Source organism: Quercus lobata, chromosome 3 (genome assembly GCF_001633185.2).
Source record: "Quercus lobata isolate SW786 chromosome 3, ValleyOak3.0 Primary Assembly, whole genome shotgun sequence".
NCBI lineage: Eukaryota > Viridiplantae > Streptophyta > Magnoliopsida > Fagales > Fagaceae > Quercus > Quercus lobata.
In genome coordinates, this window is record NC_044906.1 from 67,256,714 (window position 1) to 67,328,802 (window position 72,089).

General features: G+C 35.4%; 4 protein-coding genes across 5 annotated transcripts; 2 read left to right on the forward strand and 2 right to left on the reverse strand.

Moving 5' to 3' along the window:
- Positions 1-1,550: 1,550 nt before the first annotated feature.
- LOC115978643 lies at positions 1,551-6,473 on the reverse strand. Its single transcript, XM_031100474.1, has 7 exons — positions 5,846-6,473; positions 4,901-5,041; positions 4,440-4,805; positions 3,961-4,203; positions 3,371-3,463; positions 2,094-2,294; positions 1,551-1,977 (listed from the first exon to the last, which is right to left on the reverse strand). Exons 1-7 carry the CDS (start codon positions 6,173-6,175, stop codon positions 1,765-1,767), a joined length of 1,587 nt encoding a protein of 528 aa, XP_030956334.1. The 5' UTR covers positions 6,176-6,473; the 3' UTR covers positions 1,551-1,764.
- A 3,332-nt stretch (positions 6,474-9,805) lies between these two features.
- Positions 9,806-16,138, reverse strand: LOC115978644 (zinc finger MYND domain-containing protein 15). 2 transcript variants are annotated; one of them, XM_031100475.1, is made up of 11 exons: positions 15,978-16,138; positions 14,672-14,785; positions 14,481-14,599; positions 14,316-14,362; positions 14,140-14,240; positions 12,758-12,845; positions 11,760-11,868; positions 11,268-11,439; positions 11,008-11,079; positions 10,720-10,833; positions 9,806-10,592 (listed from the first exon to the last, which is right to left on the reverse strand). In XM_031100475.1, exons 1-11 carry the CDS (start codon positions 16,077-16,079, stop codon positions 10,500-10,502), a joined length of 1,131 nt encoding a protein of 376 aa, XP_030956335.1. In that variant the 5' UTR covers positions 16,080-16,138; the 3' UTR covers positions 9,806-10,499. The 2 variants fall into 2 exon arrangements, with proteins under 2 accessions (XP_030956335.1, XP_030956336.1); XM_031100476.1 differs by lacking the exon at positions 14,672-14,785 and having other exon boundaries at positions 15,978-16,136.
- Positions 16,139-29,700: 13,562 nt separating this feature from the next.
- LOC115981318 lies at positions 29,701-30,222 on the forward strand. The gene has a single exon (XM_031103471.1). It carries the CDS (start codon positions 29,701-29,703, stop codon positions 30,220-30,222), a length of 522 nt encoding a protein of 173 aa, XP_030959331.1.
- An 11,408-nt stretch (positions 30,223-41,630) lies between these two features.
- On the forward strand, positions 41,631-43,217 carry LOC115979303 (two-component response regulator ARR5-like). The gene is made up of 5 exons (XM_031101315.1): positions 41,631-42,018; positions 42,114-42,193; positions 42,292-42,369; positions 42,463-42,533; positions 42,640-43,217. The coding sequence occupies exons 1-5, from the start codon at positions 41,835-41,837 to the stop codon at positions 42,935-42,937; spliced, it is 711 nt and encodes a 236-aa protein (XP_030957175.1). The 5' UTR covers positions 41,631-41,834; the 3' UTR covers positions 42,938-43,217.
- Positions 43,218-72,089: the final 28,872 nt, after the last annotated feature.

Genomic DNA, 72,089 nt, shown 5'->3' on the forward strand with positions numbered 1-72,089 from the left:
CATTACTCATTGTTGTTACTTTTTCTTTTTTCTTTTTTTTTTTTGGAAATGTTAATTGATGCCCAAGGTATTAGTTTAGGATATATTTTTAGAAAATTGTTATGGGAAAAATGAAGGGAATATACATGAAATTCTTAGGTCTATGAGATGCAAAAATAGAGAAAAATATGCGCCAAAGAAAAACAATCGCACAAGACAATATTCTCGTGATTCAGCAGTTTTCTATCGTCTATGGAGTTGCAATAATTTCACTATTCACAGTAAAAATTACAAGATGTGACAGTAAAGTTTTTTCTCTCAAAACAACCACAAAACCCTAATCTGAAAAGCATGATATTTCACTCTTGGACTGAGAATTCACAATGGGCTAAACATGGGCCAAAAAAATTTCGACCCAAACCTCCACTTCATTAACTAAGCCTCAGAGGAAAAAATAAATAAATAAATAAATAATCCTATTAAAAACCATAACACTTTTATATTGGGTTAGGTTATAATACAAATCAAACACAATTAGGCTTTACAAAGCCTAGCTTTTTATATTTCTCATAAAAGTAGTATCAAAACTTTTTAAAAATAATTTATTAACAATCTTACATAGACAATAGAAAGAAGACCCTTCTTTTTTTGAGTTATTGAGATTTGAGATGGGTAAAAAATAGGAACGGATATAATCTTGGCAGGAAGCCAATAGAGCATCATAAAAATTCTTACGAGATCTATTAAAAATCATGAAACCAAGTTTGTGTATATGTTTTCGATTTTCGTTTCGCACCTCTTGATCTTCTCTTGTTTTGGGGAGCTGCAGATCAGTGATTTGTTTATGGAATTGTGTTGGACTCTACAAGGTTTCTTGATCGTGGATGACTGGTTAACTCCAAGGAATGGTTTTATTTTTCACATTCTGACTCAAAAGTATTTAGCCCCAAAAATTTAGATTTTAGTCATCAAATTTAAACAAAATATAATAACTTTGTCACTCCATCCACCTACTGCTAAATATATTTGAGAAGATATGTTGATTCAATGTTGACATAGTCTCCAGAAAAGCTCCAACAATCTTCTTCAACGGTAAGTGGATAAAATGACAAAGTTCAAATATTTTAAGATTTTCAAGTTAACCCTTGAAAAAATGCGTGTTTAGACTATTGTTATTGGTTTTCCTTTATAAGATGTAAAGCAAAATAAGTGTCCAATACGCAGATCTGTTGACCCTTTCAGCCGGAAATGGCCGTCAATGAACTTTGATGTTGTCAAAGTGAAAATGTCCACCTTTATTGGTGACACTGGTGTTAATTTCACTATGAAGTCACTTATGGGTCACTTGTCTCTGGTTCTCAAAATTAAATCCAAGCATGTTTAAGCATACATGGTATAAGATGTTTCTGTATAGCTCAAAAGAAAAATTACTTTCCCCTCAGCCAAAGGACCTTCTGCCTATTGACACTGTCCTGTTCTCTGATGAGAGAAATTTGAATTCAAATAAATTCTTCCCCACTTGTTGTAAAGCCAAAAAAAAAATATTCAATCCACAACAACCAATTTACAGATTACAAACATCAACTAAAAATGTTTTTTTAACTCTAGTAATAGATATATACAATTATTGAATTTTTCAGGTGAGTGAGTTTTATCCCCACATATTCTAAGGATATTTGGATAAACATATTTGCAGCTATGTAAAAATGTCATACATGTATAAAAGCAGCTTAAATGCATCTTCGAGGAACAACAATAATACAAATACATACATTGAATTTCAACTTAGCATCGAATGGGCCTATCATAAATAGGGGGTAAGGTGGGGCAGTTCTCATTCATGTTGGCATATGGCTCTAGTGTGTTATACTGAGGCAGTTCCATCCAGTATTCACCAAGAATCTGGCAGAATGGGAGCCGCCCATCCTCATCGTTGCACCACTTTGGTAGGCGTGTTTGGTTATCCTCATAAATCTTAAGCATATAAGCATCGCGAATCTGCAACAAGCAATAAAGCCAATGTCATATACAATGAGGATGATGGGGAACAATCCAAGGATATGATTCACCAACCCCAAAAATAAAAAAATTAAAGTGACTGGGTTACGACTTACAGTGAACTCAGTTACTTGAATAGAGTTTGAAATGGGGCCAAAAATTCCAGCCTCTTTATACATAGCAAGGATAAATGCAACGCAGGTTGTTGATTTCCCATCACTATACACCCAATCATCTTGTTCTGGAATAGTAAGCAATTGATCAAATGATATGCCACGCTTTTCAGTTTCAGCTAGAATATCATGCAAGTCCAAATCCTGAAAGAAAACAAACATATCTTAAATGAGACAATAACATTATATATAATAGAAAGTTAAGATACTTTGACCAATCATTCTCACAATTAAACAGACCAGTACAACCAACTTGCTGTGGTACTTAACATCACATACACAAAACCAAAATATAAAAACTAATTCAAACCTCTTGAACAAGAGCTTTAAAAAATTAAAAAAGCCCTTTTTATAAGTGCATAATTTTTCAACAAGGAAAATTTATTGAACTGTATAATTTATAGTATAAGAAAGCCAGTCAACAGTGAAGCACAAAAAACCATCAAGTCAAACTAATTCCTGGTGAGATGCATGCATAGGCAAACATTTAAAAAATAAAAAATAAAATACAAAGAAATAAATAAATATAACTATTCACTATCCATCTTTCCTCGATGCACATTTTTTCTCTTAAAATAATTGCTTTGATAAGTTTGAATGACATGACACACACCAAGTCACCAAGGTTCACTGATTTGTTTTCTTTTACAGGTAATAAATTTCTTTAAAGAAGCACAAAAAGAGGGTACAACTCTAGTAAATAGGAAGCATTTAAAGATCCATTTAGGATCCGCTTATTTTGCTGAAACTGAAAACTTTTTGTTGAATCACTGATTTGTTTTCTTTTACAAGTAATAAATTTCATCAAAGAAGCACAAAAAGAGGGTAGAACTCTAGTACATAGGAAGCATCTAAAGGTCCATTTGAAATCCACTTATTTTACTGAAATTGAAAACTTTTTGTTGAAAGTACTATAGATAAAGGTAAAAATTAGCTGAAATAGTACAGTAAAACCCATGAATAGTACCAAAAAGTGCGGTGAAACCCATAAATAGTAACAAAAATAAGCTGAATAATAAAATAAGTTTGCAAAAATAATTTTTGCCAAACGGACACTAAATTTCAAAACTTCTAAAAAGCCCAAAAGTTCACATCCAAGTTTCTGACTTTTTATTTGGAATTAGAGCAAAACAATATAGTTCAGAATGCAGACTAATGTTGAATTAATCCCCATACAGCCATAAACACTATAAAAAATGATCTCAAAGAAAAGGAGCTACCTCAGTCCCTAGCCGCTTGTTTAGAGCTTCATTCCACATATTTGCAGCATATGCTGGCTGCAATCTAGTCCACATAGACATGACAGAAATGACCTGTAGACGGAGCTGGCCAGTTCAATACTACTACTAATGAAACTCTCCATGTACCATCCTACATAGTATATTCTTCATGGCACTAGAGGTGCATACTGGGTAAAGTATATTCTGATTTGAAAAGAGGGGGAGGGGGAGGAAGGGGGGGAGGGAGCAAGGGAGGGCAGGTGAAGATGAAGAATAAATACCTACTATTCACAAAAAAGTAACTTGACAATAGTTGTATAGGTTGATCTAATCATGCAAAGCTCTTTTTCATAGATCAAAATCTTCACAAAAGCTCATATCAATAAGGTACCATACATACCAATAAATTCACCTCTACAAACATACAGGATGCAGACAAGCACACACAAACACAATTGTTGCAAATGTTCAAAAAATCAACTCTAGTTCTGTTTAGCAAGGATATTTACCAATGATTTAATAGCACACAATACCCTCCTTGAAAAAGTTCAATAAGCCATATTTATAATATAATTAGTTAAGAAGCGTACCAAGTGAGCATCAAGAGGTGGAGGATAGTTGTCAGAGATAGTGTCAATCCAACTAAATATCATGTTGTGATAACCATATGGCTTGCCTGCCATGCTCCTAGCATACTCCCATGCTGCAGTGGAGTTGAATTTTGCACGCAAGTCAGGATGCAAGGGAAGCAAGGCTATTTGTGGATTAGAACTATCCTTCAGTGCCAACTCCCACCATTCATCCCATGGAATTACCACTATAATTTCTTCACCCTGCAAAGATCACGCAACTGTTCTTTAGAAATAATGTAATTATATATGTGTGTGTGTGTGTGTGTGTGTGTATCAGTTTCATATCAACCTACTGCACCTCTCCTAATGCAAATTTCATCTACATGTAAGGATGTGCTCAATCTAATATATAGGGATGAACATAAATATACATTCTATGAACTTCTGCTTATTGTGATGTGAGGAAGTGTACGTGCAACATGTTAATTATTTCATACCTTTTCATTCTCATGTCCAGATTCACCAACCCAAAGATTTCCCATCTCATCCTTCAAGCAGACAGCAGTATGACCAGCAAAAGCACCAGTTACCCATTTTTCTAATGTCTCGAATCCACCCCACCGACCACGGATCTTTGATACAGCTAAGAAATCACCAGAATGAACATCATCAGGATTTATAGTTGCAGGCCAAGGCTGAGGACGTTTTTCAAATGAGGCACCCATATGGTTCTTCAGAAAAGCTAAGTTAGCATTTTGACCCCACCCTGTATTCGAAAACAAAGGCAATACATCTACTAATGAAAGCAAGGTCCCCAGCATTCCTGATGGCATGAGAAATACAGAAACCCCGTGCTGCTTAACCTGCTCAATAGAATGAATGAAAGAAAAAATCACCTTTTACGCAACGAGGTTAAGAAGCAGAAGATCTAAACAAACATCAGAGAACTCAAGCATACATATTCCAACTCTGCAGGCTCTTCCCATGAATCAAACTTCAATGTATGTTCTCGAGCAGAGAAGTAGTAATCCCATGTAATCCTGTAGGGTGTTGCAAATACATAGAGATCCATGCAGGTCCAACTGTGCGCTGCAGAAGTCTGTAAAGGGTGCAGAAACTCAGTCCAAGAAAGTTTACCATATATCAAGACCAAAAATTTACATAACCAATCTACCACACACTTTTCCCCTCACCTCTGAAGTGCATTTGACTACATGGATCTTTAAATTCCTTTTATTGCTAAATAGTCCCAATTGATCACACAACCCATCTTAGTTTTAACTTAGAGTGATGCTAACGGTACTACAAATTTTACAACATTAGACTTACAAACTGACATGTTAACTTCTAAACACAAAACAACAAAGTAAATTAATAAATTTTATTTATTATACTGATGATGTCGTCCCAATTGTCCCAATCACATTCATTATCTTATCAGTATGAAAGGCTTTTGTAGTAAAACTTATACTATACACAGCAAACTTAAGTAGATGGTACTTTAAAACTAAACCAAGCATTAAGTTTTTCAGAAAGCCCAATACAAATTTTAAAAACTTTCCAAAACAAAACCTCATATACCCAGATCACATCAGTTTCTAAACTTTTTATAGTTAAATTGATAACAACTTTACCATTTTCCTTTTCAATTGCAACAAATCCCAATCAGATAAAAGTGGCACTAAAAAAAATCACACACAAATTCAAAACTTTCCAAAACAAAACCTCATACCCAGATAACATTCATTGTCTCATCAGTTTCAAAACCTTTTATAGTAAAACTATCACTAGCTTTTAGCATTTTTTCCTTTTCAATTTCACAAATTACAATCAAAATTCCAAATGGGTCTTTAACAAAATGAAAGATACAAACAAACAAAAAAAGTAGGACTAAAAGAGTGACCTTTAGATAAAGAACACCGCCACCCAAAGTGGGTTCGTCCCTATCGCTCTCGGTGAACTCAAGGCGAGCCTCGTTGCCATAAAAGCACGCGCCTTTCCACTCAAGGGTGCCATTGTTGGGGCTCACCGATCCCACAAAAGCAGGCAACAAATCAACGGCGCTGTGAAAGTTGTTCAGCACCGGCCACGAAATCTGGTGAGGCAAAACGGGTAGAACATCGTTGACCCGAAACGGCAACTTCAGAGCATCCGACCCGAACCCGAATCCAAGACCCAAAACGCAGAGCAGTATTGACAGTAGTCTGTGCTTGAATGGAGAGTTCAGAGACATGGGTCCAAGCTCTGATCGATTTGGGAAGAGAGCAGGGAGCCCTAATTTGGGGGATGAGAAATTGGGAATTGGGAATTGAAGGGAAAAGAGGGATTTGGACTTTGTATTATTAGGACTTAGACTTTTTAGCGGTGTAGTGGTGGACTATGTTTGTTTTTGTTTTTGTTTTCATAGCTACTTTGTTAGTTAGCTTTGTTTTTTTATTACAATGTTTCTTGGTGGAAACTTAAACATTTTAGTGGGTTTATGAGGACATTTCTTCTGGTTCTTGCTATGATCCAAAAGGATAGAGTTTTGCCCATCATTAATTCTTCCAATATGGTAACTATTTAAGTTGCTCAAAAAAAAAAAAAAAAAAAAAAAAAACTATTTAAGCACTGTGATCCAACTCAACTAGTGAAGTTTATTGTCTTTAAATAAGAGGTTGGATATTCTTTACACGAAAAATTGATTGTGTTTTAATTGAATGATAAAGAATAATCTTTTTTGGGTAAAAATGATAAAGAATAATCATTCGGAGACGATATTATAGATTGAATTTTATCTTATCTTTTAAAAAATAATAAACTAATAATGTCAAGAAAAAAGATTCGTGACTTTTAATTCAAAAAAAAAAAACAATTATATGTAACATATTAAAATTTTCAATTAATTGCAAGCATATATATGTATTAAAAACGAAAAAAAAAAAAAAAGTTCACAAAATCATTTTCATATAATTTTAATCACATTACCTATTTTATGAGTAATGTAACTTGTTTAAGTAATATAAGCTAATGGTTTTGTGAACCACCACCTAATGGATTGTAAAAGATTCCTCTAAACTCGTTTATGGACCAATACAATATAATTAATATTATCTTTTTTCAAAAAGAATTCAAATTAATTATGTGTTTTAATTTAATTGAAAAATCTAATGTTTGTGTAATGTGCTACACTTAAGAAATTGCACCTAAATTTATATATATGTATCATTTAATTTATAATAATGTTGAAACTCTCTCAAAAAAAAAATTATAATAATGTTAAGGACATTATAAATTCTATTATACAAGTCTTACAAATTTACATGTCAACTTTCTAAATAAAAAACAAAAACTAATTCAAAATTTTAATTATTTATTATATTATTAATGTAATACTATAATTTTTTTCTTAATGTAAGCAAAGATTGAAAGACTTTAACAATTAAGATAACTAGAGCCCACAACAAACCATATATTTATTTTAACTAAAACTTTTATAGAAAAATTTCACTATTCCGAAGAGAAAAGCATAAATGTTGACATAATCTTATTTAGAATAATGTTTTTTTTTTAAATTTTTAGTATTAATTTTGGACAACTTATGATGAATTTGGTTCTCGAAACATGTGTAAAAAAAAATTAGTTTTTTTTTTTTTTTTTTGGTTATTATCAAAGTTGAACTATCAATTATTTAATATTGATTAAAGAAATTCTATATTATCTTGACACCACAATTTGTAATTAATTATTGTTGTTATTAATGCAAGGTCAAAAGATTTCAATTGAAACAAAAGTTGTACGATTGTGACTTTTTTCTTTTTTTTTATCAGTTTGTTCGAAACAATTGTGGCATTCAATTTCAATGGTAAGTGAAGTGTATAATTGAATCATTTAATATGAACAATAGTTTACGAACGATGATAACAAAAAATATATATTAATAATAAATTTAGCACATGGTTTATAGTTTACGAACGAAAAAATAATAAATTTAGCACATGGTTTAATGTACCAAATGATAGTTTGACCTCTTAATTTTTTGTAGATAGGTGAAAAAAATCCAATGTTGGATTGAAGAGCCAAATGTAGTATTTTTTTTTTTTTTAATGCATAAAGTATATTTAACGCACCGAAAAAGTTGGTTCTCTTTTTTTTTTTTTTTTCTTTTATATATTAGAAAAGCCTATATGAATTTCATACAAGCATTCATTCTTTCTTTCTTTCTTTTTTTTAACTGGAGTATATTATAAGTTATTGTAAGAGTAGGTTTTGCTTCCCAAGCCCAAAAATGAAAAGGACAAGGGTCTAAAGAGTCCAAAACAATGAATTTATAGAGAGTGGGCTAGAAACTGGGCTCCTATGAGTTGGACAACAATCACAGTAGGTTAAACAATACTAGAAGGTAAGAATAAACAATTTTATGCAAGGAAAATCTTGCTTGGCAAAGTTCGAGCAAGGCAGTTCTTATATATTTCTTTTGAACTTAAGCACAATTATAGTTCTTCAGTGAACAGGCCCCTTTTCAAATTATCTAATCTCCTTTTTCTTTGTAATGGGGTTTTTCTTCTTTGTATTCCACTTCTTTACTTTATCTCAGCCCTCCTCGTGTAGATCAAATTGCTGGTTTTGATCCTTGTCCCATCAACACTTTCCTGAAATCTTTGTGGGTAGCTGTAAGGCTGAAATTTACTGTTCAGGTATCACCTTCACATTAATAAAGCCAAAGAATTAGCTGCAAAGCATTCAATGCAGTAGTAATAGCTTTCTCCTAAATATTTCTCAGCTTTCCTTTGTCTTATCCCCTTTTGATGTCTATCCTTACTAGTGTGATTGTCTGGTGCCTTATTCTTGACAAAAAGTCGGACCTCTGACCTCTACTCTGCTTAGCCAAGGAGGTACTTCTCCTCGGCTTACAATCCCAACCCCTCATGACCAAACTTCTTTCACGGAATATTATCTTGTATGGCTTCACTATTGTCTATCTATCCTCGGATGTTTTAACGTTCTCTGGCATGGCCTACAACCCAGTACCCATTTCTGGGCCCTTTATTCCTACAATTATTATTACTATTTATACTATCAAGAATCTAAAATTTGGTGTGGGTTCTAGTTAATTCAACTGATAAAATCTCTCTGGAGGTTGAATAAGAAATCTAAAGTAAATACCAAAAAAAAAAATTCATTTATTTATTTATAACTAAAAAAAACGGTTGCAAATAATTTTGCACCGATGAAAAGTAGATATTATTTCAGTTTTATATCTTCACATCATTAAAAAAAAAAAAGGATGAGGCTTGCTCTCACTTCACTAAAACTCACTACATGATCTGTCCACTACAAATGGATCATTGCTTGAAACTGACATGATAAAGTATTACAAATTTGAAAAATTAAATAAAAATTGCCATAATATTAGTTTAGAATCTTTAGATTACTGATTCACGCATAGGAAGTAGCAATAACTATATAGAAAAGGCTCAAAGTGACCTTTGGCTTGATCAACTAGTTTTTTCAGAATTTGGACTACTTGAATTAAGTATTTGCTAAACATGATTTCATTGCAAAAGCATCTTATAGTGTCACTTTTTATAGTTGCTACCAACTCATCCCACTCATGGTGATTGGTGACTGTAGTGCACCTCCATCGGATGGAGACTATAGTGTCCTGTGTCCCTCTTCCAATGTATATATTATTTCCTGCATGCAACATCCCTTTCAGTTATGAGGTCCAATCTCATGTGAGAGGGATATCGCATGAAATTTACTTTCATGTAAGAGGAATGTTGCATGCAATATCATGTGAGATTTACTTTCATGTAAGAGGGATGATGCATGCAAGGCCCCATTAACCTTCAATAACTTTGCTACTTGGTCCAGCTAGACATATCAAAAATGAGAAGATATTCACTATCCATCTTTAGGAGTAATAAACTCTGAAATGTAGGTCTCAGTTAGTATATCTAACATTTGCAAGTTCATTAACACAAGTAAATAAATACATTCCACAAGGCAGATAAATATGAAATTCTAATGTTCTTGTCAAAAGGTCATCGAGAGCATCGTGATGGGTTAGAAAAACTCTTGGTATAGCATAAAAGAGAGAAAGGAGAAGCGGAAAAGAAGTTTGAACGGGTTTGATCTGTCAAAAACTTGCAGCGACCTCAGTTGGCAAATGCTTCACTGAACCAACAAACTTGTAATGCAATAGAATATAGCTTCTGTCTCTGTGAATAATGTAAAGAAGAGCTAAAGAACCACTGGCATCATCTTGAGAGCCAAGAAACTTCTAGATCTCCCTAGGATCTTTCTCTTTCTTTTTTAGGTAAATCCTGAGTTGAATACACTAAACATTCCATCAAGCCACTTGATCTTGTTCACCAGAATAAGGCACGCACATGGTGATGTCTTGCAACAAACCTTCATAATCACCTTGGAAACCTCAAGACTGCTTCATCAGTAAACATGCCTTATATGCGTTGATAACCCAATTGAACAATAGTACTCAAGTTCTATGACAAGTTCAGAAATCCATCTTAAGAAGTCAATAAACAGTACTCAAGTTGACCTTGAAGACCATGTCACATCCCAAAGAGGAAGCAATTACTGTAGCAAGGAAGAAATAGAGCACTGTCTTCAACCACCATTGGCTGCCTGAATGGATTTAATTGTATCTACAAGGCAGTGGCAAATTTTGGGATCTGATTAAATTAAGCATAACAATTCAAAGCTTCTGAACACAATAGAACAGTAGCTTAGAGAAAAATAACACAAAGAAACAATAAAGCAATGTGAACACACAGGAAATGTGAGAGGATGGCCAGTTAAAGTGCTTATGCAACAAGCTCCAAGATGACAAGCTTCTTCACAGTAATCAGAAAAAACTGCTGGGACATTTGTCTCCTTTATTAGCTCCTGAAACGCTCATCCAAGAAAACAAAAGAACTAACATTAAAAAATTTAAAAAAAAAAATTACAGGCACTTTCTGCTCTTTGTTTGCTTGTAATGGTAAAAGCTTCTTTTTCTGTGACAAGTAAACACAAATGTACACTATGAGAGTGAGATGTTAAGAGTATCAAAACACATACAATTGTTGGCAACCAACTCGAATAAGCAGCAATGCCGGCATTTGGAGCAATCACCAAATGAGGAGAGAAATCCTGTTCATGTACCAGAAGTCAGGAATTACTGCCAAAAGGAGTATTAAGCAACTAACCTACCTAGGTGACAGGTTTTGGAAAGACAACTTAAGTGCAAAATATATATTTTAAAATAAGTTTGTGTGCATGCGTGTGTGTGTGTGTGTGTATGGGTGTCTGTCTATAACAACAGCAATAAAGAAAGAAACCTTTGCTATTTCATGATAGCAGTCATGATATAACCCTCTTCGAAGCTGCAATGTCACTTTTGAAGTTCTTCCGGTCTGTACATCCCAGCTCAAATTCTCCCTTGCAGATTTACAAATGCAATCTGTCTCAAGGCAATGAGCATAATTTCCAAGATCAATCCTCTCACCATCCCTACTTATCCCAATGCAGGAAAATAAAATAAAAATATTTGTCAGCAATAATGTTTTCAGTATCATAATATTTCTAAGTAATGTCTTAGGTATCATGATGGTTACAACAGAAAGAAACACTTTTGCTGCTAACTAAATATATCTTCATGGAATAAAGTCCTTTTTTTGCTCTTTTATTTTAAGTTACACATACACCCAATGATTCTTGAACCCCACAACCTCACTCTCCACCTAGAGCTCATTGGCGAATTAAGTTCTAATAAAAACTGCTCAACTAAATAAATCCTTATAATACATCCATTATGAAGTGCACTAACTGACCTATGTTGTGGAATTGCAGGCCCAATGAGCTCTATATGCACATGCACACCAGGGAAAAGTGCATGCAACTCTGCAAACACAGCAAGTTGCAAAAGCTCTTTCTCAGGCCCTGTCAATAACAAAAGCTTCAGTAATACATTGGTGATATTATATGGACGATCAACAAACTTATCATTACTAAAAAGGCACATAAAACTATTTCTGATATTACCTAGACGCAACACCAGCACTTTGTAGAAATTAAGCTTAATATAGGATGAACATCATTTTATAATACTTGTGTACAAGCATTTTCACCCCGACTCAAGTGCCAGTAGATAATACAGCAATATACATTCACTTCATACTACACTACATTCAAAACAATCTTTTTATTTTACAAGTAAAAGATAATAGCCAATTGCCTAGATGAATGGGCTCCAGGGTAAACGATAAAGCGGCATGATTATCAAAAAACCATGTTTCTACATTGCATACCCTGACAAACCATGTAGTCAGCATTAGCTTTAACAAACATAGTTAAAAAGGCCAACAGCTATCAGTCTCACTTGTTACCGTGAGACTTGTAGCAGTTGTAGGGAGGCTGGGCACAAAGCTCAACTCCTATAATACAGGCTAGAGGATGGACTAAAATATTATAAAAATTACCTTATAAACTAGGACAGTCATAAAATATCCATTGATGCTACTCATTCTAAAACTCATCCTCCAAATCAAGTTCCAAGAAGACCCACTGGCTAGGTCCATAACTATTCACAATGTCAAGGCCTGCTATGTGACTTAAGGAACAAATGTGAAGCATGAACTTCAGAAAACATATTTACTTTCTGTGGATTTCTCTAAATAATTTACAGAAAAAGAAAGATATTAAGGGAAAGGAATTGGCCTAAGACACATCCATTAGCATAGAACCATAATACTAGAAAAACAGTTCAAAAGAGACATCAAACATTAAATTTACTGCTTGCAGAGTAAATAATTGAACTGCAACAACATACCAAGATAGTGCACGCACAGTTTGTCCCTGATTTCAGAAGTTGAACTTCCAAGACCAGCAACTTGAGTGGCTTGATATATCATAAATGGCTGAAATTAATGGGGAAAAAAATCATTATTCTTCTGATTAAAATCACAATATCCAAGAATTAACAGTAAGCTGCATCTGGATTCATAAATAAGTGTTGGATTTGAATTCAACTTCTTAGTTTTTTTTTTTTTTTTTGATAAGTAAGAAAGATGTATATTCAAGAAGCTACTTTATGCATGAAAAGCACAAAGCAAACAAAAAATACAGCGAGAAAGAAAACAAAACAGAAAATTAATTACAAAGGAGAAGAGAGTTTAGGAAATAGGGGAGAGAATCACTAGAAGTGAGTCTCCAAGCCTGAGACCAGTCAAACTAAGATCCACTAAAAGAACAAAGTAGCTGATCTCCAGAACTATCTAAGTCCTCAAAGATTCGCTGATTACGCTCCCTCCAAATACACCACAATAGACACAATGGTACTAAGTTCTAGATTTTTGAGGAATGTTTCCCAACCAATTCCACCAACCAAAGAGAAAATTTAGACCATACTAGGTAAGACCCATGAAATCCCAAAAGATTTGAAAACAAAATTCCACAATCGACAAGCCATCTCACAATGAAGTAGTAAGTGATCTATTATCTCCCCACAACAACGGCACATAATACACCGGTCAACAAAATCAAAGCCCCTAAGTGTGCGTTTGGGTTAAATTTAAAAATTAAAATTATTTCACAATTCAGCTTATTTTTGCTACTATTCATGTGCCTCACTGCACTTTTTGGAACTATTCATCGGCCTCACTGTACTATTTCAACTAACTTTTACCTTTATCTACAGTATTTTCAGCAATAATTCTTCAGTTTCAGCAAAATAAGCAGTATCCAAACACACCCTAAGTCTCAAATTATCACCCGTAAGAACCCTATTCCAAGCTACTACAATCCAAACAAAGAACAAAACATGCCTAGGAGCTTTGACTTTCCAAATACCTTTCAAATTATCAACTTCTTAGTAAAAGCAGAAGCCAAAACACCATTCACATAATTGTGGATTGAAATATAAATGGGAAGCTGCTACCAATACAACCACATAGTTTTTTTTTTTTTTTTAAGAATCCAACCACACAGATTTTAAAAATCATATTCCAAAAAGAATCATAGTAACCATAAGCAGCCTCACAAAATATGCATTCCAGAAAAGGAGATTGTAGCTAAAATGCTAAGGTGTTGATTCTTCCTACATGCCTCAATCTTGGCCACATAAGAAATATTGTAGATTAATATTTTAAAAGTAATAAGAAGTAGTTCATAAATTCCAACTCTCAACTAACAACTTAAACACAACATACATACCCAGTGAAGAAGCAAAGCCACAGGTGAATGAAGTGGAATGCACCTCCACTCATAGTAGTCCTTCCAACTACTTAACTGCTTTGGTATTGGAGCTACAGGCTCTGCATGTTTATATTGTGAATTCAAAAACATCAACTTCTACTCCAAAACAATGAGCCACAAGCAAAAGATAATACCATTACATGGGCATAAGATTCTTGGAAGGTGCCAACCATCATTTGACCTGCCAATAAGAAGGAAAAAAATATAGCTGACCAAAATTAAGAAAACATGTATGACATCATAACAGAGAAAATCCTTTGTGCACCATATAGATAGAAAAGATTTAAAAAGATAATTACCTAAAACAGTCAGAGGAAGTAACTGATGAGCCACAACAACATTCATACAGCCACATTCCCACTTGATGGACGCCCCTTTTGCTCAAGAATGAACACCTAGTCTCTTTCTTTTCATGGACCTAACAGATTTGACCAGAATTATATCTATAATGTCAAAAAAAAATATCATGTAGACAGTATAAGGTAATTACCATAAGTGTAGCTTCTTGAGAAAACATGAAAGGAAAGTCATTCAAGACATCAACACTTTTCATTTGTTGTGCTAATCTTTTGCACTCTTCTTTGTGTTCACTCCAGTGCAAAATCTAAAGGCAAAAGTTGAATGATAGCTTTCAGCCAAAGGAAAAAAAAGGGGCTTTAACACGCGCGCACACACACACACAAAAAACATGACAGCCATATGATAGATTTGTAAGGTAAAATGCTGGATATTAGCCCAAGTAAAGATCATTGAACAGTGGTGGAAAGAAACAATAACATGTCCCGTAAAAAAAAAAAAAACAACGAGAAGTACTGACAGCAGCTTCTGGGCACTTCAGGGCAGTCATTGAATACATATGCATAATCTTGTACTATGAATAATCTCTATCTCCAAAGATGTTAATGCTGCAATTAAATTACATTCATGGATGAACTAATACCGAAGTAACCTTTCACCCCCGATAAAATCTAGACTCAGCAGTGAGAAATGTAGGCAACATTTAATATAGTTGATTTCCTTTTAGGCTCTCAACATCATTGATTGTATCTTTTGTGTAGATGAATCATAGAAAATTTTAATCCCATGGTTAACAAATTGATATATGTAATAAGCACTCAATAAACAGCATAAGTGTCTCAACCAGCTGTCTCAGTCTCACATTCCAAACCTCGTAGGAAAATAAGCCAAGAGAATTAAATCATGAGAATTACCAAAATTCCACAAAAAATGACCTAAATTCGACAAGACTTGTTTTGAAAGGCCTAGTTGAGACACTAGTCTATAGTCATCAAGAACTACATTTTTCACAAGCCTTACAAATACACATCAATATAATTCTGTTACGGGCGTAAGCTAATTAACCGCAAATTGCAATAATAATCATTTGTGGCCAATGAACTCTGCAACATTAACAAAGAGTTATACCGCATGTAATTTGAACTAACTTCTTTTGTGGGCATGAACTAATTCAAATGACAATTAGAAGCCAAGTTTTCTTTTTTCCAAGCTGGCAAGCACACACCAATTCTGTTCAAACTAAGACAAACCCAATTGTTGTTGTACACATTAATACTATGTTGAATTCATTAAAGTCCTTACACATGACTTGGTTCCCCAAATGGTCAAAAACACTTAACACAAACAAAAGTAAGAACTAGGATGCTACAGTACAACACCATATCCAAATTGGGTGTTCTTTAGAACAATCAAATTCGGACCAAGGTTATGATTACAAAGGCACATATAAAATCTAAAGTTAAAAAAATAAATAAATAAATAAACTTATAAACTTATACCTGGTGAGAGGCTGAGCAATAAGCAACGGCTCCGCAACGGTGACAGCGTTTTCTGGGTGGGCCCAAACAGCGAGTTCCCCTGCCTTTTCCGGCGCACTCCATTGTTGCTGTTGTTGGTTCCTCTTCTTGGGTCACTACCTTCACAGCTTTGTCGCTTCCTTGTTCTGTTTTTTTTTTTTTTTTTTATGGGCTTCCTTATTCTGTTAATTGGCTTAAATGGAACAGTGCCCAGATGGACAACTTAAGGCCCAAATTCAATCTATATTCATCTAGCTCAAAAATATAGCCCAGCCCATTTAGACGTTTTAGGGAATAGAATTGAGGCCCAAAAAAATGAAAAGGTCTAAAGGTGAATGACCCAAAAGAAAAAAAATATAGAAAACTATAATGTGCTCCAACTTGCACCTCTTGGTGTTTCTATTTGAGATATCTAGATATAAATCGCCTACCTCTGTTATATTATTGAATCATCAAAAAAAAAAAAAAAAAATTAGGGCTAATGTCAAACTTGCCTTAAAAAAAAAAAAGATTAGATATATCAAACTCTTCTAAACTGAAAAACATTATGATAAAAAATATGGGCCCATTTAATAAGAAATTTTTAGTAACGTTATTTATTAAGTATTGTGGAAATACGCGTGAGTTAAAAAGCACAGTGAAAATACGTGTTATAGTGTTTAAACACTAAAAAATATTATTTAAACAATAGTACCAAATAAGTCTTATTTTTTTCAGGAAAAATTATCCCCCCTTCACATATAGAGAAGGAAATTTTTTTCAAAATTTGTATAAATGATAGTATCTTTAAATTTTACATAAGCATTATAGTGGGTAAAAATTTACTCAACACAATAAATTTGGCATGTGATAAGAAAACCTAAAAAAAAAAAAAATCTACCCATTTTTGTTCATCAACAAGAGAACTACGTATATAACTTGAAAACAACAATCTCATTATAATATAGTCAAATCACTCATATTTCACACCCTATTTACTAAAAGGCTATTGGTACTTCTCAAGTCTGAAGCTCAACTATTGACTGTCTTCTTAGAAAGTGTTCTCTTTCAAGTCTGGTGTGGATGGGCCCGATGGGTTATTATAGGTGGGTTTTAAGCTCTTACCCTCAAATTTAGGGGATTGAGAGTTGGTTCCAATCCAATCTCCCCAACACTGCCAAGATGAAAGGATGGCTATAGGTCTAATCCTACCTTTCTCACTGTTCAGATCAATCATTTAGTATTTAATGTTGAGTGGTTGTCAATAGGTGACAACAATAAACGTGGATTGAACAATTAACTTTACATTGAGAATTCAACCCGAGGAAATGTTGATCCTAGCTCGGACAATCCCAATGACTCTACTTCAAACTTCTATGGTTGTACCATGAGTATGTTCAAGTCAGCTATGCTTCGAGCTTCACAAAGTATATAGGATGGAAGTTGCTGAGGAGCTCCCCAAAAATTCCACTTGAGCAAAAGTTTCATGGGATTTTCTATTTAACCATTGAGTTATTTGATTAAGCATCTTTTATTGTTGATAAATTAAGTAACTTAAGGGGTAAAGTAGTGATTTTAATGATAAATCAAGGACAAATTAGAAATGTCACTTAACAAAAGGTGAGATCCACAAAAAATATAATAAATCAAGGGAAAAATGGATATGGATATTGCATCAATTCTGTAATGCTTATCACAAAACTCAAGTAAGAGATAATCATTCTATAAATTTTGTTGAAATTGGTGTAATTTTTCTTAATTCTTTATTAAATATTGGATAAATATAAAGTGTCCAATAACACAATTCTTCTTAGGGGGGAAAGTATTTCTTCTTGGTTGTGTTTTTTGGTGTATAAACCAGTAATATTATTTGAGAATTGAGCCTTTTAAGAGTGTAATTAATTTCATGTAAACCTTAAAGGACATTAAAATTAAAGTAGTTTTTCCAAGACTCACAAGTAGTAGTCTGTTTGGTTAGAGGATACACTCTCAATTTCAATACAAGTCTTTTTCATGGCAACCTTAAAAATGGAAGGTGACTGGGTATGCACAGAACCCAATCTTTCGGATGCTTTCCTTTTATTGTTGAGAGGATGGTAGAAAATGATGACCATGATCAGAGTTAGGTCTAGAGTTCCTGTCGCAAGATTTTTACGCTGAGTTTTACCACTTTTTCAATAATCAAACCTAACCTAACATTCATGTGTTAAGTATAGCGACCTCAGCAAATGCATGCATAAGATGCATGCCATAATGAGCTTCATTTGTGGGTACATGCATCAGTTAAATAGGTCAATGTGTTGTGCTGCTATGCCTAAATTATCATTTCGAGTTTTCAACCAATGCAACTCCACCACATGTTAGAATATAGGGTCAAATATAATCATGACTCTAAACATAATTATAAGTTTAAGCATAAAAAAATAAAAAATGGAATACATTAATTATCAATTTTTGAAAACTTTTACATTTTTTTATTAAACAATTGCTTTAAATGGTTTATTAATGAATGTCCTAAAGGTATTCGCTAATAAAACCTTACAAGAAATTTCACAATTATTAACATTAGTTGTTCTGATTGGTATATAAATATTATTCTAATCACAACTTATTACTTTTTCAAATTATAAAAAATATTGTGTAATAGTCGTGTCCTTGACATTAATCAAATAGAATATAATAAACCAGTATCATCTTTCAAGGCCATTAAACTTTAAAGCCATCATTTTGTTCATAATCTTAACCAATATTATTATTCCCCATAATATTATAGCATATCCTTAGTTGTACCTTCAAAATATCCTCAAGTCTTGAAGTGGGTAGTGTTTGAAAATTTGGAAAATGTTCTGATTACCTGTCTGGTAAAGAGAGACTCAAAGCTCCTGTTCATCTTGCTAGTACAATAAACAGCAAGAAAAAGATGCTCCAAATCACACTCAATTTTGTAAAAGGAGATGCCATATCTTGCAAGAAAAAGAAAGGGGGATCATCAAACGGTCGTTGCTCCTTTTTAAAAAACCTTTTAAAGTCATTGAAAAAAGAAAGATGATTTTGATGTTTTATTTTAGCTTTGTGGGGGGTCTAGGATTCTCATTGAACCTTCAATTCATGATCGGATCTGATCTATACAGTTAAGTTCAATTGGTCGGCCATAATGTGATTCATATGAATGTTATTGATGAACACATTACACACATATATATCAACCATGCCCAACAACCAAGTAATGGAAAATAATATTTATAAACCCGAATTGTAAATTACGACCCCACATTTATTATCAAAATGGTCTTTTGATAATCATGAAAAGGTGAACGGCGCAAATATAAATTAAAATTGTGGGGTCTTGATATACCCCAAATTGAGATTTTGTTTGACTAAAGTGAAATTGGTTGTTATTTTATTTAGATTTTAGACCTCTCCTTGTTTATGTTTTGTTTAGCTTTGCTTTTCATGATTAATAAAGTCAACCATTTTCTTAATTAATACATTCGAATACTATGTAGTGTAGCTATTTTGTATACAAATGTTACTTTTTAGAAGATTTGGAAACATAAACAAAAGTTATTAGGGTGTTCTATATAATGCATTAATATTAAGCATTTAAGCATATTAATGCAATAAAGACGTTCTACTCAGTCAGCTACATCAATCAATCGTGCATCCCTTAATTGTAAGTTTTTTTTTTTTTTTTTTTACGTCAATTATGTTTTAAGGTTTAAGAATATATCACTATCGTTAAAAAGTGTCTTTAGATGAGTATCAAACCATGAAAAGGTATTACTAAAATTATTGTCGAATAATACTTCGATTTCTCCTAAACCTCAACTAAATTTAGGTTAAAATATTCAGGTATATGACTTCAATATAAAGTATGATGAAATTCAGAGGTGGACTACGTTTTTAGAACTTAAAATTGTCCTCATGGAATAACAAAGTTGTAGATGACATTACAGCACAATAGTGGTTATCCACATCAAGAATGGAGGTTTAGAGTTTCACCATTTTGGTGTTGATTTGTTTTAGATAGTTATAATATGCTACTAATTTTACTGTGCATTTCTTTCCCCTCTAAATCTTCAAACACTTTATGTATAAAAATGTATCAATTAAGATACAATGCTTTTAATCAAATTTGAATTACTATATCCTGTTCTCTTTTTTATTTTCCAAAGTTTGATTTCTATACTTTATGTCACTCGCCACTGCAGTTAAAATTAACAGTCCAACATTAAATGATTGTGAAATGAAGTTTGTGAAAAAAAAAAAAAATATATATATATATATATAATATAATATAATATAAATTGTCAAATTTACTGGAGAACTCATCTCATGATCTGCCAATTTATAAGGAAGAAAAGAAGAAGTAAATAATGTGAAGCCACAATAAATGGGTAGGAAAGTAGAGGATATCATGGATACCTGTTGTGTCCGAAGTAATAATAGTACTTATAGTTATATGAGGGAGTCTTCATTATTTTATATGATACCATCATATAAAATATTAAGTTGTACTATGAGTTTTGTATTTGTACTTCAATTAGTTGGTACCTCTAATATTTCTAACAAAAATATAGGATTCAAACTCTCCTTCTCCAATTATCAAATTATAAAAAATAAATATTAAAGAAGCAATTAAGGAAGGGAAATCGAATGAGCAAAGTCAGATTTTCCTTCTTTTTTTAATAGAAACCATAAATTTGATTATATGGCATTAGTCATCAACTAATTTTTTGGTATAGGCAAGATCTTATTCAATAACAATAAAATTTACTAATTAAAACCCACAACAACTTCATTTTCAAATAATAAAAGGTTTGAACTCTGAAGCTCTAGCGTTAGAACAAGGTGCAAGATATTCAATTGGAACTTTGGAAGGGGAGGCAGTGACACTTTTTTGAGCCCACATATGACATAACCAAATCCTTAGAGTGTGGGATGGGATCAAACACATCCATAATTCTACGGAAACTGGGAGGTAATGCATGCACGTGTCTAGAAATGGAAATAGAGTGGCCCATAGCATGGTTCCAACAAGTCCCAACTTTTGTGAAAAGCCAATTGTTATGACGTCAACCAAGGAAAATTATTCAATATTTCAAAACAAAAATCCATCTTTGTACATAAATAATAAATCTCACTATAAATTTATATAAATTTAATGAGAAGAACTTACTATTACACGAGAGAAGCGAACATTGGTTATAGAGTACTAATTATACAGGGCACAGGACTAACTCATGGTTATTGTAGGACTCATGTCAGTCTTGTAATGCTTCCAATGCACAAAAGTATCGTAGGAAAGCCAAACCCTAAAAATGTAAGCATGCTACTTTTTATTAAACATTTTAGTTTTAGCCACCAACCCCTTGGGTCCTAGCGTGGCTCTTTTTCTTCCATCACACCTAACCACCAACCCAAATCAAACATTTGTGTTTTAGCTCTGCTCTAATTTGCATCCTAACTTTGAGCTCCATCAATCTATGTCCCAACTCTAAGAACTTCATCAAATCTGTGACGAAACTCATCAATCTCATGACAAGGCAACTACTCATCGCGGAAGGACCATGTAATCAACTTCTCTTTGATTTGTGACAAACCTCATTGATCTCATGACAAGTGAAAACTCGAGTAGTGTAAAACACTATAGCTTGTTTAGACTCCCAATTTTAAAAACACGACTTAATTATTTTTACTCTAACTTATCTAAGTGTAGAATAAGAGTAAAGATGCGCAATAACTAGAACTACTCTCTAAGCCATAACCACAAGCAACAAACAATAAATACAAAACTTAAAGAGTAAGAGAAGAAAGATGCAAACACAAGATAACACCAACCATCCAAGTCGAAATCGATCCACTAGTGAATAAGTTAGAGTACAAGGATATCAAAAAGACCCTCCAAGCCTAATCTATCCAAAGTACTTGAGCCCTCCAAGCTCCAGGTACCAATGGACTTCTCGGAGTCTTGTATTCACTAGTTATCCAGTTCCCACAATACCACCTGATTGCATTCGCCAAGCCTCACCGACTTCTTTTGGCAAATCTCAAATGCTTCCCAAACTCCAAAACACTCTCTACACTCTGAATAGGTGTGATTTGTATTTGGATACAAATCTCCTGTCAAGGTATAACAATAAGAGAGGGAAGAATAAGAGACTACAATGATTTCTCACTAAAAGATGAATAGCTCTTTCTTTAAAAGGTGGGTGTATTATAGAAACCTCTCTATGGTTTTTCTCTAAATAGCCTCATTTCACTTTTTTGGGTAATAAGGGTATATATAATATCGGTGATGGGTATAAAAGTCACACTTAAAATCTTCTAGGCAGAGAGTTTCACGGGTCACTTGCGACTTGGCCCAAGTCGCGAAGTGACTCGTGAAATACAGGCTGACACTTGACTCTTCAACTTCTAGCATGTGATTCTCATGAGACTTTCACGGGTTGCACCACTCATGAGCCGAGCCGCAAGATCAACTTCTTGAGCAATCTTCACCGATTTAATACTAAACTCAATACAATAAAATCCCACAAAATACAATGAAATAAATTAATGCAATTACAACACTTTTTGTCATGGAATAAGCCAACATAAATGTTATGTGAAAAACCATAACTTAACAACAAGGTTCTTGTTGCCAAAGGACTGGAGAGCATAAAAAAAATATTTTTATTTGATGTGTTGATGAAAAATATCTCAGAAAGTATATTGAGGTACTGTTCATAGATTCATTTCTTTTTGAAGCAATTTGTTAAGCTAATGGGTTTTAATGGAGTATAGCATTTTGTGTGTGTGTGTGTGTGTGTTGTTGTTGTAATGCTAGTTTGTTGATTAGAATGAATGCTCCGAGTCTAATGATCTAAAACCAAAAAGTTTCTTCTTCTTCTTCTTCTTTTTTCTTTTTTATGGTGCAAAACGAAGGAAATGACTAACTATGACTACTCTACCTAGATAAGACCTATTCACTCCATATTTTATGGGAAATCTGAACTGAAGGGGTCTAGATAGGGACTGAGCCAGAAATTTGAGTTAAGGGGGGTGGCTTTACTGTTGGCTATGTGCAGCAGTTTCAACCTTTGACTCTACTACTACTTAGCTGCTGAGTTTTTTTTTTTTTTTTGGTGTGTTGGTAAGAACAAAATTATTTTTGTTTAGAATTTTTTAAAGGGCAGGGTTGTTTATTTTAAATAAAATTGGTTAATCGAGCTTAATTTTTTATATTTCTAGTTTTACTATTTGTAATTTTTGTTGTTGAGCTATTTTTTTTGGGCTTGTATATTTTGTTTTAAATTTTAGATTTATAAATTTTTTTATAGTCACTAAAATGAGGAAAATACTAGCGCTACAAACTATTTTTATAAATTATTGATGTTATATGTCGTTACTAGTAAGTAAAATAAATAATGTGAATGGTAGGCTCATGTGCGAACCAATAAAAATTTGCTACCAAAATAGTTTGTAAAAAAGTTGTGAGTATAACATTACTCTTAAAAGAATAAATTATTTTGCTTTAGAGAAAAAAAATGTAATTTTATAGAACAAAATTACTAAAATTAGTACACATATATATAATAATATATTTTTAAAAAAAAAAATTCCCCCCAGTCCAAAGGTAGCTACGACCCTGAGTCTAGACAAATTTGCAAGGAATCTCAAATGAGATATATGTAAACACTCACTTGGATGAATTTGAGTCATAATAACGGAATGTTAGTCTCACTCAAAACAGTTATTTTTCTTTGTTTGACCATAGTTATCATTTTCTTGATCGTTAAACATTGAAGTTCTATGTTTTTTAATAGGTACGATTGAATTTTAATTTATATTGTCAACTTTATGATAATTGTTTTTTATTATTAGACTAAGACATCAGTTGATTTTTGGTATAGGCATGATTCAATCCTCTGCTCTTGTTCAACGACAATAGACTTTACCAGTTAAACAAACCAAAAACCACATTAAGGTTCTATGATTAATTTCAAGAACTGTTGGCAAAAAATAAAAAAATTTAAATAATACTAATACTAAAATTAAAGGATTCATGTCAAGAGTGCGTAGGTTGTAGCTCAACTGCTCTTTTTTTTTTTTCTTTTTCTTTTTTTTAAGATGTTCAAAATTCAAATTCCCCCTTCTATTGTATAGGGTCAGCTCCATGTGTGTTAGGGCCCAAAGTGAGAACTAAATAGAGGCCTTTTATATATTTAAATATCAATTAAATAATAATTTTTTATATAAAATCTATTCTACTTGCTTGTTTAGATGCACAACTACTAATTAAATTTGTAACAACCTGCAACTTATGATCTGTTGTGAAAGTGCTGTGTACATAGCATTTCTCATTAACTAATGGGAGCTTAATTAATACTCTTAGAGCATCAGTACCCAGCATGCTATATGTTATATTTTAGCATCAAAGCACAAAAAAAGCTCATTACCCGGTCTTCCAATTGTAAAAAAATTCTACAATTTTGCTACAATACCATCCTCAATATATGATGGTACTGTAGTAAGCTTCTATAATTTTTTATTATATTTTATCTCTCTCTCTCTCTCTCTCTCTCTCTCTCTCTCTCTCTCTCTCTCTCTCTCTCTCTCTCTCTCTCTATATATATATATATATATATATATTACTTTTTTCTCTCTTTCTTTCATTTCTCTCTGTCTTCCTTCCCTTCTCTCTCATTCTTGTTCTTGTTCTTGTTCTGCTCTCTCCTCTCCTCAAACCCGAAACCCCCTTCCTTTCTCTCAAACCCGAAATTTGTGTAGTGGTGGTAGCGGCAGAGGTAAGCGCATGGTTTTAAAAACCGAACCGAGGGCAAAACCAAATTTGCCTCCGGTTCCCGATTTTTCTCGAGTTTGAGCGGTTTTTACCTTATTTTTGGCCTTTTTTGGGACCGAACTGGCATCCGTTTCCCGATTCACCGATTAGACCAACTAGTCCGATCCGATTTTTAAAATCACGGGTAAGCATGGGTGTGGGTTGATCTCAATTGTGAGGTGGTCTATGTTGTGGTTTGGTGGTGTGTGGGTGTGGGGTTTTGATTTGTGTGGGAGTGGGTTTTAGGTCAATTGATGGCGACGATGTGGTGGGTTGTGGGGTTATGGGTTGTGATGGCATGTTGGTTTTGGTCGTGGAGGTGCAATGGCGAGGTGGGCCCGTGGTTGTGGGCCTGTGGCTAGGTAACGGTGGTGGTGGTGTGGGTTTCGATTCTGGATAAAGGTGGCCATGGTGGTTGGGTAAATGTGGTTGTAGCTAGGTTTCGATGGGTTTGGGTTGGATTTTTGGAAGGGGTTTGATTTTGGGTGGGTTCCGATGGGTGTTGCCATGGTGGTGTCTGGTGGTTGCTGAATCGGCGTGGTTTTGGTTGCAAGATCGATGCTGGGTTTTGGCTGTGGGTAGGGTGGTGTTAGGTTTGCTTGCTAATGGGTTTTGGTGATGTTTTGGCCATGGGCGGTAATTGGTGGAGGTGGTGATTGATGGTGGTGGTGGGTTTGATGAGTGTAGGTGTGGTTAGGTTTTTCTTGGTGTTGCTAATCAGTTGTGGTTGTTAGTTGTAATAGGAAAGACGGAGAAAGAGAGGAAGAGGAAGAGAAAGAGAGAGAGAAAGAGTAAAAAAATAATAATAATAATATTTAAATAAGATGGCAAAAAAAATAGAGTTTGGGACATTGGGTGTGTTGTAAAATGATATAGTATAATAGATAAAGTAACTTTTAAGACTGTAAAATAGGATAATTTGTAGAAACCAAATGATAATACTCTTACAAATAAAGATACACTTTTATTGGTTAATATTTGAGTCTTTTATATTTGGTGGCCTAAGAGCAATTGCATTAGAGATTGCAAAATAGAAAAAGGAGTTAATTTTACTCATTTTAACCAAAAAAACACCTGCATCAGTGCTTGCAAAAAGTGTGTATATATCCAAAAGTGCTACAGTAACCGTGCATATATGCATGGTTACTGTAGCTTTCTATATATTATTTTAATTTTTTTTCTCACCCTTCACATTCTCTCTCTTCCCCTGACTCTCTCTTCAACCCATAATCTCTGCAACTGATAACTTAGCACCGCCAACGACACACAGACCAACCACCGCAAACAAACCGACCACCACAACTTAGCACTGCCAACCACACATAGACCCACCACCACAAACAAACCCACCATCGCAACCCAGCACCGTCTACCACCACCACCATCACAACACGAACACACCACAAAATCAACCAAAATCAAATAAACCCACACACGGACACACCAACAAAGACAGAGAGAGCATTTCTGTGAACTTGTGGCTGTGGGTTGGTGTTTGGGTCAATTGGAACGGTGCTTGTGGATCGTGGATCGATGCTTGTGGATCATTGATTATTAATCGTTGCTTGCGACTCTGAGGGAGAGAGGGAGAGGCGATTTCAATCAAGAGGGGAAGAGGGAAAGGCAAGTTTCATTATAGAGGCAGCAATGTGAATGTAGAGAGAGAGTTTCAGATGGGTTAAAAATGGAGAGTTGATAAATAAAAATAAAAAAAGTGAGGAAAATATTATTTAAGTAAAATAAATTGTGAAATAAACAAACTGATATGAATGTTTGGTAAAAGTGAGTATATAAAATAGAATTTTTTTTTTTTTTTTTTTGGTGCAAAATGGCAGAAATTTTACATCCAGATGCTCTAAGGCCTACTACATTGAGCCTTCCAATCTCTTAGGAATTATCAAAAAGAAAATTAAAAATTAAAAAAAAAAAATTAATGGTTTCGTGCCGTTTACCTGCGGGCAAAGGCGTTGTAGGCAAGCAAAGCACCGCGTGGGCCTGATATCTACTAGCATGAAGCCCATGCATGATGCATTCAAGTGAATCAAAATGGAATCGAATCAGACGGCGACGGATGTGACTGTGATGGAAAACCATCAGATTCCTTGTGAGATTAGCACTTACCCTCTATCTCCAAACTAAACGCCTTTAAATCGGCGATTTGGGTGATCTGACTACGAGATGAATAAAAAAAAAAAATCAATCTTGGAAAGACAATTTGAGTAGTAATATCCAAGATTTGATCTGCAGTGTCTGAATATTTTGAACTTTTGATAGCAAAAGTCCAAGCTTAGAAAAGGAATAGAGTGAAGGTCCCACCTCTAGATTTCTTTGGGACTCCCAAATCTCCTCAATCCTCTCTCTCTCTCTCTCTCTCTCTCTTTCTCTCATATGTCTTGCTGGTCTCTGCCAAAATTTAATTTCAATATTATTAAAAAGTATAAGATTATAAATTTTTTCTCCACTTCTTATTATAATTATGACGTGATAAAGTGTGATTGGTCAAAAAAATATTGTAAGTATATGCAAATTTTTTTTTTGAGAAACAGAGTATATGCAAAATTGATTGTTAATTTCTTACCATTGATAGGTTGTAATTAAAAAATTATAAAATAATTTATGCTCATAAAACTACTCCATTATTATTATTAGAAAAATGTGTAGCATACATTGTACTGCACCCAAAAAACCTACCATCCTAGACGTCCTTTTGCCGAATCCAACCGCCCTAAGATAAAAGTGGAAAAACTCAACAGTATACATTGTACATCACTTTAAGAAAAAACCTCATGGAAAGTTCTTCCATCACCTTTATCATTAAGGTTGTTAATGATATGGTTGGTGTTCATATTATTTAATTAAGAAGAATACAATCAAATTTAAGGGTATGTTGTGGGTTCTAATTAGTTCTGTAGGGACAAAGGTCCAAGATCACACAAGGGACTTTGAGTCCCGTAGAAAAACTTGACCATGTTCGAGGAGAAGGCATGGGAGCCAAAAGGGCTCTCGACCTAATTCTTATGGGCCCAAAAATATTTAAAAGGCGGTCCGAGGAGAAATGTCTCCTCGGACGTACCAAATATGACTCAAACATGTACTCTGCCTGCTATAAAGATCCACTCCTACGAGCATTAGTAACAAGGATGAGTCCCACAAGCCCGTAAGAGGGAAGAAAGTGTAAGATGCCAAAGGAGAGGTTACAGCTGTCACATTAAATGCATAACAGCTACTTTTCTGGCCGCATTAATGTGGAGAGGACTTGCGAATAGTGTGGTCTTGGCTACCACAACTCAATGAAAGATAGGAGAGATGTCCGATGGGACAAGCACTCAAGTGAAGGTCTAGATAATCAACAAATATAAGGTTCTGATGACTTCAAGGGGGCTATATAAGAGAGGGGAGTCCCCATGAAGGAGAGGAGGAAAAAAGAGGAACTGAGAACAGAAGAACAAGGTGAGAACCATAGCCTTTGAGCAGGGACAGAGATACATCCTCCACATCTCCTCGGACCGTATATCTAATGGACATGAAGGAGATTTTCTTATTTTCAATTGTTGTATGGCCCAATGTTAACTAGTATACACTTCGTTAAGGCCTAGTTCTGTAACCCACTCTCTATAAATTCATTGTTTCGGGCTCCTTGGGCCAGAACCCCATGCCTGTTGGGCCTGGACCCTGAATTGCGACTTTACAATTAGCGCCGTCTGTGGGGATAACTTGTGTCTCAGCAAGTGAAACTGTTAGAGATGGAAGGATCAAGTCTATGCCAAACAGGACACGCAAACTCCCAACGGCAGGACAACTTCTTGAACCTCGAACGGGAGAGAGATCAAGACAAGCGACGAGAAGGTAGTGTAAATACCTCCCACACGAGCAGAAGTCGCTCGAAAGGGAAAGGTCATGCATCCCACAAGCGGGACGATCATAGGGCTCTACAGCATGATATCGACGACTTAAAGAAGAAGTTACGCCGAGCGCAACGAAGGCGTCCTTCCCCCAGTCCGGACACCAACGATAAGGAGGACAATGAGTACAGGCGGAGATCGAGAACCCCGCCAAGTGAAACCTTCTCCTATGAGGAAGAGCAACCTCACAAACGTGGCCACAAAAGCCCATCTTACAAGAGCCTAGCAAACGACGCCATGAGTAAGGCCCTGGACCGCATCTCTCAGTCACCCTTCATGCGGGGCTAACTTTCCTCGGCTGTTCCACCAACTCACTTTTGCCATATATAATGGTCGAACGGACCCAGTAGAGCACGTAAGCCAGTTTAACCAGAGGATGGCCGTCCATTCCAGGGACGAGGCGTTGCTGTGTAAAGTGTTTCCGTCCAGTTTGGGACCCATAACGATGAGATGGTTTGACGGCCTCAAGCCAAACTCCATAAACTCTTTTAAGCAGCTAACACAGGCTTTCGGTTCTCGCTTCATAACTAGCAGTAGGGTTCCTCGACCCCTAGATTCCCTCATGTCCCTGTCCATGCGAGAAGGAGAGACCTTGAAGGCCTACTCAAACAGATATTGGGAAATGTATAACGAGATAAAGGGAAATTACGATGATGTCGCTATTAGCACATTCAAGAGGGGCTTGCCGACAGAGCATGGTTTAAGAAATTCCTTAACTGGGAAACCGGTCACCAGCATGCGCCAACTCATGGACCGAATTGACAAGTACAAGAGAGTCGAAGAGGACCAATAGACGAGAAAGGGCAAAGCGAAGGTTGTCCCTCAAGAGAGGAGGGAATTCAGGTCGGATCGTTTTAACAACAGTAACCAGCTGAGAAGGGATTACTCGGAGCAATCTAGATCTACAGGGGCACAGGCAGTCCATGCTATGTTCCGAGAACCATTACATAAGGACTTAGAGAAAGTGAAGAACGAACCGTTCTTTCAATGGCCAATTAGGATGGCAGGTGACCCCACGAAGCGTAACCAGAATCTGTATTGCGAATATCACCAAGAGCCGGGCCACACCACCAATGACTGCAGGAATCTGAAAAATCACTTAGACCAGCTGGTCCGAGAGGGAAAGCTGAGACACCTCTTGCATCATCCTGTTGGACTGCAGGAGCAGTCGAACATCGAAACAAGGCAAAGCACATTGAAGCCGCCCATTGGCACAATAAATGTCATTCTTGCCGTACCAGGAAGAACCGGCTCCCATCCTTTCAGAGTGATGTCAGTGGCCCGACTCCCCGTTGAAGTTGACGACCGGGAATCCAAGAGGGCTAAAGAGATGGCTACGCCCCTAATCGGATTCTCAGATGAGGATAAACTTGGAACCCTCCAACCCCACGACGATGCTCTAGTCCTCACGCTCAGGATTGGGGGATATGACGTGAAGAGGGTGCTAATCGATCAGGGCAGCACCATGGAAGTAATGTACCCCGACTTGTACAAGGGGTTGAAGCTGAAACCAAGGACTTGACAGCATACGACTCCCCTTTGGTGAGTTTCGAAGGGAAAACCGTCACTCCGAAAGGCCTGATTAGGCTGCCTATACAGATAAGCTCGGACATAGTGGAGGTGGACTTCATAGTGGTAGACGCTTACTCGCCCTACACCGCCATTGTATCCAGACCGTGGCTTTACGCCCTAGGGGCTGTGTCATCAACCTTACACCAAAAGGTGAAGTACCCGTCGGAGGGTCGGGTGAAAGAAGTAATAGGAGACCAAGCCATGGCCTGGCAATGCATTGTGTCTGCCATCTCTCAACGACCGAGTACTGAGCCTTCCACCTCAGCCGAAAATGACTTATAGCAATTAACAACCTCGACCCTAGCCTCGGGTAGTGGAGGACCTGCTGAGGGGGCGAGCTGTGAGGATTTGGAAAGAGTTCTTGTAGGCTCCGACCCGGAAATATTTTTTCAGGTCAGCTCAGAACTGCCGCCCCAAGAGAAGAAAACCCTGATTGACTTTCTCAGACAGAATATGGTCTTGTTTGCATGGAACGCCTACGAGGCTCTGGGGGTCGATCCAAATTTCATTTGCCACCACCTTAATGTTAGCCCGGCCGTGACACCTAAGAAGCAACCTCCTCGGCAACCGTCGAAAGAGCATGCAGATGCGGTGAGAGAGAAGGTGATGAAATTGAAGAAAGCGGGGGCTATCAAAGAGGTATTTTACCCCGAGTGGCTGGCCAACACCGTTGTGGTGAAGAAGAAGAGTGGGAAATGGCGGGTCTGCGTGGACTTCACAGACCTGAACAAGGCCTGCCCGAAGGATCCTTTCCCTATGTCTCGGATAGACAGATTGGTGGATTCGACTGTGGGACACCCTCGAATGAGCTTTTTGGATGCCTTCCAAGGCTACCATCAAATACCCCTAGCTGCCGACGACCAAGAAAAAATAGCTTTTGTCATCCCCATTGGAAACTATCACTATAAGGTAATGCTCTTTGGCTTGAAGAATGCCGGGTCGACCTACCAGAGGATGATGACCAGGATGTTTGAACTACAAATGGGTAAGAGCATTAAAGTCTATATAGACGACATGGTGGTGAAGAGCAAGTTAGTTTCCAACCACGTCAGAGACCTTGGCGATGTCTTTGAAATTCTGAGAAAGTACAGGCTGCGCTTGAACGCGTCCAAGTGTTCATTCGGAGTGGGATCAGGGAAATTCTTAGGTTACACAGTGACCCATAGAGGTATTAAAGTCAGCCCCGACCAAATTAGAGAACCCCAAAGAGGTCCAAAAACTCACCGGCATGATTGCTGCCTTAAACCGTTTTATCTCCCGCTCAACGAATAGGTGCAGGCCTTTCTTCCTCTTATTAAACAAGTGGAAGGGGTTCGAGTGGACTGAAGAATGCGCCTTAGCCTTCTAGCAGCTTAAGGAGTATCTGTCTCGGTCGCCAATCATATCCAGTCCTGAAGCCAACGAGGTTCTATTCACCTATATTGTTGTGGCCCCTCACACAGTGAGCCTAGTGCTAATTCGGGAAGACAACGGCACACAACGGCCTATCTACTACGTGAGCAAATAGATGCATGAGGTAGAAATCCATTACCTCCCCCTCAAAAAGGCCGTCTTGGCAATCGTACAAGCCACACGGAAGCTCTTCCACTACTTCTAGGCACATACCGTTGTTGTACTAACCCAACTCCCGCTCAGATCAATACTCCGGAGCACCAATTACACGGGTAGAATAGCAAAGTAGGGGACGATTCTTAGCGCCTCCGATATTAGGTACATGCCTCGCACCGCTGTGAAGGGCCAAGTCCTCGCGGATCTGGTAGCTGAGTTTGTCGAACTCTCATCAAAAGAAGCAAGAGGGCCACTATACTCAGACGAAAAACTGATCGGCGTAGTCTCTCGGCAAGAGCACACTTGTTGGAAAGCATATGTCAACGGCGTGGCCAACCAAAGGGGCTCAGGGGTGGGGCTCGTCCTGATTTCCCTCGAGGGGATTACCATCGAAAAATCGTTAAGACTGGGCTTCTCCGCCACGAATAACGAGGCAGAGTATGAGGCCTTGTTAGAAGGAATGTCTATGATCCAGAAATTGGGCAAGAAATCTATAAGCATGTTCTCGAACTCAAGACTTGTCGTGGGACAAGTAAATGGAGAATTGGAGGCGAGGGATGAAAGAATGCAAGAATACCTAGTCCAAGCCAAGCGCTTGCAGGCGCATTTCAACAATTTCAGCCTAATGCACGTATCCAGGAGCGGGAACACCCACGCTAACTCCCTTGCAACGCTCGCCACCTCCTCGGCACAACCCCTCCCTCGGGTCATACTCGTAGAAGATCTATATAGGCCATCGATGGTGAGAACCGAGTTGGTGCATATTCACAGCGTCAGGGCAGGGCCTAGCTAGATGGATCCTCTAGTACTGTTTTTAAAGAACGACATCTTACCCGAAGATAAGAACGAGGCCGACAAGATTAGAAGAAAGGCTTCTCGATTCTGGCTATCCGAAGACTCCAAACTGTATAAGCGCTCATTTTCAGGGCCGTACTTGCTATGCGTGCAACCAGATGCCACTGAGGCTATCCTGGAGGAATTGCACGAAGGAATTTGTGGGAGCCATACGAGGGGTAGGTCCTTGTCTCATAGGGCCATAACACAAGGTTATTGGTGGCCGAGCATGCAGAAAGAGGCGCAGAAATATGTGAAGAAATGCGATCAATGCTAAAGGTTCGCTCCGAATATACATCAATCAGGCGGGACCCTTAATCCTTTGGCCATCCGCGCAGTAGGGCCTGGACATCCTAGGACCATTTCCCAAAGTAGTAAGGAATAAAAAGTTTCTCCTTGTCGGCACGAATTATTTCACAAAATGGGTCGAAGCTGAGTCGCTGGCAAACATTAGAGACGTTGACATTAAGAAATTTATTTGGAAGAACATCGTCACCAGGTTCGGTGTCCCTCACACCCTAATCTCGAACAACAGTCTTTAGTTTGATAGTAAAGCTTTCAAAAGGTATTGCAGCGAGTTGGGAATTGCGAATAGGTACTCCACACCGGCTTACCCACAGGGGAATGGGTAGGCCGAAGCCGTCAACAAATTCATAGTAAATAGGTTGAAGAAGAGATTAGATGACGTGAAAGGAAGGTGGATAAAGGAATTACCCCATGTTTTGTGGACGTACCGCACCACGCCACGCAGGCCCATAGGGGAAACCCCCTTTTCAATGACCTATGGAGCTGAGGCCGTCATTCCTCTAGAGACAAATTTCCCAACACTGAAGAACAGCACATTCTGCCCTAATGCTAACAACTGGCTACTAGAAAAAAGCTTAGACCTCATCGAGGAAAAAAGGGAGAGAGCAATGGTCTAACTCGCCTACTACCAGCATAAACTCAAGCAAGATTATGATGCCAAGGTGAAGCTAAGACCCCTAGCACCTAGGGATATGGTATTGAGGAAGGTCCTGGGCACTGCAAGAAATTCCGCGTGGGGAAAACTCGGACCAAATTGGGAAGGCCCATATCGTATCACCTCGGTAGCCGACATAGGGGTCTACTTTTTAGAAGATTTGGACGAACATGTAGTACCACGCCCTTGAAATGTAAATAACCTGAAAATGTACTATTATTAATGAAAGTTTGTAATTCTTGGCGCCACACCATTGTGTAGTTTTATCTAAGTGTTAAATAGAACCCAAGTCCTGCCTGACTCCTCGGACCACAAGGTAGGGGGAAATTAACTACTGTGCAGTTTTATCTAAGTGTTAAACAGAACCCAAATCCTGTCTGGCTCCTCAAACCACAGGCTAGGGGGAAATTAACTACTACGCAATTTTATCTAAGTGTTAAACAGAACCCAAATCCTGTCTAGCTCCTTGGACCACAGGCTAGGGGGAAATTAACTACTACGCAATTTTATCTAAGTGTTAAACAGAACCCAAGTCCTATGTGGTCCTCGGACCACAGGTTAGAGGGAAATTAACTATTACGCAGTTTTATCTAAGTGTTAAATAGAACCCAAGTTTTGTGTGGCTCCTCGGACCACAGGCTTGGGGGAAATTAATTTCGATGCAGTTTTATCTAAGTGTTAAACAAAACCCAAATCCTGTCTGGCTCCTCGGACCACAAGCTAAGGGGAAATTAACTACTACGCAGTTTTATCTAAGTGTTAAACAAAACCCAAATCCTGTCTGGCTCCTTGGACCATAGGCTAGGAGGAAATTAACTACTACGCAGTTTTATCTAAGTGTTAAACAGAACCCAAGTCTTGTGTGGCCTCTCAGACCACAGGTTTAGGGGAAATTAACCTCAATGCAGTTTTATCTAAGTGTTAAACAGAACCAAAATCCTGTCTGGCTCCTCGGACCACAAGTTTGGGGGAAATTAACTACTACGCAGTTTTATCTAAGTGTTAAACAGAACACAAATCTTGTCTGGCTCCTCGGACCATAGGCTAGGGGAAAATTAACTACTACGTAGTTTTATCTAAATGTTAAACAGAACCCAAGTCCTGTGTGGCCCCTCGGACCACAGGCTTGGGGGAAATTAACCTCGATGCAGTTTTATCTAAGTGTTAACTATCATTTTTTCATTCTTTCATTCATGCTTAGCCGTATTGCTTAAATTTCGAGTAATGTTTGGCCCTCAGAAGTTAGTAACATAACCGAAATTCATTCGTAACAAAGGCAGAAAAGGAAGCAGTAAAACAAGATTCAAAGAAGAAATCATATCATTCATTAGGCTCCGAAATGTATTTTCTTACAAACATTGGCAAAATAAGGAAATAAAAGATAAAAGAAGACAACTACAAGAAAAGTCCTACACTAACGTCCTAGACTTTATCTTGGGCAGAACTCTTTGCAAGGACCTCTGCCTCGAGGTGATCGCCTCCTGCCTTGGGCTCAGGTCCGGCCTCCTTGGCTTGCGCGACAACGTCCCTTTTAGTGAGGCCATCCTCAGGCGACTTGTGCTTTGTAGGTGGTTGCACCTCCTCGGCTTTTGGTATGAGAGAATCCGAAGTAGTGACCCTAGCAGAGAGGGGCTCCTCAAGAGGAACCGAGCTCGGAATCTCGCGAATATCTTCAGGAAAGAAGATATTCTCAATCTTCCTAAGGTCGGAGTCCGCGAGAACTATTGCCCGGTCCAAGGCCACCCCCCAGGACATAGTGATGTAGTCCCTACAGACCGTAGCCACCTCCTCGGTCAGCCTGGCCTCAATATCCACCACTCTGCGCTCGTAGGAGGCTACCACCGTAGCCTCAGTCGCCTCCCTGGCCAAGTGAGCCGCCTCTTTTGTCTTTATTAGCTCTGCCTTGAGGTCCGAAACCATCTGCTTCTCGGTCGCGAGGTTTATTTCGGACAGCTGAAGCTGTTGGCGCATATCCTCAGCCTGCTTGGTTGTGGTCTTAAGGCCAGCCTCAGCACTGTCTCGGGCCTTAAACGCCTCCTTTATTTCCTTATTCAGGCGGTCTTTTTCCAGCCTAAGGGCACCGATAGCTTTCTCTGCAGCAAGGCAGGACTGAACCTCAGTGTTCAGATCTTCCTAGGATTTCTTGGCCCACTCCTCAACCACGAAGATTTGTTGAGTGACTTGCACGAGAGTGACAGAGGAATCATTAAAAGAAAATAACGAATAGGCAGGTGCAAAATAAAGAAATTGAACAAAAAGGAGTCTTCGTTTACCATGGCCAGATTTCTCTTCAGCGACATGAAGAGATTCGGTTGCCGAGTAACCCAGAGCCCCTCCATGTCACGAGGCAGGAGAATGGGCTGCTGCAAGGCCTCAGCAAGGTAAGACGTCTGCCCTCGTTGGGACTCCCAAAGAGTTGCGTCTCATGAAATAGGGGTGCCGTCCAGCTCTAGGCGTGAGGACCAGGTGCGCTGCTCCCTCCTCATAGCCGCCTCATTTCGGCTATCAACGGACCTTGTCCTTTTTTCCTTGGGCTCTTTACCCTTCTTCTGTTGCTTAGCCTTTTCAGGGCCGACCTTGCCCTCTTCCAATTCTTCCACTGGTCTCTTCTGCCTCAAATTGGGAAGGGGTTGTAGTGCTAGGTCAGTAGAGGGGGGAAGAGAAGGAGGAAGCTTGGCTGTAACCTGCTCCTTGGGGGCATCCTTGGAAGACTGCCCCTTGTTTCTGTTGGATAAATGACCCTTCAGACCAGACCTCGGCTTCAGATCCATATCCTTCTCTTCAACTTCTTGGCTAGTGTCAATCTGAGCAATTACTAAGCCAGGAGTGTGAGCCGCTGAGAAGCGATCAATGTCCGAGCCGAAATCTGAGAGTTCTACAGGCCTGGTTGACGCCTCTCCCTCCTCAGCGAAGCGGAACTGGTTGATTTAGAGATGAATGCAAGGAGTCAACTCCTTTTCCTAGGGAGGCTACCTCTGGGAGAACGTGCTGAGCAAGCAATTGGACTGGAGGTAGGTCTCTCCGAGCAAGAAAGCCTGGTTTAGAAACGTCGATGCGAGCTAATCGGGGACTTCCAACCTTGATGGCTTGACCGGCGTCCACAAAAGCGCAAGAAAAAGGCTCGTAGTCTAAGATAAGAGGAGTGGCACGTAGTTGCCCATCCTCACTCACAAAGATTTCGGACCTTAGAAGGAAGTTGAGGGCCTGGACGTTGACCAAACTTATTTGCGGAGTTGTTTGTTCTTTGTCTGCAAAAACCCAAAGGAAGGGTTATGTTAGTCCGAGGAGGCAATTAATCAAAACTAAAACCGAAATAAATGAGAGAAAAACTCAAAACTAAGATCCCCTCACCTGGTGTTCCCGCCCTAACTGGGCAATGAAGACCGTCGTGCCATGCTCTGGAGTCGATCAAAAGGTCGTTCTTCAAGTCTTTGTTGGACTTGGGAAGGCAGGATATCAGCCTCACCTCGTTGGACCTGGATTTCAAGTAATACGACTCATTGAGGCAATGACATTCATACAAGTGAACAACATCGTGCAATGAGAGGCCGAGGTTCATCTATTCGTTCAGAGCGTCTACGCACCCCAGGATTCGGAACATGTTCACAGCGCACTAGTGGGGGGCCAGCCTATGACCACGCAAATAATCCCAAGTTATTCTCCCCATGGGGATCATCATTCCTCCTTCTATGAAAGCTATCATTGGAATGGCGACCTACCCCGTCTTTCTCTTGGTTAAGATCTGGTTCGAGGAGCAATATTCTAGACCTACTCCCAGCGGGATACGGTATTTGGCCCTGAAACCTTCCATACCGGTCGGAGAGCCTACTAGTTTCTCAATCTTACCCATCCTACTAACCCTAGGTGATATGAAGAAGGTTTACTTAAGAAAGGAAGCCGGGAAAGGCAGCAAAGAGGAAAGGCTAAGTAATATGGGAAATGAGCACTTACGGGAGCGAAGATCCTAAATCTCTCGAGCTTGCGAAGAACTCGCTGGAAATCTTCAAGAGAGTGGTTGTGGAGTTTTGAATGCTTTGCAAAAGGAAGTACTGGAGTGCTCTGGGACGTTTGAGTGCTTTTGCAAAAAAGTGGAAATAATTCCCCTTAGAAGCCTTTTATAGCGGGGAGAAACTGAACGGGCTTACTCCCGTCCAAAGAATTGGGGAAATATCAATCGTTGATTAGACGCCCCACCGTTGGATTCGAGGGACATAAAGCCGTCTAGCGTAATAATTAGCACCTTGTGGGTTACGAAATGCCAGTAGCAGTAATGAGGCACGTGTGGCTGTACCTCCACACGCGTAAGTCAAGGATTTACAATAAGTAATCTCATAAGTGTCAAAATCCCGCCTTTTCTCCTTAGATAAGAGGGAAAGACCCGGAATTTTGAGGGGCTATTGTAGGGGCAAAGGCCCAAGATCACACAAGGGGCCTTGGGTCCCGTAGGAAAATTTGACCATGTCCAAGGAGAAGGCATGGGAGCCAAAAGGGCTCCCGGCCCAATTCTTATGGGCCCAAAAATATTTAAAAGGCGGTCCAAGGAGAAATGTCTCCTCGGACGTACCAAATATGGCTCAAACATGCACTCTGCCTGCTATAAGGATCCACTCCTACGAGCATTAATAACAAGGATGAGTCTCACAAGCCCGTAAGAGGGAAGAAAGTGTAAGATGCCAAAGGAGAGGCTACAGCTGCCACATTAAATGCATGGCAGCTACTTTTCTGGCCGCATTAATGCGGAGAGGACTTACGAACAATGTTGCCTTGGCTACCACAACTCACAGAAAGATGGGGAAGATGTCCGATGGCATGAGCACTTAAGTGAAGGTCCAGATGATCAACAAATATAAGGCCTGATGACTTTAAGGGGGCTATATAAGATAGGGGAGTCCCCATGAAGGAAAGGAGGAAAAAAGGTACTGAGAACAGAAGAACAGGGTGAGAACCATGGCCTTTGAGCAGGGACAGAGATACATCCTCCACGTCTCCTCGGACCGTATATCTAATGGACATGAAGGAGATTTTCTTATTTTCAATTGTTGTATGGCCCAATGTTAACTAGTATACACTTCGTTAAGACCTAGTTCTGTAACCCACTCTTTATAAATTCATTGTTTCAGGCTCCTTGGGCTAGAACCCCATACTTGTTGGGCCTGGACCCTAAATTGCGACCCTACAAGTTCAATTGGTAAAAAATTTTATGGTTAAATAAGAGATCTAGGTTCAATCTTCGCTTGTACCAAAAACTGATTGGTGTTTTGATTTGATGATATACGAGTTATCATTAGCGAATGTCATATGCTGAAACTCTAAAAAAAAAAAAAAATATCAAGGGTACGTTAATTTGGTTATTGAGCTAATAACTCAAGGGTATGTTCATCTTTTAATAAATTTATTTTGGTTATGAATTCATCTTTTGAATGTAAGATGAGAGACCCACATTACCATAACGTGTTTAAATGAAAATTTATTAAGCTAAGGAGACATTACATGTTTTGCTGCAAACAAAAAAGGGGCCTAACATAGCCAAGGTCCCATTAAAAAAAATGCAGTCAAGGTTCAGTAAAAAAATAAAAGTAGTCAAGGAGCTTTTCTTTTTAATTATTATTATTAGTATTTTTATTTTTCAAAACATATTAGCAAAAATTATCACAGAGAATCCCCTTATTAACAATTAATAACTTTGTAATTTAATAACATTTCTTCTTTAAACAAAGAAGTACAAAGTTTAAGCTATACTATAATAAATCAATCTAAAACTTGAAAGAAAACAAGTATAAACAATTAAGTTCAAATTTATAACTGTTTCTCAAAAAAAAGAAAAAAAGTTCAAATTTATAACTAATAATAATATAACTTTTATATTATTAAATCAATCAATTGACACTCTTTATATAATCAATAGAGACATTCACAATTCAAATCTATCATCTTCCAACTACTAAATTATTATTCATATAATCTTTATAATAGGTTTACTTAGGGATGGAAAAAAAAAAATTTCCTCTTGTTCTACCTCACCTAAATTTTTCCTCCCTCAAATAGGTACTACAAAAAAACTAAGTTTATGCGGCGTTTGTAAAACGTCACAAAAAACCAAAAAAAGTCATTGTAGACACAAATGGTCTATTGCGGCCTTTTTTTTTTTTTTTTTTTTTTTTTTTTTTAGGAATGTACACCACTATGCATGCCCCCTTATATGATATCTCATTAACGTTAAAGTCACCTCATTAGAAATAGCAAAATACCTCAAGATTAATTCATTCTCGACTTGCCTCACTTTTGTCTAAAGAGAGGATGAGACGGGGATAGGCATCACCAATCTGACCCCAACCCACCTTTTTTTTCCATTTATATGATAATTACTATAGATTTTATTTTTCTCATTTAAAAAAAAAAACGTTAAACTCTTCAGACAGCTTTTTGTGGATCAATTGAAATATTTAATGGATTATAATTATTAGAATTGTATCATTCCTTACACTTCATTTAAAAATAAATAATTTATCATGTGTATTATATAATAAAAGAATGGCAAAATTTAGGTACAATACTTATGTGTTATTCCTTAGATTTTTTTTTTTTTTTCTTAAGATTCAATCATATGGTTGTACTTAACTAAAAATACATTTTTATCTCATGAAAAAATGCACATGACTGAATCTTAAGAAGAGAACACCGACTAAGTATTGTATCTAAATTTTGTCCATAAAAGAAAATTTGATGGACATGTTATGAGCTTATGATCATAACCATACATTTTCCAAGTGTTTTAATCTTCAAAATTTCTATGAATATAAATAAAGATTAAAATCAAAACAATTTCCTCTAAAGTAGGTTAGAGGTAACAACTACATGGTGTTTTAAACGAGTACTCACACATTTTTTGTTGTCACATAATATATTTAATAATCAGGAGATTTATTAAAATGATTTGAATGAAAAAATAAAAAGTTTCAAATCAAAATATTTAAAATAAATTATTCTAATCATAACAATATCATATCCAAAAGATGCTATAAAAAAAAAAAAAAAAGGTCAAATAAGATGATTTTTACAATCTTCTTAATTTATCACAATAATAACAAAGTTTTAACCTATGAAGTATACAGCTACTACAATACTGAGAAATCAATTTTTTTTCTTTATTTTGTTTTTAACTAAAATTAGAAAGGTTTTTTAATTAGCCAATATCTTATTCCTAAAAATCATACTAGTTTCTTTACATATAATTTGTGTAGCCATTCGTGACCTATATGGATACTCAAAATAATTATATAATACAAAAAAAATCTTTAAAAAAAAATTCAAAAGAAAAAAAAAAGTTGATACAGCACGTGTAAGAGATTGGCGGTGGGGATAGCCACGTTCACAAAGATTGGCAAAGATATTGAATCATTGATGTTTCTTTCTATCTTTATTATTGCAAAAGAAAAAGAGAAAAAACGAAAAGACTTGGAAATCGGAGAAAGAAACAAAATACTCTCTCACTCAAAAATAAATAAATAAATTGTACGAACTTTACAGTAAATTTCACCGCCAAAAAGCGGTATAAAAAAAGAAAAAAAAGAAAGAGAAAACATTTCCCTCTTTTTCAATGCCGGCATCTGTTAAAGCAGTAAAATTTTTATATTTTATATATTTTGTTTACTTTTACTTTTTGTGTTTTTTTGCGTTTTCACCTACGGATTTGACGGCGCGTCGCTCCATTGACCTGTGGTCAACTCTTTGTTTTCTTTTACCACCTCGATCCTAGACCAATCACTGTGTCACACATACCCATGATTGACCAAAATCTCGGGACAATCTCAACCTCAATCTCAATCAATCAAAAATATATATTGATTTATATTATCACTCGCGATACGATACGCGCGTCAAAATACGAGATATATCGGTGACTGTGATTTGGAGATCACACCAAAGTGGATATCAGAATCTCAGAGTTTATGGCTTATAATTGAAAAAAAATTAAATAAAATAAACCTAAAAAAAATAAAATATAAAAGTAGATTTGAGATTTCTTAGAGAGAGAGAGAAAGATTTGATTTGAGAAAGTGACTACTAATATAGTAGCGAGCGTTTTGTGTTGTGTTGTGTGTGTGTGACATTTTACACATTACAGCGTATAAAAAAAAACGTAGAGCCACAAAAGCTTTTACAAAACAGAATCAAAAATTTTTTTTTTTTTTTTTCAATTTTATAAAAATAGTTCAGAGATGGAGAGGAACGTCGTCGTTTCGCGGCGGAGGAAGACGGAGACTACGGCGGCGACGGCGGCGAAGATTGACGGTTTCGATGTTTTGCCGGCTGGTTCTGAAGAAGCTCACGTTCTGGCCGTTGACGACAGTCTCGTTGATCGGAAAGTCATTGAACGGTTACTCAAAATTTCTTCTTTCAAAGGTGACCAAAAATTTTGAATTTCACATTTTTTTTTTTTTTTGTTTCTATTTTTGGTTGTGTATATACTGATTTTTTCAACCGTGTGAAATGTGCAGTGACTGCTGTGGATAGTGGAAGAAGAGCCTTGCAATTTCTTGGTTTGGACGAAGAGAAAACCTCCTCTGTTGGTTTTGATGTGAGAATGAATTAAATTTTCAAACAATTCAGTGTTTTTTTTTTTTGCTGCATATATGAGTTTCTTAATTTTTGTTTGGCTCTGTTTTACTTTTTCAGGGCTTGAAGGTGGATCTGATTATCACAGATTACTGTATGCCTGGAATGACTGGCTACGAATTGCTCAAGAAAATCAAGGTCAGAAAATTTTCACATTATTCATTTAATTCAATTTTTATCTTTTTATAAAAAAAAAGATAGTGTGTAATTCTTGTTTGAAAATGTAAACAGGAATCGTCTAATTTCAGAGAGATTCCAGTGGTGATTATGTCCTCTGAGAACATCTTAACCCGTATCGACAGGTATTGACTCGGTCACATGTATTCTTTTCCTCTGTACTGTTTCCGAGGTAAAAACCTCGGAAAACAAAAGCAAAAACATATAATTGACTTTGTTTTTTTTTAAAAGATGTTTGGAGGAAGGGGCAGAGGATTTCATAGTGAAGCCGGTGAAGTTAGCAGATGTGAAGAGATTAAAGGATTACATGATGAGAGAGGTTAGGATTGAGAGTGAGAGCAACATGAACAAGAGAAAGAGTTGCTGTGATCTAACTGAATCTGAACCGTCCATTTCATCTTCATCATCTTCATCATCATCATCATCATCGGAATCTCCTTTACGGACTCCTATATCTTCATCAGCTCCGTCTTCTCCTACACCTTTAGATTCTCCAATCAGACGGCTGAAAATGACTCCCACTGAATGATTATAATAGTGGGATATCCTGCAATCTCTGCAATTACTTCTTCTTCTTCTTTTTAAGGAAAAAAAAAAAATTTTAAATCCCTTTTGGTCAAAACTGCAATTGTCCGTTATCTGTAACGGTTTTTATTGCATTACCGTTATTTTTTCTCTTTTTGGGTGGGCGTTATTTGTTTTGTTTGTGCATATAAGGGGTGACTTCTGTTTTTACTAATACTGATATGATGATTTTACTGATTTACATTACTATATTAAGAACAATATCAGCCTTTTAATTGATATTTTATGTTGTGTTGTGTTGAAATACATTGCTTAATGTTAATTTTTTTTATTGCAATCGATCAACTTGTGTTAATGGAACTAATTTCAAAATGGGCTAAAGAGTGGAGTAACTCTCTATTAAACTATTTTTTAATGTAGTAAGACTTGTTTGAATTTTTTTAGAAATAGTTTAAACTTATGGTATGAATAATTGTTATTTATCATTAAATCAAAACATAAATTAGTTTTGACGTAGACGGATGATAAGAAACTTAATAAACTTAATTTGTTCGATTCTTTATTAACGGCGGGTGTAATTGGACACCTAATATGGCATTATCAACCTTTTTGTGTTAAAGGGTATTTATGAAGCTAATTTTAAAGTTGGTATACTTTTCTTTCTTTATTGGTTTGAATGGTTGTGATAATTAAAAAGAAACTTGTAAGGTCAAGCCACGCGTTCAAATTGAGCAGTAAAAAGCAATGAAAAGGAAAATGTGAAATGAGGGATTGGAATGAGGTGTACAGATTTGTTGGGGTTAGGATTGCATTGATTTGGTTGGGATTGGGAGAATAGGTATGCAAGATCTTGTCTGCTAGAAAGAATATTTGGAATGGGGATGTGAATTGGACATGTTTAAAATGTTCCCTTTCAAAGAGGCTGGGTGGTGTGGGGCTAAGATGTACTGTAAATGTTTTGTCTAGTTGTCTCTTTCAGAGTGGCATGCTAGCATATGCCCCTCTGGCCAAGAGCTTAGGTTAAAAGACCCAATCAAACCACACAATCTCTAGGCCTGGCTTCTGTTTCCAGATAAATCAATCAGACCCTACTTCAACATGGGATAGAGACTATTGCTTTGATGTGTTTGAAAGTCGGTTTAGTTTTATCAATCTTTGACAATTGGTTTTTGTTTGGTTCTAAACAAGCGACCAAATTTGCCTTTCTATCTAGGCTGGCATAGACTTCAATTATAGGCCTCTCACAATTATCATTTAATAGGCACTACTACTAAATTTTCATCTCATTTCTCATATGGCAATTGTTTTGTTTATATGTACAATAAGATTGGAAACTTTTGGCATTCGATGCATGATAATTATTTTTTACGATTAAGGTGTAGACAAGATTTGAACCTAAGATTTTATTTTACTAAAACCCATTATAAAGTGGCAAATTGATGAATTGAAGGTTGTACAGCACTCCTTCATTCTAATATGAATTTGAAGGTTGCCTTTCTTGATGTGGGCTGGGCGTGTATGATCTGGTGTTATAGGGCCCTATGACCCCCCAAAAAAACATGCATGAAATGAATAGACAAGAGGGGCTTTCTGTTAGGTCTCTTTGTTCTTTCTTTCGGCCATTTTTGCTGAAAGGGAGCCCAATAATGTCGTGCCTAATCTGTCACTTTGAAACGGTGTTTGATCATTTACGAAAACTAATTTGGAATCTACATTGCTGGCAAGGTTATGTGCTAGTGGCTAGATATCTTTTGCATTGTTTTGTTTTGCTTAACAAATGTCCGATGCTTTGATTGGTGCCGCTACCATGGGATATTTGGGCCTCAACAACTAGCGGGTGTAGGTTTTATTCAGGACAAAAAATCTTTATTGAAGTGGAATTTATGCATTTGTCATTTCATTTTCAGAACTTGTCCTCTGATTTTAATGCTTTTACAAGGAATCGTGATAACCCATGCTTAGAAAGTGAGGTAACTGGATTTATTGTAAATAAAGATGCAAAATAAGGACAAAACTTAGTATTATAGTTAGTTGGATGTTGTATCTTAGATTCCTTAATTTAAAATTTAATGGTAGCGTATTGGCTGAATTATATAATTGATTTAATTGACTTTTGGAAAAGATAGCACATATTATATTGTCGGATTGTGAGTTTCGACATCATGCCCTGCGAGCTTATTTTTATGAATGGTTGTGGGGAGTCGAATTGTGGTCCCCCAACAATCCTCTCTCACAATGACACTCTTACAATTTGAACCCATGACCTTGGCTTTGATACCATTTGTCAAATCATGAGTTGTGCCATTCAATTTCAAAACCAATTGGCAATGAGGAAGGCACACTCTAATCTTTTATAGCATTCGATATCATGCCTTACAGCTTGTTTTTAGAGTGGTTGTAGATAATCGAATTGTGGTCCCCCAACATATATGTTCTACTAGCAAAATAAAATGCAACACTTTCTTCTTATTGGGAATCATATAGTTATATATTATGGTTGCGTGACTTGCATTGCATCAAATGGCTACACCAAATTGTAGCAATATTTTAGATAAAAACAACATGCTTCTTTGTTCTTATCTTCATCTTCTAAGATTTCTAAGTTGATAAAAATCCTAATTTGATTACAATTCAAATTCTTCATCTTCTTCTTCATCTAATCCTTTGTAATTAATTTATTTTTTACAAGAAGTTTCTTAATACACTAAAAAGAATGACTATGTTCAGTTTTTTTTTTTTTTTTTAGATGACTATGTGCAAATATATCCACATATTCACAAAAACCATATTTATATTAGATAACAAGATATATATTATAATAGAGTTTAGAGTTTAATGAAACTCTATTATACATTAATGTTAAAATCATATACACCATATAATGATAGTTGGGCTTAGAATTTATTATTACGTCAAGTGGCTACACCAAATTGTAGTAGTATTTTAAATAGAGTTGGGTTTGCTTTGAAAAAAAAAAATAGAGTTGGGCTTAAAAGTCGTGGTTGCACAAAGTGGCTGACCAAATTACAGCAGTGTTTTAGATAGATACAAAAACATAATTGTTCTTATAAACTTTTTCTAAACATCTCTATCAATGTTTTAGATAAATACAAAAACCTAGTTGTTGATATCTTTTGTTTTTTCTTTCACACTTTTTGCTAACATTGCACATGTCTTAGACTTCCTCCTCTCAATTTTTCTTCCTGGATAATTAAGCAATCTGGTTTAATCTTTCAATCTCTTTTTTCTTTACGTGAAAAATGACATTGCTTTAAAATCTTTTTTTTTTTTTTTTTTTTTTTGTGTGGTAATAGGATTTAAACCCATGTTCATGAGGCAACACATGTACCAGTTAGATTTGCTAGAAATGTGTAAACAATGTCACCAATTAAATTTGCTAGAGATGTAAACGATGTACACATACGACTAGAAGATGTCTTCCCAATGACTTGAACACAAGTTCTTGAATTAACATTTTTATATATTTAATTTTCTTAGCTATTTGTTTTTTTTTTGTGGGTTTGGTATTTGGCATTTTACTATGATTATCAACATGTTTTTTTAAGGGTGTTACTTAGTAACATATATTCTTCCATGAATATAAATAAAAAGGTTAAGAATAAAAAACTTTAAATAACGTTTCTGATCACAATACTATAAAAGGACCCCTTTTTTTAATTGGAATTATCAAAAGACATTATCACTTTGCTCTAAAGGTCAGGAAACTCGTGAAATAGAAAAATTTGGAAAACCTTTTTTAAAGGAGAGGGAACTCAAGAAGTACCTGTTTACACCTAAAGCCTCTTTTTAAAGGGTGCTTCTTTTACCTCTCTTTTAAAAAAAAAAAAAAAATTTACGGACACTTCTTATAAAATTAGACTTCTATGACCCTAAATGTTATATATAATAAGGTTCTTAATAGATACATACTTCTTTTACTATTAAAAATTATGGCAATCTTATTAAGCTATAGACCAAACAAGTCAAATGTTTACAAAGTTGATGGAATTATAGAAATTAAAATTTTAAACTATCACACGAATTTAGAAGATATTATCTTACTTGAATAAATAATTAAAAGTAAATAAAGAGATACATTATGTCTTTCCAAAAGATAAATGTGAGAGAGAAGGAGATGATCATGATAAGTAACTACAATACTACGTATTGCATTTTATAAAATAATATCAAGATAAATTAAAGAGAAATTTTAGGGTACATACTTTGAACGAGTAAAATTAATAACTTTCTTATTGCGTTAAGAATATTATACATTGTTTTTTTATTATTAAAAAACAATGTCAAAAATTGTATATAAGAATGAGACTATCTTATTCATAATATAAATATATATATATATATATATATTGTGGGGCCCAACAATTTTTGGGCCAGCTCCGAATAAAAACAATCTTTTGGGCCAGCTCTATTTATTCGTTGGGGCCCAAAGGCCCAAGCCGAGGAAGGTTATGGCCCAGACACTGTAATGCAAGTACAAAATAAGCATTGGGATACAGTCGAGGACGGTTCAATCCTCGGCCGGTCCAAAGTCTCATCGGAAGAAAGGGCAAAAGTGGAATAGAAACAACTTGGAAAAAATCTAAAATATCTGTGCCAATAGAAAATGGTATGCTGGAAAGCGTAAACGACTGGGGAAAGCTGCCCTTACTGCCATTCAATACTCTGCACCTAACAGAGACATACTCTCTAGCTTTTACAACCACCCCCAACCACTCTGAATATGGGCTGATGGAACAAGTATCAGTCTTGGAATGTTGATCCTACACGTGGACGAAGGATAAAAAATACAGACTAGTATAAAAGGAGAAAAAGCAATTCATAAAGGTGGCTAGGAAAAATGGCCAAAAACCAGAGCCTCCCAGCCCACCTCCAGGAGAAAGACTCCAGAGGTGAAAACAACTTAACTATGTATGAATATCACGAAAAACCCACCGCCTTACTGTCATTCAATACTCTGCACCTGACAGAGACATACTCTCCAGCTTTTACAACCACCCCCAACCACTCTGAGTATGGGCTGATGGGACAAGTATCAGTCTTGGAATGTTGATCCTACACGTGGATGAAGGATAAAAAATACAGACTAGTATAAAAGGAGAAAAAGCAATTCATAAAGGTGGCTGGGAAAAATGGCCAAAAACCAGAGCCTCCCAGCCCACCTCCAGGAGAAAGACTCCAGGGGTGAAGACAACTTAACTATGTATGAATATCACGAAAAACCCACCGCCTGGTGACCAAGGCCTAGTCTTTCAAACCCACGCTCTACAAATGATATTGTTTGGGCCTTTTTACATGCGAACTCAACACTGTTACGGTTCGTTACAAAATCGCGTCCTTACATATATATATATATATATATATATATCAACACTTTCTCTTCGTTTGTTGCAATTTTTGCTTTACCATTAACTGCAATGCAAAACCTTTTTCTTTCCCCTTAGCACATGTCTTAATATAATAATAATAATAAGAAAAAGAATAAGAATAATAATAATAATAATTTGAATTCAAATGGATTAATATTATTGTCAATAATAATATTAATAATCCCTGTGAATTCAAATAAATATATTTTTCACATAATTTTTCTCACAGCTTAGTAATGCATCCTTATCTTTCTTGTTATGTCATAATTGTCAATGTCAAAAACCATACCTTACACTAGAAGTCACAAGTAAATACCTAGCTAAGGGTGGACTCTTAATGGCATTTATAAGTTATATCTTAAGAGCGTTATAAGAAATTCTCCATCCTCTAAATTTGGAGGTTAGATTTGACAACCCACACTCCTCGGGGAGCCTAAGTAGGAACGGGTGAAAGACTAAGTATTGCACCTGATGTAGTAGCTATCAAAAGATGAGATTGAGAGTTGAAAAAAAATCTTTAAATCTCAACCATTAAATAAATAAATAAATAAGTGAGAAAAGGTAAAAATGTGAAAGTTAAAAAGTGAAGATGGTAAAAAGCGTTTGCGAGTGAGGAGGGGGTAATTGCATTGGAAGGGTATTTCATTTGATCCTGATCCGAAAGTTGGCATCACTCTCCTCTCTCTAGGTCACAGAGCAAATCACATGTCAAGTAACATTAAATGCAATGTAATTGAAGAATGACTAACATATATTGTACAAAGTACAAACTACAAAGTCTTATGTTAGCATTCAAATAGGTTAGAAGTTACTCAAAGAGGAAGATCACTTTAACTGATCTCCATGGTCTTGGAAGTTACTCAAAGAGGTTACTTAGACCTCCTTTGATAAGTAACATGTTGTGGGTTAGCAGGGATTAGGGGAGTCAAATTGGTGGGTTTAAGGTGGGCATAATTAGGTTGGGTATATAAAACCCATTTACCCATTAAAACTCATTTAACTAATTACTTCTAACCCAAATCCAATCCAACCCAATTATTATGGATAAACCGCAACTCACCCAATTACCCAATTATCAAAATTACCAAAATGCCATTAAAGTGAAAACCCCAACACTTTCTTGGATTTCCTTTTCCACTCTCTCTAGTCTCCATTCTTGGGATTAAAAAATTCCACATAAGCACATCTAATCAGCAATTATATTAAAAATCCAAATAAAAAAATATTTTATTTTCTTCTCTATTTTCTCTCACTTTCTTGGCAACCAAACAGTGCAACAAATACCCACACTAAGCTCACCAACTACGGCTTCCCAGTTGGACCTTACCCTCCTCAGTCCATGGCTACTCCATAAACAAGACCTCCGGCGACTTCTCCGTCGAGCTCGGCGGCGACTGCAAGATCACTCTCCCACCGGACAGCTACCTCGCCACCTATTCCAAGACAGTTAGGGGAAAGATCGTTTCGGGTAAGATCGCTGAGCTCGATGGGATTCAGGTCCATGCATTGTTCAAGTGGTGGTCCCATTATCGAGATCCGATCCATTGGCGAAGACTAGGGGTTCGAGGTTGGCATGGTCACCGTCAAGGCTCAAATCTAGGACACTGCTGATCAAGAATGGTACCTTATCTAGTCTAGAAACTCATACTACTTTTGCTTGATTCGTAGGGTTTTGATTTCTATGATTATTTGTTGAGAAAATAATCCCTAGGAAAAATATAAATTTATACTTCAATTGTTCATATACTGCTTTCTTTTTTTCTTTTCTTTTTTTCCTTTTTTTCTTTTTTATGGGAGGGGCTGGGTTGAATTTGGGTATATTATTTTTGGGTTAAATGGGTCTCAATGAGCTTTTAGTTAAAACCTAATAATCACTAAGTCTAATTGGGTTGATATCCATTTAACCTAACTAATAATTAGGTGTGTTTGGATTCAATTAGAGTAAGTGAATTTGGATAGACAAATGGGTTTAGGCTTACTTTGCCATCGTAGTAGGGATCAATTCTTAACATTGAGACAAGAGGCTGATAAGCAATTCTAGACTCTTATTCATGGTAATAGGGTACCTAAATTGGGCGTGAGGTTAGTATGCCCTTTTAAACAATGGGTTTAGGCCCAATATTTTTCAAATGATAAGACTGTAGGCCTGAAAGTTTACACCCTCCAATCAAATTCATACTATCATTATAATAAATTCATACTATCATTATAATACTATCTTTCTTGGTACATTAAAAAGAAGGAAATGGTATATTACGAAAGAAACCTTTTGAAGTTCAGCAAAAAAAAAAAAACCTTTTGAAGAGAGTTTCAATATTTATTAGGAAGGGAAATGTTAAGTTGTTAACCAATACTCTAAAAGCATTTGTGGGGACACGATTCGTAACGAACCGTAACAGTGTTGAGTTCGCACGTAAAAAGGCCCCAACAATATCATTTGTAGAGCGTGGGTTTGAAAGGCTAGGCCTTGGTCACCAGGCGGTGGGTTTTTCGTGGTGTTCATGCATGGTTAAGTTGTCTTCACCCCTAGAGTCCAGCCCACCTCCAGGAGAAAGACTCCAGGGGTGAAGACAACTTAACCATGCATGAACACCACGAAAAACCCACCGCCTGGTGACCAAGGCCTAGCCTTTCAAACCCACGCTCTACAAATGATATTGTTGGGGCCTTTTTACGTGCGAACTCAACACTGTTACGGTTCGTTACGAATCGTGTCCCCACAGCATTGATTTAAAAACTATTTTTAGAAATATTTTATAAAAAAATGAAACAATAATTAATTTTTTTGAAAAATTTTGTATATTTTCTATCAAAATGGTGTTAAAACTTTCTAATATAACTAGTTATAGGCCCGTGCGTTGCACAGTTTTATGAAAAAACTTATAAAATATATGTATAAATAATTATATATTTTAATAATTAATATAACAAAATAAGTGCTAATTTGTTAGTGACTTGAAGTATTGTTAAAAATAATATCAATGATTAAAAAATATCAGAAGTATTTTTTCTCCTTTGTCATTGTTCTTTATTAAAATCTTTAGACATAGTATTATAAAAATTGACCACTTTTAAAAGATAGAACTATTCGAAGAATAATAACCTTTAATTTGTTCTAACTATAGAACCTATCATAATTTTTGCTTCCTGTACTTTGCACAATTTTATACATAAATTCATATAATACAAATTTTATTTGATAAATAAAAAGAAAATGAATAGTTTGAATTGTAAGAGAGACACTATGTGTAAATAAATAAAAAATTGCAAAGCTCTACATATAGATTACAGACCTTTTTTAGGACGGTTGGAATCTTTTATGACAAACCTGGAAAACAAAATCAAGAAAAAAATTAAACCGAGTTAAAAAAAAAAAAAAAAATTGAACCATATAGATTGTAAAATTGCATATGAGTCTATAACCATTTAATACCATGCTTTAAAATAATTTTTTTTTTCTATAAAGAGCTATCATTTCCACTTTGATTTTACTACTTTAGTTAAATAAGTTCCATAATCACAAGGAAAAAAAAACTATTTTATAATGATGGTCCAAAATTTTGCAATTTAAAACCAAAAATATAAAAAGATTAATGAAGAATTTGTTGGGAATAGAAAATTATACTAATAATTAGAAAAAAAATATTAATTAATGTTGCAAATGAATACATAATTCTATGCACACTTTACATAAATAAATGCTGATATTCAAAATAAAAATAAAATCTAAAAAGGGAACAACATGAATAAATCATACTTGACAAAATTTATTTCATTTTGTTTGATAAATTATATAAAATAAATCCTATTAACTTAGTTTTAGTGTATTTAAATGATCTAGAAAAATAATGAAGCATATACTATTGAGCCTAATCACATCTAGCAAAATAATAGAGGATTCAAAATAAAGGCAATTAAAGTTCATATATGCTTGCATGAGATACGTACCTGTCCATAGTAGCAATGGAAGCCTCATCTTTGAGATGAAGAATCAATATAATGCTAATAAAAATAAAAATAAAAAGAGAGAAAGAGAATGTGGTTGATATTTTTTTATACATATAAATGATGCAAAAATTCATATCTAGTTAAACATCTAGATGATGAAAGACAACCTACAAAAATGACAAATTTAAAAAAAAGAAAAAGAAAAACACGGCTAGGTTCTTAGTTGCGTTGACAAAAAAGAAAAATGTATAACAGATAATCAACAAATATTAAGCACTGAATCCAACATTATTTTCACTCATCATCCTCATCATCATCGGCTATAGAGTTAAAAGCATTCAATCTCTCAATCAATTTGTCCTTCCTTTCCTTGTATGAAAGCTTCTTCAAGTCAAACTTTTTGTGTTCCTTTGGAGGCTGTTTCTCAAACTTCTTATTTTGATAGATTTTTTTTTTTTTGTTTAAAATGTCATCAACGTAGAAATTATCAAATTAATAGAGATATATACTGTTTTTTGGCATAGATAAAGATTATCAAATTAATTGAGATATATACTATTTCTTGGGATAGATTTATATTAATCATCTCTTAAAAAATTTGGATTTTTCTTATCCTTTAATAGTAAAAAACGTGAACAATGAACAGTGGGATGAGATTTAAATTTAGAAAATTTTTGATTATTTTTCAGTGACAATCTCCTTTGTCTCAAACTTTCTTTCTTTATTCTAGAAAATTTGAAGTATTGCAATTTTGACCTCGTGACTCATTTTTTATACAACTCAAAGAAAAACAAAGACTATATAGACTTTCAGTGGCATTAGCTATTTTAGTATTTGAGGATGCAAAGTGCGGCATCAGCTAAAATTTAAGTTGCAACTTGAGGAAAATAGAAACAACAAAAACGTGGGATGAGATTCAAATTTAGAAATTTTTTAAAATAGACTTTTAATTAGAGTAGAATTAAAATTTTGAAAATTTAGATGATAAATATTATCTAAATTAAATTTTTGTATGTTAAATATTATCCCTTAATTTAAGAAATATATCCTAACAAATAAAAAAATAATGTTAATTAGATGATATATATTATCTAAATTAAATTTTTGTGTGTTAAATATTATCCCTTAATTTAAGAAATATATCCTAACAAATAAAAAAAATAATGTTAATCTAATTTTATTTGATGATAAGAATGAATTAAAATCCTGGTAGTATACTATTCCTTTTTAGTTCTTTAAAAATCTAAAAATTTAATAAAAATTTCTGCAATTTGATGAAGGCATGTGGCGCAATCATGGCGTCTAAGCCCAACTTTTATTATATATATATATATATATATATCTATATATATATATATATAATATAATATGATATGATTTATTTAGAGTTGCTATAAGTACTCCTATTAACATAACCCTCGTTAGAATATTGCACCTTAGTATGGCCAGTAACTGAGTTCTAACTTCTAAAGGCATATCAATTTCGAGAAAGGATGCAATTTTATTGTCAGTGTCATAGCCTCTTAGTCATAGGTGAGGTTGAAAGTGCCAGTGGAAATGTAAAACCTTATATTAATTTTCTTTGAGGGATTATAAAGAACTTTTGCTTAGTGGAGGTGTGGATTTTATTTTAATTTTTAATTTTTTTGAAGGGAAAAACCAATGTCTTCATTTCCTTACTATTTAAAAAAAACACACACACACATTATAGTGTGCATTAATATTCAATACAGACTGGATTTATAATGCATGGTGTATCCTCTTAACAAAATCTGATCTTCCAGACATACCCGAGCATGTAGAGGTGTGGATTAGTCTAAAAGTGCATGTTTCAAAAACCTCCCCCAAAAAATAAGATGTTAGTCTAAATATTCAAAAGCTCATTGTAAAGATTGATGCTAGAGTTGTTGTTGACATTATATGTTATCAAAATGCCCTGATTGAAACTTCTCACCCTTGTAGTGCTCTTATTTTTAATTGCAGGTCCCTCCTCGAGCTTTTTGATGAAGCTCTTATCCAAATCCAATACACCGTCACCCACTACAAAGGGAGTTATTGCGCAAACCTTTTGGACAAAGAAGGAAATTTTATTAGTGACCCTTTTTGAGTTTTTTCGTGTATTCAAATCCTACTCCCTATAATTTGTTTACAACTCTTAGCTGAGCTTGGGGGTATTATGTATCCTAGATTTTGTGTTATTTCTATTTGATCTTTAATTTATGCTCTTTTCACCCTCTCCCCAAAAAAAAAAAAAAAGTGGGTATATGCCGTAGTTAGTTTATACACGTATGTTACAATAATATTTTGCTTACATACATAACAAATAAGGAGACTATAGTTTCTCGTTTGGTTTCCAAAGATATGGGAATAAATGCGTTTTTTTTTTTTTGGAAAGTTTAGTTGTCATGATATTTAGTTAACGTAATGTGTTTGAACTTGGCAAAAGAGTATAATTAAGTGTGTATTTGAGCTTAGTTTGTTTCTTTCTAATATATAATAATAATAATAATAATAATATATAAAAGAAGCTAACATAACAATCGCGTTTCAAATACAAATATAAAACAATAAGATAAAAATTTAAATAAAGTTGATTAGTGATGTCAATCCATTTGCGGTCTAAAATAAATCTAAAATAATCGGCCAAAGTCATGTTAATCCATTAATGTGGTAGCCATGCATCCATAACAGATTGAACATATGTGATCATCCTCAAAAAAAAAAAAAAAAAAAGGAAAAAAGATTGAACATATCTGGTAAGTGATAATAATAACGCTACCATACTAAAAAAAAAAAAAAAAAAAAAAACTATAATAAAATAAAATAAGCTGCCAAAACCTTGCTGCCTATAGGCTATAGCCATCAAATATTATTATATTCAATTGTAAAAGTCATATATGTTAAACACAAAAGCTGTCAACAATTACCATCCTCCTTTCTATTATAATTACAAAGAAGACAATGTTTATTTCTCACTACCTATTGCACACAATTTACACGCGCATAATTTTTGTATTGAAATCGTTATTTTGCACAGTCCACCTACCCTTTTATACTATTGAATTAATTTTTTTTATTAAGTAGATTATTTCATTTCAATCTAAATGGTTGAGAATCTTCAATTAAACATAACACAATGATTATTGTATATATATCTAAAAAATAAATAAATTATATGACAAATGAATTCGTATATGGTGCATTTTTTAAAAAAATAAACTTTTTGTATTTGTACAAGTACCATTATTTTTTCCATTATTTTATTTTTCTGCTGAATATTCAAAACATATTTTTCTTGAAAATACCAAATTATATATGTCAATATATTTTCTGTATGATACAGATACCATATTTTACTATAAATATGGTATGAACTATGGATGACACTGAGCATGTGTGGACAATCGTCAAATAGGCCCATATCTTATAAGCTTTGAGTGGGTTGGGCTCCTAAGAATTTCGGGCTAATGTGATGGAGATTTATATTGTGGAGGTCTTTGGAGTTTGGAACATGTGACATGACCTACCATAGGTCAATGTCTAATATTTTGCATTTTTTTTTTTTTTTATAAAAAATATGCCAACATTCTTTGAAATTTTCATATATGATAGTATTCCGTCAACAGTTCAGAAAAAAGTCAACATACACCCTCTTGAGCTATCTACTTTTTTGCTCTTTATTTATTGTACCAATACTATGACTCTGTAATTCATGCACATATTAATTAAACAAGCTCAAATAATATTTCAATAATATATAGTTGAAATTATATAAGAAATAGATAATGAAACAAAAAAGTAAAATGACTTTCAGGTTACAAGGTGAAAAATATATTGTATAAGATCAAATTTTTATTAAACTAAGTAGATTACGAAATAATTTAAAATAAATAGTGAAACTCTTTTAAAATTTCATGAAACTTTTTGATAATTGTGTTTTAATTGAATAAGTTTTAAATATTTTCTTCACTTTGATAATTGACTTTCACTTACGCTCCTTTTGTTTCGGTGAAAAATTTTGTGTAAAAAAATAAGTTTCCATATTTTTCAGTATTTGGTAGTATAAAAAAAAAAGTCAAAAGAAAATTATCTTTGATCAACAAAAAAGATATAGCTTATTTTTAGAGATTTTTTTTCTAATTTTTTTTTGGAAAACAATTCTATCTTACAACAAGCTAAATAAAGGAAGTTAGAATATTATTTTTTTAACTCATCTAAGGTTGCTACCAAACATAAGAAAATGAAATAGTTTTATAAAAAATACTTTTTAAAGAATGACTCATTTTCTAAAAAAATATTATCGTTAAAACAAACAAAGCAATAAAGTAAATTACATTAATAATTTGTATGTACTTATAATGCGTTGTATGGCTAAAATTATGTCATACTAATTGTAATAGTTATATTGAGCTGCATGGTGTAGTCATAATGACCTTTTTTTTTTCTATAAAAAAAAATTAAAAAATAATGCTAGATTTGATTATTGATTTTTACTCTTAAAGTAAATTATAGCAATAATTTTTATGTACTTATATTGCGTTGTATCATGTATGGCTAAAATTATGCCATACTATTTGTTAATAGTTTTATTGAGCCGCATGGTATAAGCATAATGACCTAATTTTTTCCTATTAAAAAATAATGCTAGATTATTAAAAAAAATGGCAGTCACTTGGTATAGGCAAAATGACCAATTTTTTATTTATATTATATATTTTTAATAATCTAGAATTATTTTTTAATAGAAAAAAATTGGTCATAAAAAATATAATATAAATAATGCTAGGGGAATTATGTAATTTACACAAATATTTAATAAATGGTAGTTCATAGTTCATGTAATCCAAAAGAAGAAGGGTGTTGAACTCTGGTTGTTATTTGAGGCATTCAACAGAAGAGTTCTATTATAATTCGACTCAGCCTATTAGAAACAGTAATCAAGGTGAGTTTGGTTCCAATGAATTTTTTCATTTTTTGTTCTGTCTTTCCTTCATCGAATCAAATGGGAATATGGGATATTAGTGTTCTCTCTCATGCAATCCTTGAATTACTGTCCCTTTTAGTCGTTTATAAACACAGTGACTAAAAAGTGGGCTTTGAATTAGCCCATATTGTCTAATTTTATGCCATCCAAGGATAAATTTTGATGCTTTGTTTCAGGTCCCTTTTGTTTTCAGTACAATAACGAATTCTAAATTTTCCATTTTGGGTCAGATTCACCAATTGTAAATTGGGTAAAATTGTACTTCATCATTAGAATTAACATTAACATCTTTTAAAATGAGTGTTTGTGTAAAAATTCTTCATGGTACTAAAAATCTCAGCAACATCAACGATTACTTAATTCGATAATTTGGTGTACTAATTGCTTGACTTCTATTTTGATTAATTATGATCACGGAATAACATGTAAATCTATGTTAGAAGCAAGTTAGCTATAACTTTGTCTGCAACTCTTTTTCTGGTTATTGCAATGGTTGTCTTCATTGTGAGGAAGAATTTACTAAAGAGGAGGGGAGGTAACTATTTTGATATCTGAGATTTTGAAAGACTTTTTTCTAGACTCTGGAGTTAATTAAATATAGCTTACCTGATCTGGCATTTGTTTCAGAGAAAAAGCAGCTAGGCACTATGTTGGCCACTGTGAACAAGTCCAGACTCAATTATTCGTATGAAATTCTTGAAAAGGCCACAAATTAATTTCACAATTCCAAAAAGCTGGGACAAGGAGGATCTGTTTCTGTTTACAAGGTAATTTTAAGTCTACTTTTTTGAGATTTTTCATTTTTGGAAATGAAATTAACTAGGTACATTTCTTTGTGTCAAAGTAGGGAGTTTTGCCAGATTGGCAGCTTGTTGCCATTAAGAGGCTTTTCTTCAATTCCAGACAATGGGTGGATCATTTCTTCAATGAAGTCAATTTGATCAGCGAGTCAGCAACATCCATCACAAAAATTTTGTAAAGCTGTTGGGATGGAGCATCATCTTCCAATCACTAAAACATTGATAATCACATTAAAAGAACTGCCAAAAACATAATGAAAATTATAGAATACTAGTCTTTAAACACGCGTTTTTTTTTTTTTTTTTTTGGTTGGTAAAAGTTAATAGTTTTCATTTATCATAATTCAAAGTTGCTATATTTTTCAAGTATAAAAATACTTAAGGGTGTGATGAGATTTATGCATTTGTGGGTGAAATAAATCTCATCACACCCCTAGTATTTTTGTGGTTAAAAAATGTAGCAACTTCAAATTATGATGAATAAAAAAAAAAAAAAAAGTGCTCAAAGGTTAGCATCTATGCTACTATTTAAGAGACTTCCCGACATTTTATCGGTCTAAAACACCCTTACATGTTTGGTAAGTGAAAACAATTGAGGGCAAAAAAGTAAAAATACATCTATTTACACCCCTTAAAAAAATGCCTAATAAAACTGTTGCACTCTTCCATCAATTTACAAATTGAAATTTAATCGTTCAGTCTTCTACTCATTCACAATTTTAAATTTCTTGTTATCATCACACAATTACTATATGTTGTCCAATATCTATCCTAAGTCTCCTGCAAATTCCAAAAAACTCACACACAAGAAGCCAATCTTCCTACGTGGCTACGTTACTCAAAGCATTAAGACTTAAGAGTAGTGAGAAACATGAGTTGAGGCAACCAGGCAAACAAAGTTCCAAGGTATTTAATAAAATATTTCTTTCTATTATGTCATTATTATCTAATGAGGCAACTAAAAATAAAAACACTCACAGGACGGATTTTAATATTATGTCATTATTATCTAATCAAAAGTTGTTCATATTACATTTTCATGATTGTGTAATTGCTAACCTTTAAACATCAATAAAAATAAGGGAAACAATTTTGTGATTGGAAAATATAGCACCCCTAAATTGAGATGAATGAAAAACTGTAACACTAAACCCAAAAAAAAAAAAAAAAAGTTTCATCACACGTGCGGAATCAATTTTGTGATTGGAAAGAAAAATTATAACACTAAACCAAAAAAATAAAAAAGTATATTATTAGCAACATATCTTAAAAGAATAAAATTTATTTTCAAACTAGTTTGGAGAGACTCTACAAAAATATATGTTTATATTGAGTGTGAATTTTGAAAATATAACCATTAGATTGCATGTTATCGTTATATTTTTTCATACTTGCAAAATTTCAAGAATATCAAAGATCAATTGCTATGTCACCAAATAAATATTAAAATTTCAAGGTTTTTGTGATTTAAAATTGTTTATAAAAAATAAGTTTATTGATCAAAATAGTAAATAACATCCGATTTCAGCGAAAATATGCATGTTAAGAACATATGAAGCATGAAATTTAAATGTTAGATTTTTAAAATTCATACCAAAAAAATAGATATATGAAAATTCAGAAAAGTCTAAATTAGTTTTTTTTTTTTTTTTTTTTTTTTTTTGACTACAAAGATAGGAGTTTTATTAAATCAAGTAAATATTACAAGTAAGACCACGCCAACATAAACAGAGATTAACATATTGGCTTGGCGTGGGTATGCATGTGAAGGCCTTTGACCAACTTACGAAACTATGGATACAACGAAACAACCACTACCACTGAGAGAGGAGAGACTCTCGGCACATAGTAGGAATAGGTATGGAGACAAAGGGTCCCCTAGCTAGATGCCATGGGATAGTGTGATGAAACCTCTAGCTTCTCCATTGATTAGAGTTGAATAGGATGCAATATGCACAGTTTCCATGGCTAGATTGACCCATTATTCGTAGGCCAATTTTTAGCATTTCCTTTGGAGGAACTCCCACTCCACCCTATGCTTTACTGATGTCAAGTTTCACCGCCATATGGCCCTTTCTTCCATTTCTTCTGTTTCTCATACAATGGATCACCTCAAAGGCCATTGTAGTATTATCTGTTATAATTCTACCAGGCACAAAAGCAGTTTGTGAGTCAAAAATTATATTGGGTAATATGGGCTTTATTCGGTTGGCAAGAATCTTAGAAATAATTCGTGATACAACATTTCCCAAGCTAATTGGTCTGAAGTCTGTGATATATTCTGGTTCCTTTTTTTTGGGATAAGAACAATATGTGTGTAATTCATTTTTCTTAGGTATCTTCTAGAGTGCAAAACAGATAATACAGTAGTAGTAACATCATGTCCAACAATATGCCTGAATTTTTGAAAAAAGAAAGGCGACATACCATCAAGTCCTGGTGATTTCGATGGGTGCATTTGGAAAAGGGCAGTTTTCACCTCTTCCTCCGTATAAAGGCGGGTCAATGAGTGTGCCATACCCTCCGTCACTACCTGATCCACAGAATCTATTACGTCCTCCATATCCAGTGAGGTGGAAGATGTGAATAGCTATTTGTAAAACTCTTTTGGTATGCTGGCAATTTTATTCTCATCGGTGTGCCACTCTCCTTCCCCATCATACAATCCCACAATGTTGTTCTTCCTTCTTCACTGACTCGCCCTATGGTGGAAGAATTTTGTATTTTTATCCCCTGCCGGTAGCCATATGGATCTCGACCTTTGTCTCCAGAATACCTCCTCATGGTGCAAGAGCTCATTTATCTCCTTCTTCACCCCATGTATCTTCTCCACATTCTGCCCATAGCCTTCTTCCATCAATGTGGTAAGCTTTCCTTGTTTTTCTTCAAGGCGAGTTCTAGTATTCCCAAAGGTGGCACGACTCCAAGCTATGAGGTCCATTCTACATTTTTTTATTTTCTCAAATAGGCAATACATAAGGCTACCATGAGGTTGTGTCTGGTTCCATGACTCCTCGATTATCCTTTCATAATCAGTGTGAGCCACCCATTTCTCTTCAAAGCGCTGGATTTTGTGTCGTCTTCTCTGGGGTTGAGTGGGTGGTGCCATGTCCAGCATAATAGGATTGTGATCTGAACAGGATACTGAAAGGTGACTCACTTTTGCTCTAGGGAAGATCTCACACCATTCAGTTGTTGCAATTGCCCTATCTAACCTTTCTTCAACAAAAGCTGCCCCATGTTGACCATTCCTCTATGTAAAATGATATCCATTGAAGCCTATATCAACCAAGCCATAATGGAGGAGAGTGTGACGGAACTCAACCATTGGAGCCATTAGTCTCATATTGCCACCGTTCTTTTTGTCTGAGGCCAACAATTCATTGAAGTCACCTAAACATACCCAAGGAAGAGATACTCAGGCATGTAGGTGTCTCATGAGTCTCCAAGTGTCAGTTTTGCGTTCTTCCTCTTGGTGGCTGTATATACTTGTTAGTCTTCATATAGGTGAAGTTTGTGTCTGTACGGTCACATCAATATGGTTTGGTGAGTATGTTTCTGTGTCCACAGTCACCCCTTCCCTCCAAAGTAGTGCCAATCCACCCCTATGTTCGTTGCTTGATACAGCCAGCATACCATAAAAACCCAATTCCGTCTTAATCGATTTTATCTCTCTGTCAGTCAATTTTGTTTCCATGAAGAACAAAATTGTGGGACCTTTTTTCCTTACTAGTTCAGAGAAGATTTCAACTGCACAACGGTTCCCGAGCTCCCTGCAGTTCCAAATTAGGATGATCATTGTGATCAACGGGGCTGAACCTTAGCCTCCACCGTTGGTATTCCTATTTGTATTTTCCTTTCATCCACCTTAAATCGCTTTGCATCGTCATACCAATGGTTGCTGCTTTCATTCCATCTCTTTATGCCCACTTTCAAAAGACTAGAGTATGAAGGCTTGGGTTGTGTTTTGGTTGGGGAAGGTTTTGTTTTGGCTAGCAAAAGTGTGGATTTTTTCTGCATGTGTTTTGTTTTTGGTACTTTAAGTTGGTCACGTGAGGGTGGTGTGCTTAGGGTTTGTGGTTCATTTTGTTTTGCGCCGTATGTAATTGGGACTGGGAATAAAGTGTTGGCTTGATTCTCAGTGGTGTTAAATGTGGGCATTAAATTTGGTTGGTCTGAGAGTGGAATGTTTAGGCTGTCAGGTGTGGCTGTGTTAATGTGGCATTATGGGGTTGGGTATTGATGGTGTTTGATTTCAATGGGTTTGTAATTGCTGCATTAGTTATGGCCAGCTGTGATGACGTGGTGGAAACGTGCATGGACATCATAGGATATGATTGGGGTAGAAAATTGCGTGGTTGAGGTTGCAAAGAAACCGGGTTGGCATTAACTCTTTTGTTTATCGACGAAATATCGGTGTTGGGTTCCATAGGCATTTCGGTATCGAGTTTGCTAGACGTATCAGTTTTAGGCGGCGAAATGGTGTTTTGTGGTTTGGTCTGTGAGGTTTGTTGGGTTCGGGTTGCATGGTGCTGAGTACCTTCTGCCTCCATTGATCTCCCCCTTATCCCCGCTTTGAGCCATTCTCCATAGGGTCGACCTCCTTCCTCGGCGTCCACAAGCAGGGGCGGAGGGAGGGGGGGGCGAGGGGGGGCACCTAGGTGCCCCCCTTGAACTTCCAAAATTTTTACTAATAATGGCAGTATATTGCATTGAAATGTATTATTTGCCCCTCTACACAAAAACCAAAAAACTTTTCTATTTATTGGGAACAACCTACTGCTACATGGTTCAGAATTCAGCAGCCTTAACTAGAACTCTCAGACTACTATAACTCTAATATAGAACTATGGGTCCCACCTAGTAATCATTAAAAAAAAAAAAAAAAACCTACTGCTGATGATATAGGCCTATACGGAATAGGAATCACAGTAGCCTAATACTAATAGAACTCTGAAAAAAAAAGGTGTATATATAGTACAGTAAAAAGCATGCCTCCCATATTTAAAAAAAAAAAAAGAAAAGTTTTTGAATGTTTTTAAAATTAAGTAAAGGGAGGAAAATAATTAGCTTTTTAAAAAAAGAAGTTTTAAATTTGGTAATTCATTTGGTCAAATATTTCTATACTCTACTCTTCTTTCATATCTCTCTAATTTAGGGGAATTAAAAATGAGGGGTTAGAAATAATTAGAACCCCTCCAAATCTCTCCCCCTCCTTTAAAAAAAATCCAAATAAGGTATTTTATCTTACTCTCCCTCGCTTTACTCTACTCCCCCCCATTCAAACAAGCTATTAGAGTTTCTATTGAGTTTTTAAAAGCATTCAAGTTGAGTTTTTTAAAGAATTCAAGTCATTGAGTCACGTTTATATAGTCACAGGTATATTGCATACTCTTAATATTCACGTTTAAATTTTTTTAGATTAGTTTTTGACTTTCAATCTTGTCTTTTAATCTTGCCCCCCCTGTCCTAAATTCTTGGCTCCGCCACTGTCCACAGGTGACGGACAATCCTTGTGATCATGGCTTATTTGACCATAACTGAAGCACCAACCCACCAACTGTTTATACTTGAAAGCCACTCGTGACGTCTCTCCTTCTAAGCTAATCACAGGGCCTCCCTGCCGGAGTGGTTTATAAAGTGGGACCTCCAATCGTATTCGCAAGAACCTGGCTTGGTCTGAGTTGAAGGCTTTATAGTCGACTTCCACCAATTCACCAATACTCCTACCAATATCCCTTCCTGCCTCTTCATTAATTAGATCAAACGGCAGACCCCATACTTGAATCAAGAAAGTGACTGAGCTGACGAACATCCCTTTTTCCCATCTTCACAAAGCCAAGAGATGGTTGTCAAAACACCAAGGTCCGTTGTTCCAAACCCACAGCAGTTGGCTTTCCATCGAGAATTTGAACTGTAAAATCCCCTCACCCACTTCAATTATCTTCATATCCTCACCCAATTTCCACATAGTCCATAGCAAGTTTTTTGCAACCCGTAAGTTTATTTGCTTCGATGTGAGAAATCTCCCAGTGAGGCTTAGGGAGAATTCCTCTAAAATTTTGTCTCTCTTCGTTGATCAGATTGACATAGCCTTGTCTTCCTCTCTAGTGAGCTTTATGTTCTGTATACGTTCGAGCACCTCAAACTCCATGGTAGAGTTTAGTGTTGTCTCCTTACTGTCTAGACAAGCTACAGCTCCTAATGGACACACTCTTGGACTTCCCACGTGATAGGAAGAAAAAAGATGGAAAGTAGAGCTCACAGTATGTGGGAAGTAAAGCTCACCTGGCATGAGAAAAAAAAAAGCCAAACAAACTTAAAACCAAGAGGTTTGGAGTTTATACTATTATATAGAGTTTATGTTATTCTAAATTAGTTGGAAGGGAATCTTGTTTATCTTCAAATCAATCAACTGTTAATGAAAAAGGAAAGGCAAATAGTATAAAGATAGGACTCAGGGTTTTTGCATAGTTCGATCTCTACGATTTTCAATTTTGTTTTTTTTTTTGTCAGATCTTGAAATCTAAGAGAAGCAATGGATTTTGTGAGTCTTGATTCTATACTTAAAATCTGCAATCTGTTGGTAGGGATGTTTGGTCGTACTTTTAATAGAATTCGGCTAGTTGTTCGCAACTATGTTTGCTTTTCTAAGTTTGCTAATTCAGAGCCCAAAAAAGAAGCCAAAGAGGAGGAGCTAGAGCAGCTAAAACCTGCAATCATGAGCGAGGAAGAGTAAGTCCCTTGTTTTCGTTTTCCTTCTATGTAAACACCATCCTCTTATTTATAATTTCGATTTTCAACATTTTCTTCATTATTTTATTTTCCTTTCTTTTTTTGTTTTTGTTGAAAATTTAGCCATTATGGGGTGATCCCGATTTTGATGATCGGCGATTCCACATCGACACTATTGGCAGAAATTGTGGTGATTTTCTTTTACACTTTCTTTGAATTTTTTTTTTTTTTTTTAAGTTAATTTTAGTGATTTATTAGGGTTTTAGGTTGCTCAAAACTTTATATTTTTCCTTGATCTTCAGGATGATCCTAAATTTAGTGCAAATAGCCTCAAAGATAGTGCCGGTGTTGATTTCATAAGTCTCTCTCCCCCTTTGTACATGTGTATGTATGTATGCATGCATAGGGGATTTTAAGATGCTTTAGAGGTTTCCATTATTCAATTATAACTATTTATTGTTAAATGAGTGGTTTAGAATTTGCCACATCATCACTACCTCCAATAAATGCGAAGTTAGTGCTAATTGTGTTTAATTAAATGCTGATAATGCTGTAAAATCTAAACCATTTATTTATCAATAAATGATTTATGATTTTCTAAAGGTTTGTGATGGAATTTATGTATGTGGGCATGTACGCGTATGTTTGGGTTTATAGTTTTTGTATGGACCAGTACTTGAATATTTGAGGTGAATGTTTCAGAAAATCAAACTGTGAGGGTAAATGGCAAGACATTCAAGCTACAATTGGTAAGTTTTTATTTTTTTGTTTTTTGCATATGGGGTATTGATGCAGGAACATATGATGGGCTCTAATATGAATTAGAACTAGATGGAATGAGAGATTCTTAGAACAAATTGATAGGTGGTTAGTCCAACCCTTTTGATCATTACTCCTTGTCACAGCTGCATCTTGTGGCTTTCCCTGTTGTTGAGATCCACTCTGCTTTGTACCTTGCAGCTTTCCTTGATGCACAGAACCATGTTGCATCTTATTTTCAACAAATATTGATGGCTGTTTTGGGCTGAAACAGGGGATAAAGAAAAACTAAGAAAGATAAAACATTATGCAGTCACACCTAGGTTTTCTTAAACATCACGCCTAAGGTTCCTTGGTATCAGACCTTGGAGAAGTTTGAATCACACAAACAATCAATATATTGAAAATAACATGACTACAAAAGAACCTTTATGTACAGGCCATTGTTAACCCTTTACTAGTAGGAATTGAACTCTAAATAACGTATTCCTAAAATGATTAGGAATACTACTATAACAATTAAATGAAAGATTCATGGCCCTTGCCAAGGATAGTCCATTCCAAATTTTTTAAAATTACTAAATTGCCCTTATTCTACTTAAAACTAGACATGGCAAAACGGGTTAGACCCATTTGACCCTCAACCTGATTGACCCGTAACTCGATTGACAAGTTTAAAAATGACCCGTGACCCGTTTTGACCCGCGACTCGATTGATCCGACCCGAACCCAACCCGTCCTGCCCGTTTTGCCACGTCTACCAACGTTGAGTAGATTGAGATTAAGGTGTAATTTTTATAAAATATTTACTTATTCTTTTTTATTTAATATGTTATGTACTCCATTATAGTTTGTCATTCTTTACTTGACACCTTCATTTTCTCTTCCTACTTTAAATAGATCGAAGATTATACCAAGATTAGTTTCTAGAAAACTGGAACTAGAGTTGCACCAAATTTAGGTATCAAGTCAAGTGTTTAGTGATAATTGGTAATAATATCACCAGTGAAAATCTAATCACAGTTAAGGAACTCATAAACAATTGACAGATTGCATCTATTTCAAAAAAAAATTGTTTGAAAAATATAGGTTAACTCGACCCAACTCGCGACCCGACTCAACCCACGACCCAATTGACCCGAAAATCCGATTGACCCGACCCGAACCCAACTCGACCAGCCCGTTTTGCCACGTCTACTTAAAACTGATCCAACAACTTTCCAACCTAAAAGGGTCAATCCTAAGACTCAATAATAACTAAAATAACCTATCAAAGGTACTAAGAAGGTTCGACATCAAAACTAAACCACAATTCTTGAATCTTTGTATATTTAATCTTCTTTTTTTTTGAGTTCTTCCTTGTCATCATCAACCCTAGGCTTCTCAACAATTCCACTTCAACTTCTAAGCCATTTTGAACCCCTTGGTACATTGGCTGCAACATAATCTTTTGCTACAAGAACAACTTGCTTCTTGCCCTTAATTATCCCTCCTTGTCCACCCAAACACCATGGCTTCTCGCTAGTACAAAATAATTGCTAGCACAAATGTCGGTTGTGATTTTGGCTGGGACCACACCTCATGAAGTGGAGGTCAGAGTTCTAATGTCCCTTAGGTCCAAATCTCACTTATCAAAAAGGAAAATATGGAGCAATATAAATGCCATGCCTATATGGTTGCATGCATCTCGTATTCCAATTTCGCAGTCAAAAGTTTACTTGAAGGCAAGCTTTAAAATTAAGGATTAAGATCTCTAAACAATATTGTTTTATGGTCTATATGTATGAAGCTTAATCATCATTCCACATAATAATAAATATTCTTTTGCTGTACTTTTAGTTTGAGTTTTCTAAGCAGGAGCAGTTCAAGTTTGTTGGGAGCAATTATCAATTTAAGCCAGATGCAACAATTGTACGAAACACTTGCCCTTGTCATACAACTTGTAGATAAAATTTCCCATGGCACTGTTCGGATTTATTTGAGAGCATCACCATAATTCTTGTTTGCTGCTAGTTGTACTTGTATCCATGTTCATCTATACATCAAAATCTATCAAGTTTGAGTGTTATTGTAGTTATATTATCTATATATATAATAATAGGTGAAGCAGAGAGAAAATCCAATTAGATTTCAATTGGATTCTCAATTTTGCGCCACTTGTCCTAACCAAAACTCAAAAAAAAATTTAATTAGATTATAAATTTGACTTCAATTTTGTGTCATGTATCTTATCTAAATTTTCTAATTTTTGTGCCCAAATAAATGATGCATTAACATTTAACACAGAAGCCAATAAAACCACAATAATAATGCTCATTGGCCTAAGCAAAAACATCTTACCTGCACACTTTCATGGAGATTATAAATTGGACTCCAATTTTGTGTCATGTATCTTATCTAAATTTTCTAATTTTTGTACCCAAATAAATGATGCATTAACATTTAACACGGAAGCCAAGAAAACCACAATAATAATACTCATTGGCCTAAGTAAGAACATCTCACCTGCACACTTTTATGGGTGATCTCAATAGAGTCTGGAGCTCTTTTAATCCCACAACCAGAACCAAGGAGTCCAACGAGAAAGACTATAAAAGTAAAACATCATCTCCTCCTAATTCCATATCTTCATCCCATGTCTCCTCCTCTCTCAACCTCTACCAACTAGATCCACACACTGCCCTCTCCTCCTCCTTACGGATTTTTTAGAGCAAGGCCGGGTTCAAACACAATATTCAATCCCACTCTTCCTTGCTTCACACTCTCATACATTAGCGCTTCATTGGCGCCTCCAAGAAGATTCCAAGCTCAATGATTAGTTCTTATTTTTTAATAGTTTTTAGTGTGTCTGGATTAACATTTTGTTAATTTGTTAAAAGTGACAAAAATATAATCATATATATTACATTAAGTTGAAGTTCAATTTTAGAATTCAAATTGAATCAAATTGATTTCTAATTGTAGTTTAATTTTGTGCTATGTGTCCAATTTGATTTTTAAATGTTGGTGTTAAGTTACTTCCATTCATAATGCTCAATGTGGAAATTGAATCTATTAAGATAAACATCTTATCATCACAATTGTTAATATTTCCGTGCGTAAGCACGGACTACATGCTAGTTGCACATAATTACTAAGCTACTGGATTTACATTTAATCTTTATTGTGATTGCATTGGCACATTAGGTATATATTTTTTTCTTTAAATGCAAATGACCATTTATGATAGCAAGTTAGCCTACATCGTGCTTTGTTGTATCATTTTCTTTTGCATAACTGCTACCAGGCACAGATTTTTAAGAAACCTTGATTTTGTAACATTTTCAAACCTTAGCATTATTAAGGCCACTCAAGTATATTGGTAAAAGTGTTTATTTAAGCTTTCTCTGTTTCGTTCGAAAATATTTTCATTTATAGTGTTTGGTTACGTACTTAAAAATGTACTGTAAAATATTTTCTAGTAAAATGAATTTTTTTTTTTTTTGGAAAAATTAAACCCTTTGTTAATAACTTCCAAAAATACATATTTTGAATAAAAGATAAACCATCCATATCATATGTTTTTTGGTTAATGTAATCATCTTCAAATTATCGTCCAAACCAAATCCACTTTTTCTTTGGAGTTCTTGGATGATTTTCCATTCTTTTTATACCGTACACAGATGATTGAGCACATGCTCTAGTTGGCAATCTTAACTAAATTTCTCACCAATTTCTTTTGTCACTTTCGAAAGGGAAGTAGGGTTAAATTTGCTTGACAACCTGTTGCCTTGCTCTTCTCTTTCTTGGACATTGCTATAAATGAAAATCACATATAACCGTATATATCACGTAATTTTGTTATAGAAATAGCCATTATGACAATCTCATTAATCATAGCCAGCAAGGCTTTTAGGAACACCATAGTCATATAGATAATAATTATTGTAATGTTGCATTTACTTAGGCATTTAGTTTGTTAGTTACAATTCAAAGTAGGTTTAACACATGTTACTAATGCACATGGGAAATAATAGAAATCATAAGGTCATGTAGGCCAATATAATATTTTTATGGTTCTATTGACAATACATATTCATGGATAGGTTTAACATGCCATCAACAAATAAAAACAACATACTCAAAAAAAAAACAAAAAAACAAATAAAAACAACTTAAATGAACAAATTTGCACATACACATCAAGTTTGTCAGAGAGCGATTTTGTAAAATGGTTTACCTTTGTTTCAAGCATAAAACATTTTACAAAGTTTTGCCTTAAGCTTTTCCTTTGACTGAAAATATTTTACATTTGATTAGCTATTTATCTTCAAAATAAATACTGCAAATTTTGTAAAATATTTTCTTACCACAAAACAAATAGAGCATTAGTCAACACAATTTTCCATTATAATTATTATTATTAACATCCCTAAGAAATCTGACGCGTTGGTCCGTGACAGATTGTCTATGATGTTACTTCAATGGAGCGTTTCAATAAAGCAGAGATGTTGTTGGAATAGTATGCCAATGGTAGTGTGTGCAAGCTTCTAGCAGTTGGCAATAACCGTAATGTCGACGACAATGATGAGAACAGAGTTGTGCAGACTGTCAAAGCTTGGATAAAAGCATTACTGAGAACAAGAAAAAGAAGACAGATGCAAGCATTGATGAGAAGGGTGTTTGAAGGATCAGCTCAGGCAAAAGGATCAGCTCAGGCAGAGAGGCAGAGCAATGAAACAGGGCATTGGAAGAATCTGTACCAGACTTGCTAAAACGACTGAAATGATTAAGTCTTTTGATATACGACTTGTAGTTTACTTTAAATGAGTTAGCAGTTGTATATATGGACACGTGTACTATTAGAATTGGATGGTTAGGTAGTTAAAATAGATCCGGATATTGCGGAGTTAGTTAGAGTTAATGGTTGAGCTCTAATGTGTGAATCGTAGTATATATATATATACACTGTATAGATAGTTCAGTGATTCATTCAATACATTTTACAGAAATTCCGAATCTTCAATCTTTTCTCTCTAGCTTCTATTCTCTCCTCCATAGCTCTCTGTTTTTCTTATATGGTATCAGACCCTGTTTCTTTATCAATGGCTAATCAAGATCAAACTTCACAAACTTCATCTTCTCCATCTGTTGCTCATCGTGAGCTCTCTCCAATGGAGGACCCGAGGAGTCCATTTTTTCTGCACCATGGAGAATCACCAGGTGCAATTCTTGTCACTCAGCCCTTGATAGAACACAATTATCCGAATTGGTCTAGAGCTATGCGTATGGCATTAGATGCGAAGAGTAAGCTAGGTTTTGTGGATGGCTCTATAAGAGCTTCCATGGCCATCACTCCTCTAGAAAAGATTGCTTGGTCAAAGAACAATTCTATGATTTCTTCATGGATTTTGAATTCAGTTTCACCTCACATTTCTGGTAGTGTGATTTACAGAAACACTGCAATGGAGGTTTGGAATTCACTGAGGAATCGTTTCTTGCAAGCAAATGGTCCACGGATTTCACAACTTCAAAAACAGGTTTCAGCAATCATGCAAGGAGATGCAACAGTGACTACTTTCTTCACTGATCTTCAAACTTCTTGGGATCAATTGCTCAATCTCAGGCCTCTACCATGCTGCTCTTGTGGCAAATGTATCTGTGGTGTGAATGACAAAATCACAATGTTTCATCATCAAGATTCTTTGATGCAGTTCCTTAATGGCCTAAATGAGGTTTATTCACAAGTCCGAACTCAGATTTTAATGATGGAGCCAAGTCCCTCTATTGACAAGGCTTTCTCTTTGGTAATACAAGAGGAAAGACAGAGGGCATTAGGTTTCAATGGAGGATATTCAGTTGATTCAACTGCTCTTGCAGTCAAGACTCAAGCATTTAATCAAGCTGGGAAGAACACAAGTGGAAAGGGTAGGCCTATGTGCAGTCACTGTGGCAAACCTGGTCATTTCAAGGAGAAATGCTATAAATTGATTGGCTTTCCACCAGGTTATAAGCAAAAGGGAAAAGTTTCCATGGCTAATCAAGTTAGTCTCAATGGTGATTCTGGTCAGTATGAGAATGCATCACAACCAGGACCTTTTCCCTTCACATCTGAACAATGCCAGCAGCTGCTATCTTTGCTGAATTCTCAAGCATCATCTTCTGCTACTCCTGATGCTATTCACTCAGCATTATCAGGTATTTCTTGTGCTTCTTTCCATGATCCTACTTGCCTAAGTTTGAAGAATTCGATTTTTAATGAAAATCCTTCAAACAAGACAGCCTATAGTGATGAAACTTGGGTTCTTGATACAGGGGCTACTGATCACATTATTCACTCCCTTTCATTGTTTACTAAAATCACTAGTTCTATATCCTCATTTGTCCATTTGCCTAATGGTGAAAAAGTCCTTGCCACACACATAGGCACAGTTCAGGTCACTGCATCCTTAATTCTTGAGGATGTCATTTGTGTTCCAGCCTTTTCCTTCAATCTAATTTCAGTAAGCAAATTAACCAAATCATTATCATGTTGTTTGGTTTTTCTTTCCAATTATTGCTGTA

Excerpts from the sequence above, each read along its gene's own strand:
- LOC115981318 (XM_031103471.1), top strand. The coding sequence starts at position 29,701 with ATGGCAGGTGACCCCACGAAGCGTAACCAGAATCTGTATTGCGAATAT.
- LOC115978644 (XM_031100475.1), bottom strand. The coding sequence starts at position 16,079 with ATGGAGTGCGCCGGAAAAGGCAGGGGAACTCGCTGTTTGGGCCCACCC. Across the intron at positions 12,846-14,139 it reads TGGCTTTGCTTCTTCACTGG|CCATTTATGATATATCAAGC; the intron begins GTATGTATGTTG and ends CATTAATTTCAG. Across the intron at positions 10,834-11,007 it reads CGAGTTGGTTGCCAACAATT|GAGCTAATAAAGGAGACAAA; the intron begins GTATGTGTTTTG and ends TGAGCGTTTCAG.
- LOC115979303 (XM_031101315.1), top strand. The coding sequence starts at position 41,835 with ATGGAGAGGAACGTCGTCGTTTCGCGGCGGAGGAAGACGGAGACTACG. Across the intron at positions 42,370-42,462 it reads AATTGCTCAAGAAAATCAAG|GAATCGTCTAATTTCAGAGA; the intron begins GTCAGAAAATTT and ends AAATGTAAACAG. Across the intron at positions 42,534-42,639 it reads ATCTTAACCCGTATCGACAG|ATGTTTGGAGGAAGGGGCAG; the intron begins GTATTGACTCGG and ends TTTTTTTAAAAG.
- LOC115978643 (XM_031100474.1), bottom strand. The coding sequence starts at position 6,175 with ATGTCTCTGAACTCTCCATTCAAGCACAGACTACTGTCAATACTGCTC. Across the intron at positions 3,464-3,960 it reads CACCTCTTGATGCTCACTTG|GTCATTTCTGTCATGTCTAT; the intron begins GTACGCTTCTTA and ends CTCCGTCTACAG. Across the intron at positions 1,978-2,093 it reads TTCAAGTAACTGAGTTCACT|ATTCGCGATGCTTATATGCT; the intron begins GTAAGTCGTAAC and ends TGCTTGTTGCAG.